The sequence below is a fragment of the Triticum aestivum genome, chromosome 1A (assembly GCF_018294505.1).
Source record: "Triticum aestivum cultivar Chinese Spring chromosome 1A, IWGSC CS RefSeq v2.1, whole genome shotgun sequence".
NCBI lineage: Eukaryota > Viridiplantae > Streptophyta > Magnoliopsida > Poales > Poaceae > Triticum > Triticum aestivum.
Window position 1 is genome coordinate 581924948 of NC_057794.1, and position 72089 is coordinate 581997036.

The 72089-nt window shown below is 45.6% G+C and overlaps 3 protein-coding genes and 1 long non-coding RNA gene across 6 annotated transcripts; 2 read left to right on the forward strand and 2 right to left on the reverse strand.

Moving 5' to 3' along the window:
- Window positions 1–18923: 18923 nt before the first annotated feature.
- On the forward strand, window positions 18924–21841 carry LOC123182572 (cysteine-rich receptor-like protein kinase 6). 2 transcript variants are annotated; one of them, XM_044595199.1, is made up of 7 exons: window positions 18924–19791; window positions 20032–20160; window positions 20273–20415; window positions 20498–20708; window positions 20816–21056; window positions 21134–21284; window positions 21359–21841. In XM_044595199.1, the coding sequence occupies exons 1-7, from the start codon at window positions 18951–18953 to the stop codon at window positions 21641–21643; spliced, it is 2001 nt and encodes a 666-aa protein (XP_044451134.1). In that variant the 5' UTR covers window positions 18924–18950; the 3' UTR covers window positions 21644–21841. The 2 variants fall into 2 exon arrangements, with proteins under 2 accessions (XP_044451134.1, XP_044451143.1); XM_044595208.1 differs by having other exon boundaries at window positions 20819–21056.
- A 4168-nt stretch (window positions 21842–26009) lies between these two features.
- On the reverse strand, window positions 26010–28396 carry LOC123069783 (uncharacterized). The gene is made up of 3 exons (XR_006432969.1): window positions 26942–28396; window positions 26729–26781; window positions 26010–26279 (listed from the first exon to the last, which is right to left on the reverse strand). It is a non-coding gene; the product is annotated as an uncharacterized lncRNA (long non-coding RNA).
- A 307-nt stretch (window positions 28397–28703) lies between these two features.
- Window positions 28704–31063, reverse strand: LOC123069776 (glucan endo-1,3-beta-glucosidase 13). Its single transcript, XM_044492718.1, has 4 exons — window positions 30905–31063; window positions 29415–30728; window positions 29081–29335; window positions 28704–28987 (listed from the first exon to the last, which is right to left on the reverse strand). The coding sequence occupies exons 1-4, from the start codon at window positions 30975–30977 to the stop codon at window positions 28953–28955; spliced, it is 1677 nt and encodes a 558-aa protein (XP_044348653.1). The 5' UTR covers window positions 30978–31063; the 3' UTR covers window positions 28704–28952.
- A 27056-nt stretch (window positions 31064–58119) lies between these two features.
- On the forward strand, window positions 58120–59043 carry LOC123182584 (uncharacterized). Of its 2 annotated transcripts, none has more exons than XM_044595216.1 (3): window positions 58120–58401; window positions 58542–58735; window positions 58823–59043. In XM_044595216.1, exons 1-3 carry the CDS (start codon window positions 58279–58281, stop codon window positions 58971–58973), a joined length of 468 nt encoding a protein of 155 aa, XP_044451151.1. In that variant the 5' UTR covers window positions 58120–58278; the 3' UTR covers window positions 58974–59043. The 2 variants fall into 2 exon arrangements, with proteins under 2 accessions (XP_044451151.1, XP_044451154.1); XM_044595219.1 differs by having other exon boundaries at window positions 58545–58735.
- Window positions 59044–72089: the final 13046 nt, after the last annotated feature.

Sequence of the window (72089 nt, forward strand, 5' to 3'; positions counted from 1 at the left end):
GCTTAGGTGTCCTCTTACTTTATCGGGGACGGGAGCGAGGCCCGTCCCGTCCGTCGCCGCCCCTCCTCGCTTCGACACGTGCCTCAGTCGGGGATGCATGCGGTGCCATGTAGGCAGGCAGGCAGCTGAGTTGGCGCGGTCGTGGAGCCTTCACGAAGATCTGCATGCCGCCACGCAGGCGCTTGATGAGTTGGCCTGGGAGCTGCATGTTGCCATGCAGGTGCCCGCCAAGCTGGTTGGGCTGGCAGCTGCATGTGAATGGCGGTGGAAGCTTGGTTGACGTGGGCTTGGCAGTGGCCTTGCCGGCGTCTTTGGCGAGGGCCTTGCCGGGTGGCCCGGCAAGGGTCTCGTCGTGGCGTGTAGTCGTCCCCAGCAAGGATCTTGCCGAGAATCGTCATCTTCTGATCTGATCTTAAATATGTCTTCACAAAGATCTATGTGCGACCACAGGGGTGCCTTCCCGAGTTGTGGCCCCACGCTGATCATGGCACTAGGGGCCGTGGGCTCAAGGGTGGCTCGCTCTGTTGGTGCAGGGTGAGCTGTCCCGGCAAGAGTCTTGTCGGGGCTGCTAAGGCTACCCGGCAAGGGTCTTGCCAGGGGAACTTGCTTCGTCCCTCTGCTCTTTGTGGTCTTGGCCTTGGCGTTGCTTTGATTGCCTTGGTCTTCGATCTTACCTTGGCTCACCTCCCTCGTTCTGCTTGGTGTGGCCGTAGGCGCGGCTCTGACTGCCCGTGTACATGGAAAAGGGGTACAAAGATGCGCCCCTATTTTTGTACACCGACATGTCCACAATAAAATTCCAAGTCCCGCACTACTCTGCTTCGTCATAGAGAAAATTCATCCTGTAAATCTGTTTCTATGGAACAAGGTCAAAATTATGAACTCTTGTGCAGAAGTAAACCATTAGAATTTCTAGTTCTTTTTATTGAAATATCTATCTAGATATCATGCTGATTAATTTTTGTTTCGGTTGAGAATCGGACACCTTCTAGGTCAAGAAAATTAGGCATGACCGTTGCTAATTTTCTTGACCTAGGAGTGCCCCATTCTCAACCGAAACGGAAATTAATCAACATTTCAGGAGAAAGGGGTCATTTGACATCAGAAGCTGCCAGATTCCAATGAAGCAGAAGCTGCCAGAATTGGTATATGTTGATCAATAAGAGAGTTACAGCTATATACAAATGAAGAATGGCAGCTGTAGAAAGTGTAGAAAAGCAGCTGTTGAGTACATATATACTGAGTACATATATACATGCCGTGCACAAGTACAAATTGTTGTAACAAATGTGCCTGCCACTATTGTTGATAAGCATTCAAGAGGGACTCTAGCAAAGCAAATATGCCAGCATGTGAGTTCCATAGCAATATATATAACATATTAATATGCTACTTCTAGCTATGCAAATGACAGTTCCCAAAGTGATGGATCCATTCATGTTATAAAAACTGATTCTACCACAATGACTGGTTGAGTTTTATATAGGATCAGCAATCCAGGTCCAGGTGTGATCCAGTGGTTGATATTGCTGGACAACATCATCTCACCTCATGTCTAGATCCCTATACTAGTCGTCCTCATTTTCCCTACATATGGTGGGGGTAGGCAAATATATAATGCAGATGCTAGCTAATCAATATCATAAAACCCATCGTCAGGTTGAGCTGTGGAGTTTTAGCAGCACTATTTTTGTTCACATATTTGCCTTAACAGGAAAATTGCACATTTGCTATATATGACAAAGATCATCCTACTACAGAACAGAGGTGTATCTATGAGTGTAGGATGGCAATTAGGCAGTTTGGTGTGGTACCAAAAAGGCTGACAAAACATACTAGGTGGTCCGCGGCGCATTGCTGATTGACGTACTAGTTGGAGAAGGAAGAGGGGAGAGGAGGCGGAGCTCACCGGGGAGGCGCAAGGAGGCCCTGCGAGAGCTTAGTAGCAGCAGAGGTGGCCGGAGTTGACGAAGACGACGGCGACCCGAGGAAGAAGACGAGGTGGATCCGGCGCTGTGCGGCTCCTCGGGTTCGCGCTCCTGCATGGATGAGGGAGGGGCGTGAGCAGCGGGCGAGAGGGAGGGAGAGCGCGACCAGGGAGATGAGGAGAGGGGAGGACGATCAGCTCGCGCGCGCACCTCGCAATGCCGGTGGCGGTGGAGCGGGCGCAGGCGGACGGCGGCGTGCTCCCGCGGGGGTCGTCGGGTTAGGTGGGGCGCGTGGATCTGGCGAGGGAGGGAGAGAGGCCAAAGGGAGAGGGGAGCAAGTGGGAGTGGGGGCGGGTTAGCAATGGCGCACCTTTTAGGGGTGCGCCATAAAAATACGTATACCAATGGCGCACCTTCTAAGGGTGCGCCATAAACACCGCGATAGCAATGGTGCACCTTCTCCTGGTGCGCCATTACTAACTTTTTTTGGGTTTTTAGTTGCATGTAATATTTTTTTAGAAAATGACCATAAATTTTAAAATGTTACGACATAAGTAGTTATTACTAATTTTCAAATACTTGCATTGCAAAACATTTGTGAATTGGTAAAACATTTATGAATATGAAAAAATATCATCAAATTTGAAAAAATATTCATGAATTCAAAAAGTGCCCATGAAATTTAAAAATATTCATGAGTTCAAAAAATATTAACAAATCCAATACTTTTTTTGAGTTAGAAAAATGTTAGTGGGGGAGGGTTAGCAATGGCGCACCTTCTAGGGGTGCGCCATAAACCCCGTGATAGCAATGGCACACCTTCTCCTGGTGCGCCATTACTAACTCTTTTTTTATTTTACCAGAATAAACATAAATAAAAACAATTAAAATACCAGAAGAAAACACAAAGAAGCCCAAGGTGCCTGTAAATGATGATTTGCAACAAAACAAGAGGGAGAAGAACAAAAATTCCAAATCCAAGAAGATGGTGGTCAATACTTCAACTTGGTGATGGAGAAGAAATGCCATTTCCATATGTCGAAATACAATCGAGAAATGAAGGGTACAATCTAAACCATTGTGCAAAGATTTAGAATTAGATGACATCGTTGAAATCAAGTGATACATGTAATAATTGAGCTTGCCACTGACACACACACACGCGGCCGACACGTCGTGATTCGATCTTAGCTATCTTTTCACAATCTTCTTCCCCTTCTTTTTCGCAAATGGAGTTCTTATCTTGAACGGACGTCCTTTAGGTAGGGTGGTCCTGCTTCTTCTTGTGGTATATGGTACTTCATCGTCGTCGTCATCTTCCATCTTCGGGTCACCGTACTTGTCAAAGTCTTGCTCATTGGTGACTCCATCCATTCCGATGATGTTCCTTTTGCCTCTCCTCACGACAACACGACTGGGCTTTGACGGGTCGGTAATGAAGAAGCATTGGTCCACTTGGGAAGCCAATACCCATGGCTCATTTTTCGTGGTGATGTTTGCGCCCGCGGTCTTGGATTTGGCTTCGGTTATAACCATGGTGGTGAAATACCGGTCTTCTTTTAGGACGCTCTTGGCCCATCTGACACGGAACATCGGGACCTTCTCTCCAGCGTAGCTCAGCTCCCAGATCTCCTCGATCCTTCCGTAGTATCTGTCCTTGTCGTTACCGGTGTAGGATTCCATCGTTACCCCGGAGTTCTGATAATCATCGCTCTTCATGTCCTTTTCCTCGGTGTAGAATGTGTAGCCATTGATATTGTACGCCTCATAGGTCATCAGGTTGTGCTCGACGCCCTGTGACAAGGCGAATATGAGTTTTTCTTCTGCGAAAGAATCCTCATGTAGAGGGTACGACAGAAGCTTGTCCTTGAACCAACGCGTGAAACATGAGTTGTGCTCTTTGATTATATCTCCGTCCGTCCTCTATTGGCCTCGGTCATTATATGTCTTCTCAATACAGGTTTTGTGCTCTACCACCCAAGGATCAACCATGTCTATGTGTTGTAGCGCGACTAGGTTTGCTCTTTCAAAGTCAGCGAGTCGACCCTTGAAGTCGACATGTATTTCGTGGCGACCATCGTGGTGACCCCATCCAGCGAGCCTGCAGAGGTGCCTGTTGATGGGCAGACCAACGAGGTTCTCGATGCCTAGATAATTCGTGCAGAAGGAGATGCACTCTTCGGTCAGAAAGCCCTTGGCTATGCTTCCATCTAGACGTGCCATGTTGCGAACGTATCCTTTGATGACACCATTCATCCTTTCGAATGGCATCATGCTGTGCAGGAACGTCGGCCCGAGGTGGATGATATCCTCCATGATATGGACCAGCAGATGCACCATAAGGTCGAAGAATGCGGGAGAGAAGTATATCTCAAGCTCACATAGTATCACCACGATCTCTTCCTGTAGCCTTCTGAGTTGCCTCACGCCAACCGACTTCCGAGAGATGACGTCGAAAAAGTTGCATAGGCCAAATAGAGTTTCACGGACGTGCGCGTCCATGATCCCACGGATTGCAACTAGAAGTATTTGCATCATCAGCACGTGACAGTCGTGAGACTTCATCCCGCTGAACTTTTGCTTCGCTGAGTCTAGGTATCTGCTTATCTTCCCCGCGTAACCGTAAGGAAGTTTTACTCCTACGAGGCAGGTGAAAAACTGCTCGATCTCCTCCTGACTTAGAGTGAAGCACGTGGGAGAGCAGTCATATTCGATCTTCTTGGCCTTTTTCCCTTTGAGGCGACTTTCCGTGTCCTTCGCCTCATCATCATCATCATCATCATTAGGGCGGTTTGCGTGAAGCTCCTCCCTGATGCCCATTGATTATAGCCCTTACTTTCGGCCCATCTTTGGTCCTCTCTAGCATGTTGAGCAGGGTACCAAGCAGACTCTCGCACACGTTCTTCATGATATGCATGACATCAAGGCTGTGAGGCACACGGAGGATCTTCCAGTACGGCAAGTCCCAGAAAACAGACCTCGTTTTCCATACCTTCAGCAGCGGCTCTGGCGCCTTTCGCTTCTTTCCCGGCGGTGGGCACTCTTTCCAATTTTTCAACAGCTCGTCTATTTCCTCGCCGCTCCTCGTACACGGGCGTCTTCGTGGTTCGCTTTCACCATCGAACAGATCCTTGCATTTTCTCCATGAGCCATCATCGCGAAGCCACCTTCAATGTCCCATGAACACGGTTTTCGAAGACCCGAGATCTCTATCTAGCTGGCGATATGTTGTGTCATCCATGCACCTGACGCATGCACAAAATCCGTGGACCACCTGCCCCGCGACATATCTGTAATCGAGATAGTCGTGCACCGTCCTGAGCAGTGCGGCTCTCATAGGGAAATATTCTTTTGCTGCAGCGTCCCACGTATTGGCTGGCGTTTTCCACAACATGTCTAGCTCCTCTTTCAGCAGCCCCAGATACAGATTGATGTCGTTCCCTGGTTGTTTCAGCCCTTCAATTAGCATACTCATGTGAATGTACTTCCTCTTCATGCACAACCAGGGGGGAAGACTGTACATCCACACAAACACATGCCAGGTGCTATGTGTGCTTCTCTGGCTGCCAAACGGATTGACTCTATCGGTGCTCGTGCCCAGCACGATGTTCCTTGGATCGTCCCCAAATTCTGGGTGTTCGAAGTTCAACGCTTGCCACTGGCTCGCATCCTTAGGGTGACTCAACATCTTGTATTTTTTATTTATCTCCGGATCATTTCCGTCATCTTCTCACTTCTTCTCCTCCCTATCCGCGTGCCAACGCGTGAGCTTTGCTAGCGTAGGGTCCGCGAAATACCGCTGCAGACGAGGAGTGATCGGAAAGTACCACACCACTTTTCGAGGAGCTTTCTTCCTCTTCTTATACCGAGTGATGCCGCACACCGGACATATGGTAGACTCCCCATGCTCGTCCCGATAAATGATGCAATTTTTTCATGCACACATGGTATCTCACGTGCGGTAAATCCAGAGGACACACGATTTTCTTCGCCTCCTCGAAACTGCTCGGGCACTTGTTCCCCTCGGGAAGACGTTCACGCCAGAATGGCATGTTCTCGTCAAAGCATGCGTCGGTCATTTTGTGTTTTACCTTCATCTCCAGAGCCATGAGCGTTACTTTCAGGCGGGTATCCTCGGGCCTGCATCCTTCATACAATGGAGTAACCGCGTCTATCTCCGGTTGATCTAGCTTGGCTTTCTCTCGGGCGGCAGCTCTTGCGTTACCCGTCTGCTTGAGAAGCAGCTCTTGAATATGAGGGTCCTGCACCCAGCCCATTGATGGTCCATCGTCGTCCGCTCTGGCATCTTCATCTTCATGATCATGCCCTTCGTCTTGATCTTACTCATCATCATGTCTGGCATCTTCTACATGATGACTGTGTCCTGCATCTACTTCATGGTCATGTCCTGGAGATTCTTCGTCTTCTCGCCTGCCCTCGCCACGGTTGTCTTGCTGCCCTTCCTTATTTCTTGCTCGGCCCCCATGGACGACTTCATAATCATCTTCATCACCTTGCCACTGATAGCCATCCATGAAACCACGCAAGAGCAGGTGGTCCCGCACCTGTCCAGAATCCGGGTCCATAAGGCTCTTCAGCTTCATCTCTTATCTCTGTATCGTTCTTTTGAAGCATCTCGGCCTTCGCGGAGCTCAGAAACCTATTCATGATGCCTTCGGTCATCGTGCGGACCATGGTCGCTTGCGGGGTAGAGCAAAACGATATTTTAGAACCAAAAAATTTTTGGCATGACTTTGCCTAAAAATAGGACCAAAAAGAATGCATAGTGCCAAATTCTCGCCGAAACGGAAATGAATCAACATTCTGGCAAAATATTGTCAACTATCGCATTTCAAATACTGGTACCAGCAAACACAAACATATGCAACACCACAAACATACGTAGATCTAGGCCATAAAAAGTGTGTACGTTGTTGGAGGCAGAAAAAAGTAGATCTAGAACATAAAGAAAGCTTTCCCCTTACTTACCTATCAAAAAAAAGGAAATTTAACCACTTAATTTGGGTGAATCTATGGTGCAAATGAGGTGAGGAGGAGGAGGCAGCCGAGACGAACCTTGGTAGAGGTGGAGGGAATGAAGTGGGGAAAGTGAGTGTGGTAGGTGGCTGCCAAAAATATCTAGCTGCTCTTAGGTTACCAATGGCGCACCTCCTAAGAATGCGCCATTGGTAACCAGGGTTACTAATGGCGCACCTGGTGCGTGGTGCACCATTGCTAGTTTTGAAAAAAAAAATTGTTAGTAGTGGCGCACCGAGGGTGTGGTGCACCATTACTAGTTAAAACTAATAATGGCGCACTATCCACTGGTCCGCCATTGCTAGATTTGAAAATAAAATAAAATAAACAATTGTTAGTTGTGGCGCATCGTGGGTGTGGCGCGCCATTACTAGTTAAAACTAGTAATGACGCACTATCCCCTGGTGCGCCACTGGTAAGTCTGGGAGGGGTGTGGGGCCAGGACAAAACTAGTAATGGCGCACCACGTACCAGGTGCGCCTTAGTAATATGGCCATTAATGGTGTACCTATATCTGGTGCGCCACTGCTATATAGCAGTGGCGCACCACATACATGGTGCGCCACTAATGTCCATATTAGCTATAACCGTTTTTCTAGTAGTGGTTGGGCGCAGTGCACCCCCGACCTGATGCCCGGCCGGTGCCGGGACTTCCTCGCTCAGTTGATCGTGTAGTTGCCGGTGCAGTTCACAGACAGTATCGGGGGCATGCTTCTTGGTCCCCGATGCCACTTCGAGTACGAGACCAAGCCCTTAATCCAACGTCTGCCTCCCCGATTTCCTCGCTTACTTTGACTGCATACCGACGACCGCGTGGGCAGAAATGGATGTCGCACTCATGGCGGCCTTCAAAAGTGTAAAAGTATGGCCTTATCCCACAACCATGATCCACAAGTATTCGTCGATCATGTGGCGGCTTAGATCGCGTTAGTAGAAACCTCCCCCAAGAGCGAGGTCACTTCCAAATGGAAGAAGAGCCCATAGTTCAAATTCTAGTTAAGAATTGTGTTCAATGCTTGTTCAAATCCTAATTGTAATCCAAGTGCAAATCTAGTACGGAAACAATTGAATTATTGGGGTGGGCAAGAAAGAGGTTTCACATGGTAAAATAAATTGGAGGGTATAATTATGGCTATTATGGGTTTGTGCATCACCTCGGTAGCCTTTATATTATTATGGAGGGCACTACATACAGTGGACGGTGATTGATACCATGGAAAATCCGCTAGAGTGGTTTTAAATCGATCACCTTATTGCGTCACTTTTGCTATTGGTTACTGTTTTCGGCTGAAGTTTAGTTACTCCCTTGCCTCAAGGTTTCTTCGTGAATGCTAATAACAACATAAAAAATAGGTTGATAGCTATGTCGTAAAATATGCACAAGAATTTCTAACTTTTGTTGCTAATATAGTAGAAGACATTACATTTGTCGAGCGGAATAGTCATTAGATCCACCATCATTTTTTCCGATGATATCAAATGTCGTATCCTTTGAAAATTACATGACGTGAGTTCACGAATACTGATACTTGATTCAAATTTTGAAATGTAGAAACAACATTACAACGTAAAACATTGCCTCCTACTGAAATATTAATCCGCAATAGCAAGATAGTGAAGTGTCAAATGTAGGGTTTGATCACAAGTTTTTTGAAAAGGGTTTGATCACTAGTGTACCTGACGGACGATAATCATGTGATAAATCATTAAATGAGACAAAAACTGGCGAACCATTACCTAAATGGGTGAGCACTAGTAGTACTACTACTACTACCACAACGACGAGATGGCTTCTCCCGCTCCCGCTCCTACTCCTGCTCCTGCTCCACCCTCCTCCTCGCCGGCCACCTAACCCTCCCCGGTCACCAAACACCCTCCGACCGCCCATGCACCGGACCTAACCCTCTCCACCAACCCCCTCGACGAGCTACTCCCAACTGTCGCTCCTCCACCCTCGCCATTCTTTGATCTGCTCTATGTCAAGGCCGGGCATGTCGCGCTCCGCTGCTTCTTGGGCTATGGCAATGCCATGGGCGTGGAGTTTGAAGATGACTGCTGCTACTACCTCCGCCTCGACATCACCACCCCGGCCCTCCACCTCACCTTGCTGCTCTACATCACCTTCAGCTACTCCAACCGCCATCTCAACGTCACAGTCGTGGCTGCTCTGCTCCAGGCCATTCTGGGTGGCTCTACTGCCCATTTCTTCATCGCGCAGTGCTCCCCCTGATCTTCCATTTCCACGTTGCTTCTGCGCGCGTGGCTGAGATCATCCTTGCCCAAGCCCCACTCCGTTTCCACAACTACTCCTCCTTCGCCAGAACCTTGCCGCCGCTCCCGCCTCCTCCTTGCTCTACGGCAACATGCATGACTCTTGCTCAGTTTCTCCAAATCCCCGACGACCTGGGTGATCACTTCGAAAGGGTTGCATGGGCACAATGCAGATCGCCGGTCTCCATTCACCCAACCACATAGTTGCATGGATGCCGCATGTACGCGCGTGTCATCCAGTTTCCAGTCAACCTAGACGCCTCCTTGATGAGTCTCATCCTTGCCTGCCTCTTTGTCGGCATCCATCACCTCTTCAACGTCATGGATGATGGAGACTCATGTTTTTCCTTCATCGTGGCGTCGCCTGATGTTGCCTCGCTCATCACTTCCATGGGCGACTTCAGGAAGCTGGGCATGATGATCCGCTTCCCATGGCCTCTGTCTTGGGGTGCCACATGATGTTTTCCTCCTCGGGTGGCATTGCCATCGACTGCTGGATCCACATCCTCCTCGCCGTCGGCTGTCGATTCTGCACTGCTGTCACCTGCGTCCACAACTCTTGATCTACCCAAGGAGCATCGACAACGGCCTGGTATTAGCTTTTTTTACCGTATGCTTAATGTTAATCGCTTCTTCCAGCTTACACCACACGTGCACTACACCCAACACACATACCTGTTCTGGGTTACTTTCTTGCCGATTAGTGTTAGACCTAATGAACTGTTAGTTGAGTCCGCCCTAAACCATTGTTTTTTGGTCAAACAAGATTTTCTAGCAGTCAAAGTTCATGAGCATATTTTTAAATCTGGCATCTTATCTCACACAATCAAAATTCAAATTCTCAAGCATGGGTCCCTTGATTAGGGTTTCGTCTCTTTCTCTTTGACCAGCTCGAACCGGCCATCGCCCACTGCAGTAGTTTCCTTCATAATTACACCAAGTTTCCATACCCTACTCTGCCCCCTCGATCGGACTCCATTCTTGGCCTATTCGCTCACCAGCTTGTACAAGCCCACGCGCCACAACAGCCCCCTGTGGTCGCATGCTCGCCACACGTCCGCCCTGCTCCGCATGCGCCTGGGCCCCGCCCCATGCATAATGATGGCCGTGCGGCGCTCTCTGACACACCAAATCTTGCAAAAGATCCGTACGCTCTGCCGGAGTCGCCGCATGCGAGCGGTGTTGTCGCGCGTCCCCAGGAACCCCTCTCTGTCTCTCTGTCTTTGCCATTTTTGGACGGCCCGCTTGCCCGCCCGGCGTCTAATCCGGCCCCCGCTGCGCCGCCTTCTGTCTCCCCACGTGCAGCTCCATCATCCACATCAACGGACAAACTTGCCTTGGGAACCGACGAGGTGGAGAGATCATGTGCCCGTCCGTCTCTGCAGCTCATCCACGACACCTCTGATCAGCATCCAGGCTTCATCATCACACCTAACCTCACTCTGCAGCCTACGCCGGCCGCTCGGTCACCACGCCCCAGCTCGTCGCCCCCTTTCCCTCTGACACACGCAACGGGCCCAGCCGCCCTGACGGCGGCCTTGTCACCCACGCGCTCCAACAGCAACACGACGCCCACCTACAAAGATGCTCTCCTCTCCTCCCCTCTCGACCGTAGCCAGCCTCATCCTCGCCCCACCTATATAACCACTCGGCGCCTCCTCCCCACTCATACACACTCTCGCACTCCTTCCCCCAAACAGAAAAGGCGTCGCTGTTTCCGGTGCCTCGCCCTTGACCATTGCGTGGAGACTTGCCGCAATCCCGTCCACTGTGCTCGCTGCTAGCGGTGCGGCCACCGCAGCCGTGACTGCAGGTATAGATGGATCTGGCCCTTCTTCCCGCCTCTTCCTGACTCATTCTCATCTCATCCTAACCCCCGCGTTTTGCACACGCAACATGGACTCCGCCGGCTCCTCCTCGTCAGCAGCTCGCGCCTCGTGCACGCACATGATCGGTGACATCCCCGTCATCCTCTCGGAGCCTTTCACCGTGCTCTGCGTCCCCTCGCCCTTCATCCTCAACAGCACTCCGGTCAATACCAATGGGGCTCACCTTCCTCCCTCGCCGCCTCACACCTCTGCACCTCCACCCACACCCACCTCACCCTCACCAGGTAACCTGCACTCGCACACATCTCCGTTCGACACCCACGAGCTGCGAGCGTGTCTCTCCGATGTCTACCTCGCCTCCCAATACACTAGGTCCCCATCTCATGTTTCTGACACTGACACTGATGACGAGCCGCCGCAGCCGTTCCACGAGGCTGGAATGTTGCCGCTCTTCAGGGATATGCCCTCAGTTGCTGCCCCGCCTTGCCTACTCCACTGTCCTCGCCGCTTTGCCTTCGTGCACCTCCAGAACCCTGACCCCAACCCCACCCCTCTCATTCGCCGAGCCATTCAACACACTTGCGGTAACCCCGCCTTCATCATGGGCGGTTCATGGCGGGGGATCGCCTGCCTCACTTTCCACACACCCGCAGCGCGCAATGATGTGATCAGCCACAGTCCTATCGAGTTTGAAGGAAACGTTGTCACCATTGAGCCGGTCGACCACGTCGATCGTTCCATCGCTATCTTCACTAACCTCGCTGAGGTCGAGCTCTCTGAATTTCCTCACGAACTCTGGCATGAGGACGGCATACGCTTCGCCCTGGCCTTCCTGGGAGACGTATGTGTCGTCGATGACTTTTGTCTGCATGGCATCGACTACATGTCGGTCCGCGCTCTTGTGCTCCTCCAATCTGGCAAACCAGCTCCCCCTGGCATCGTCATCCAGCTTCCGCCCATCAACGAAATCAAAATCGGCAAAGTTGTTGAGGTTTCTCGTTGGCACCACGGTGATGGAGCCAACCCCTTTGGTAGTGGCTCCTCCGACGGAGATTATGCGCCTCTCTCACAGCGTGCCTCACCACGTCCTCCCTCCCCTTCTCACCTCATCCTTGTCATCTCTGCGGTACATGTGGGGTGGCGGGCCGATCCTACCTACGGCAGCTCTAGGCCGGTCGCCCCACATGCAACCATCGCATCTACTGGCTCTACATCAGGGGGATCCGCTCTAGCCTCACCTTCCCCCCTGGTACTATGTGACAGCCTCTCATCATTTCTGACGACAGCTCTGCTGCCTCGGAGGACATGCACTCCCCGCTCCTGCATGGCGTTTCCTCCAACTCGCTGGACGCGGTGCATGCACCCCCCTTGCCGAGCCTACCCCATCTGTCATCTGCTCGGTGCCTCAGGTGGGCTCTGTCGCGCCACCCAGCCCATGCGTTGGGTCGGCTACCGCTCCTCTGCTTGTGGGCCCGCTGATGCCATCCAGCTCGTACGCGTTCGTTGCGGTCATCCCACCTGCAGGTGCTTCCGCTGGCCCCACCTCCTTTACGTTCTCGGCTGGCGAGTCTTCACGTGATGCTGGTAATCCCCCTACCCCTCCTTCGTTCAATCAACACAATCTTTCGCCCCCTACTTCTCTGCCTCTGAATGGGACCGCCATGGATGCAGCTCTCCCCTGCAGGACCAGGACACTCACAAGTGTACCATTCGCAGGGAGCGCCGCAAAACGGCATGCCACTAGTCCGTCTCCAAGGACAAGCTGCGGCGGAGCGCGCGGCTGGCTGGCAAAGAGGCCAAGTACTCCCCCATACTCGCCAGGGCCGTCAAGGCCAAGGCGGCACGCCTCTCCGCCTCGGATGTTGCCACGGCCATCGACCGCGCTATCCAGGATGCCCGTCTCCATGAGTCTGATGCCCCTCCTGCATCCGCCGAAGACCTCGCGGCCATTGCATTGCTCTGCGGTGCAGACGATGGCCAGGTGGACGCCATCCTTGGATCCGAGGCCTCTGCCTCTGGTGACGATGAGGCTCCATGATCTGCACCTTCTGCGCCCTTGGCCCGGTGGCGCGTTCTTACCCGTCTCCGCCACCGTTAGCTTCCCCGACCGTTGCTGCCGTCTCCATGTACTTTTGGTTGCCGAAACCGCTATTTTGTGTACCATTGCTGCTCCGGATCCCGCGCATCACTTTTGTAACTGTATGCCTGATGTACCCCGCCTTTGTTATCTGGTGTCTTAACAAACCTTATGAGTAATGGCACCTTCTTAATTTGCTCCTGGAATGTACGTGGCCATGGCGATGATGATAAAAGCGCTGACGTTCTCTCCGAACTAATCGCGACTAAACCACACGTAACCCTCTTGCAAGAATCAAAACTCGAAATACTCCCTGCCCCTAAACTAAAATCATTTCCGCCACGCACGTTAGATCAAGCCTTCTCGCTGCCAGCCGTCGGATCCGCCGGTGGCACTATCTCTTCCCTCAACTCAAGCTTCTTCCAAGTCGTCTCTTACTCACACCTAACCTTCTCTTCTACCCTAATCCTACGCATAGCTGCGTGAGCCCAACCCATTGCTATCACAAACATCTACACTCCATCATCACGATCACTCAAGAAAGCTTTAAGCGAACTCTCATCCATCTCATAACCCGACAACACCCCCTGGATTATCGCTGGTGATTTTAACCTCATCCGCTTTCCGTCTGAGAAAAACAACCCTGCGTTCCATTACGCTGAAGCCACTGCCTTTAACCAAACCTTGGATGATCTAGCCCTCATCGAGATTGCAGGTTTACCTGGTCCAATAATCGAGCTACTCCCACTTTAGAACGACTAGATCGGGTTTTCTTTAACCTAGCATGGGCAGATGCCTTCCCTAACACCTCTCTGTCCTCCCGCACACGCTTCACGTCCGATCACATCCCACTCCTCATCCATGTCACCACCACCATCCCACGCTCCAATTTTTTCAAATTTGAGCCGAGCTAGGCTAGTTCACGGCCCTGCGGTGACACCATCAACCAAATTTGGGCCTCTATGCCCTCACCACCTTCCAATGCTGCCGCTTCCCTCGTTGTCGCGCTCAAGAAATCACGTACCCGCCTCAAAAAAATGGGCGCGCTCGCGCATTCCCACCCCCTCTGCGAAATCCGTTGCCACGCTGCCATCTCTGCCCTAGATCTCATGGAGGAAAACATACCTCTATCTCTATCAGAGTCTCTCACGCGCAAAATCATCGTCTCCATACTCAAATGCACCATCCAGGAAAAAATGTCATACTGGCGCTGGCGTGCTAAGGTTTCCCGTGCCATAAACGGTGGTGAGAACACTAAGTTCTTCCACATGTCTGCCTCTCAACGCCTACACAAAAACAAAATCATCACCCTCTCTCGAGATGGCTCTGAATACTCAGCTCACCAGCAAAAAGCTGAAATCCTACGTGACTTCTTCGTGTCACTAATTGGCACCGCAGTTCCAACATCTTGGGCCTTTGATCTAAATTCTATTTACCCACATCCTGTGGCCCGGTTACACACCTTAAATGAACCCTTCTCCGAAGAGGAAATCAAGATCGCCGTCTTCACAATGAATCCCCAAGCCAGCCTTGGACCAGATGGGTTCGGACCCTCTTTTTATAGATCCTTCTGGCCTATAGTAAAAAATTCTATCCTGTCTTTCTTCTCGTTATTCCATCAAGGCTTAGCAGACACTGAACGCCTGAATCATGTCCACATTGTCCTCCTCCCCAAAAAGGAGGCACCAACCATGCCGGACGCATTTAGGCCCATCTCACTACAAAACTGCCCAATCAAAGCTGTCGCCAAAGTGATCACTTCTCGTCTAAAGCCGCTCATCCCTCGGCTAGTTCATGGCAACCAAACTGGCTTCATCTCTGGAAGAAACATCACTGAAAACTTTGTGTTTGCAGCTGTTCTTATTATCTCTTGCCACACACGAAAAAACCAACGATGGTCTTTAAGTTAGACTTCAGAAAAGCTTTCGATTCAGTAGCATGGCCTGCCCTCGATAAAATACTGGTAGTTCGCGGGCTCTCACTTCTCTTCCGCAATTGGATAGAAAATCTTCTACACACTGGCAAAACGGTAGTACTTTTGAACGGGATCCCATGCAAATGGATTCAATGCAAAAATGGGCTGAGGCAGGGGGACCCTGTCTCACCCTACCTCTTCCTTCTCGTAGCCGATCTTCTCCAGCAGCTCATCCTCTAGAACTCTGACCCGTCCCTCCACCAGCCCATCTTCTCCCACCTGCCTCCCACTGTCCTCCAATATGCTGATGACACACTCGTCGTCGCAGCCGCCTCTCCCTCCGCCGCCTCAACCCTCAAAGTTATCCTAAACAAATTCGCACACGCAACGGGCCTCGCCATCAACTTCTCCAAAACTACCCTAGCCACACTACACACAGACGATGACACGACCTCTTCCATCGCCCTTACCATGGGGTGTTCATGCGCCTCCTTCCCGCAAATATACCTCGATATCCATCTCGCTCCGACCAAGCCTCTCACCAATGTTTTCAACCCTCTCGTAGAGCATGCTACCAAACTTCTTACCGGCTGGCGGCCAAACTTCCCGATAAAGGTGATCGACTCATACTCATCTCCATGGTCCTGGATTCAATCCTCGCCTATTTCATGTCTGTCTTTCGCATCCCAAAGAAACCAATCAAAACTTCGGACTCTCTGAGAAGGGGGTTTTTTGGGCAGGAGAGGATGCCTGCTCAGGTGCTCAATGTCTTATTGCTTGGAAAAATGATTGTTTACCAAAAAAATCGGTGGTCTAGGGCTTAAAAACTTACATGTTCAAAACAACTTCCTTCTTATGAAATTTGCAGCTAAAGCTCTCTCCACCACCCAAACACCTTGGCTTGAGTGGCTTCATCTTCAACATACGAACGCCTTAGTATCCCCTCCACCACAAACCTCCTTTTAGTGCCGCACAATTTCATAGCAAATCACCACTCTCCAAAATATTTCCTTCGTGCTCACAAATAGCGGCTCACATACTTATTTTTGGCAAGATCATGGTGATGCATAGCAACGAGAGGGGAGAGTGTGATCCACGTACCCTCGTAGACCGACAGCGGAAGCGTTATGACAATGCGGTTGATGTAGTCGTACGTCTTCACGGCCCGATCGATCAAGCACCGAAACTACGGCACCTCCTAGTTCTAGCACACATTCAGCTCGATGACGATCCCCGGACTCCGATCCAGCAAAGTGTCGGGGAAGAGTTCCGTCAGCACGACGGCGTGGTGACAATCTTGATGTTCTATTGTCGCAGGGCTTCGCCTAAGCACCACTACAATATTATCGAGGACTATGGTGGAAGGGGGCACCGCACACGGCTAAGAGAACGATCTTGGAGATCAACTTGTGTGTCTAGGGGTGCCCCCTGCCCCCGTATATAAAGGAGCAAAGGGGGGTGCGGCCGGCCCTAGGAGGAGGCGCGCCGGAGGAGTCCTACTCCTACTGGGAGTAGGACTCCTAACCTTTCCCTAGTTGGATTAGGACTTGGGGGGAAGGAGGAGAGGGAAGAAAGGAAAGGGGGGGCGCCCCCCCCTCCTTGTCCAATTCGGACTTGGGGGGGGGGGGGGGGGGGCGCGCGGCAGCCCCTAGGCCTCTTCTCCTCTTCCTCCACTAGGCCCATTAAGGCCCATTAGGTTACCGGGGGGTTCCGGTAACCTCCCGGTACTCCGGTAAAATGCCGATTTCACCCGGAACACTTTCGATGTCCAAACATAGGCTTCCAATATATCAATATTTATGTCTCGACCATTTCGAGACTCCTCGTCATGTCCGTGATCACATCCGGGACTCCGAACAAACTTCGGTACATCAAAATATATAAACTCATAATGAATCTGTCATCGTAACGTTAAGCGTGCGGACCCTACGGGTTCGAGAACAATGTAGACATGACCGAGACATGTCTCCGGTCAATAACCAATAGCGGAACCTGGATGCTCATATTGGCTCCCACATATTCTACGAAGATCTTTTATCGTTCAGACCGCATAAAAACATACTTTGTTCCCTTTGTCATCGGTATGTTACTTGCCCGAGATTCGATCGTCGGTATCTCAATACCTAGTTCAATCTCGTTACCGGCAAGTCTCTTTACTCGTTTCGTAATACATCATCTCGCAACTAACTCATTAGTTGCAATGCTTGCAAGGCTTATGTGATGTGCATTACCGAGAGGGCCCAGAGATACCTCTCCGACAATCGGAGTGACAAATCCTAATCTCAAAATACGCCAACCCAACATGTACCTTTGGAGACACCTGTAGAGCTCCTTTATAATCATCCAGTTACGTTGTGACGTTTGGTAGCACACAAAGTGTTCCTCCGGCAAACGAGAGTTGCATAATCTCATAGTCATAGGAACATGTATAAGTCATGAAGAAAGCAATAGCAACATACTAAACGATCGGGTGCTAAGCTAATGGAATGGGTCATGTCAATCACATCATTCTCCTAATGATGTGATCCCATTAATCAAATGACAACACATGTCTATGGTTAGGAAACATAACCATCTTTGATTAACGAGCTAGTCAAGTAGAGGCACACTAGTGACGTTTTAGTTTGTCTATGTATTCACACAAGTATTATGTTTCCGGATAATACAATTCTAGCATGAGTAATAAACATTTATCATGATATAAGGAAATAAAATAATAACTTTATTATTGCCTCTAGCGCATATTTCCTTCATTCCCCCACCTATTTTCACACTCCACCTTACAGCTAGTTAAAGTGGCTAACATTTTGCGTTTCGGTATTAAGGCTAACCTCCGTAATCGCCTCTCCCTCACGGCAGAACAAGAGCTTGTGTCGCTTTTGGCTATTTTGCAGGATTTCGTGCCATCGGCGGGGGAAGATCAACAGTTCCTACGACAAGTCATTTGCTTCTCCACCAAGCATGCATATGGTGTCCTCATGGCTCGGCCAGAGACCGATCTCATGGCCCCTCTCATATGGAGTGCCAAGGTTCCTCGGAAACTCAAAGTATTCGCATGATTACTCTTCAAAGACCGTCTCAACACTAGTGTTAACCTTGCATGCAAGCATATCATCGACTCAGACATGTGCCCTCGATGTGCTACGACAACCGAAGACTCCAACCACCTCTTCATCACATGCCCTCTTGCCAATAGGATTTGGCAACGGCTGGGGCTCCTACCACCTTCCAGCGACATCACATATCTCTGGGACGTCTCTACCCCTCCTCACCTCCCAACCACAGCATGGCCTTCAGTCCTGTTGGCTTTGCTTTGGATGACTTGGACAACACGTAATGACATGGTTTTTAGGTCAATAGACCAAAGGTCTGTAATAACCTTGAGGAACCTTATTTCTGCTTTGGGCCTATGGTCACATCGTCTTGTGAGTTCACAAGACAAGGAGGACATCCTTTCGTGGCGTTCCTACCTCTCTGCACGTTGCACCGTGCCTATGTAATTTTGTACTCACTGCCACGGCAGCCCCTTGAGTAATATATTCAGGTGGGGAGCTCCCCCCCCCACCCCCCACCCCCCCCCCCCCCCCCCCCCCCCGCCCCCGGTTGATTCTCATTTTTTTAGCTAAATGGGTTAAAAACCAGCAAAACTTTCGCTAAATGGAATAGTTTTAGTTAAGTTAAAAACTGTTAAATGAGATGATTTGTGTAAAAGATGTTAAAGGAAGGGAAATTAAACGTCAAGCAGCTACATGTAAACGTTGAGAAATTAAACACGACCCTCCCTAGTTGCACCGAGTGGATGGCGACTTCCAATTGCCATGGTCGGCAATTTGCTATTAATTTTCCCCGTTTCCAAAAGCTACCTTTGCTCGTCCACCGTGCTGCTCTGCTCAATGGCGGCCCACCATGTCGCCTTGTCTGTTCTCATCCTTGTCGTCCCCCTGCTCGCGCCCAGCGGCCTCGTCGCAACAGAGCCGTGGCCACTGTGCGGCGACAGCCGCGAATACAACGACAAGAGCCAGTACCAGGCCAACCTCAACCTCGTCGCCGCCGCGCTCCCCACGAACGCCTCGGCGTCGCCCAACCTCTTCGCCACCGCCGAGGCCGGGGCCGTCCCGGAGAAGGTCACGGCTCTCGCGCTCTGCCGCGGCGACGCCAGCTCCAGGGCCTGCTCCAGCTGCCTCGTCAACGCCTTCGCCAACCTCCCGAACGTGTGCCCCGGCTCCAAGGAAGCTGTCATCTACTACGACGCCTGCATGCTCCGCTACTCCGACGTGCAGTTCCTCTCCGCCGACGACTCTGAGCCCCTGGGCGTGGAGCTCACCTACACGGTCCGCAACGACGCCAACGCCACGTCGGAGCCGGGCCGGTACCAGCGCGCCGTGGCCACGCTCATGAACGCCACCGCGGACTACGCCGCGTACAACTCCACGCGCCGGTACGCCACCGGCCAAGCCGACCTCGACCGGGAGTTCCCCAAGGTGTACAGCTGGGCGCAGTGCACCCCCGACCTGACGCCCGGCCGGTGCCGGGACTGCCTCGCTCAGTTGATCGCGCAGTTGCCGGTGCAGTTCACGGATAGTATCGGGGGCAGGCTTCTTGGTCCCCGATGCAGCTTCGAGTACGAGACCAAGCCCTTCATCAATGGCCCGGTGATGGTGCAGCTGCCAGCAACGTCCGCGAGCTCTGGAGCGCCGGGGCCGGCCGTGGCTCCTACATCGGCGACAGCAGAGGGTGAGCTCTTAACTTTCAGTAAAGTATATGGACATTTCCTCTGCTCATTGCTCTGCTTCCCTCTATATATATTTAGGCGTACAAAAATTCCTGAAAATTGTTATATTCAAACTCTAAAGAATCAACCAATGTCCATTTCCCTCCAACCATTTCAAATCGTGCAGGGTGTAATCTTGTGATATTTCAGTTCATGTCTGCTACACTCGTCTGACATAACACGAGTCATCTCAAATTGTACAGGGAGAAAGTACAGTGTTCCTGGCATGGTTCTTATCATTCTCTTGCCTACAATAGCAGCCATAAACCTCATTGTTTGGCTCTTTTCATGGAGGAGGAGGAGGCAGGCACTTGCAAAGGCAAAGCAACCAGGTATGTATGTCATTTTGTCACTCAAAATTCCCCAGCTACAGTGTCAGTGCCTAAAATGAAACAATTTATGCACTTGTGTCATGTATTCACGATGGCGTCTCTATTCAAACAGATCCAAATTATTCCACTGATGAAGCAGAGGACATGGAAAGTGTGGAGTCAATGTTAATTGACATTTCAACTTTGCGGGCTGCAACCGAGGATTTTGCAGAAAGCAACAAACTCGGCAAGGGTGGATTTGGCCCGGTGTACAAGGTAATGAGCTAACCTGTCTTGAAGCAAGTAGGCACAACACTGGAAAACTGGTGGTTGAGCAAAACTTTCATACAATTTTCAGGGTACTCTCCTAAACGGCGATGAGATCGCAGTCAAGAGAATGTCCAAGAGCTCAACACAAGGAGTGGAGGAGCTCAAGAATGAGCTCGCCTTAGTTGCAAAGCTGAAGCACAAGAATCTTGTTAGACTTGTCGGTGTCTGCTTGGAGCAACAAGAGAGGCTACTCATCTATGAGTTTGTTCCTAACCGAAGCCTCGACCTGATCCTTTTCGGTAACTAGTTGAGCGATGATTCCATTGTCTGTTTTCTCCGCGCATTGAAATAATAGTGTAACATCGCATAGATCTTATACCATTTTCTAATTCTTCTGATGGAAAAGCAGACGAAGCGAAACGTCAAAAACTAGATTGGGAAACGAGGTTCAAGATCATAAATGGAGTGGCTCGAGGCCTGCAATACCTCCATGAAGACTCTCAGCTCAAAGTAATCCATCGTGACCTCAAAGCGAGCAACGTCTTGCTGGACATGAACATGAACCCGAAAATCTCGGATTTTGGCCTTGCCAAGATTTTCGGGAGAGACCAGACCCAGGGTGTGACGAACCGCGTCATCGGCACATAGTAAGTAGTAGCATGATAGACCGTAAGTTTCCAGCAGGAGGTAACTAACTAACTATGAACTCTTGTTGTTAATTCAGTGGATACATGGCGCCAGAGTACGTGATGCGTGGGAACTACTCGGTGAAATCAGACGCTTTCAGCTTTGGCGTTTTGGTCCTGGAGATCATGACAGGAAAGAAGAACAGTGACTGCTACAACTCCCAGCAATCTCAGGATCTCTTGACCACAGTATGAGCTTGTTATTTGAACATCTGGCTAACATGCAGCGCATCTTGGCTCATCGATGTTACACAATTGTGCAGGTATGGGAGCATTGGGTGGCCGAAACAGTGTTGGAAGTGGTAGACCCATGCATGAACAAGAGCTTCTCGGAGAGTGATGCGCTGAGGTGCATCCATGTCGGGCTTTTGTGCATCCAGGGCAACCCGGCAGACCGGCCGATGATGTCGACGGTGGCCATGATGCTTGGCAGCAACACATTCTCTCTCCCTACTCCGTCGAAGCCGGCATTCTACACTACAAACGATGGTGCCAATTCGAGCACCGGGTCAAGCGTGTCGATCCCATCAGTGCAAGCCCGGTCATAGAGTTTACTTCATAGCAACAATTTCAGCGTAAATAGCCAATGTATCTATGGTCCTATTGCACCCGAATTGGAAAAATAATTTAGACATTACAAAAGGAGTAAAAAAATCCTGAATTTGTTTGGATTCGAACTCGTGCGAAAAGTTTCGCGAAAGAATAGCTTCGAACGACTCCAGAGCCAAGAAAACAATTTTGAGATTACAAAAAGCATGAATTGTAAGTTTTATAAAGTGTCAAGTCTTTTTCCGCCTATAATATAACGAGTCATTCCTCTGTGAAACTTTTCACACAAGTATTACAAAAAGCCAAAGTCAGTATGGGTACTATTACAAAAAATTCGGACCTCATGCTCGAGGACGTAAATTCGACCATTTTTAAATTTTTGCGAGAAACTGGTAGATAGTTGCATGTAGCTAGTTGTAGTCGGTGCTGGCAAGCTGTAGTGTGATATACGTATGAAAATGGCGAGTCATTTGGCCGGAGAGGGTGCGCCGTGAGATGCTAATGCCGTGAGTGGTGACGTACATGAATCAAGTTGTACTATACCTGGTTGTTAGCATTAATCTTGATTCATGTATCAGCATGCTTAGTTTAGTTTTGCATGTAGCTAGTTGTAGTCGGTGCTGGCAAGCTGTAGGGGTGTGATACGTATGAAAATGGCGAGTCGTTTGGCCGGAGAGGTTGCGGGGTGAGATGCTAATGCCGTGAGTGGTGGCGTACATGCGAGATGCCGGAGGGCCTTGTGAAGCGGCTGCATCACTCATAGGCTAGAGTACGAGAGTTTGTTAGCTGCATGGGTTAGTTAGCAATAATCCTACACACACGAACCTATTACGGGCTTTTACTTAATTTTCTTCTAACAAATCTCTCAGCCCCCCTGATTTTTAGTAGGGGTGGGGTCCAACCTCCCCTCGTATCCAATCCCAATTGCCCACGCCAGCTAGCCCGTGAACCCCGTAATAGATTTCTCCGTGAGTGTAGCATTGCTCGTTAGTTAGTGGCCTATAGAAAAGGTCTTAGTTGTAGTTAAGTCGTGAGTGCATGGCGTGATAGGATAAGTGTACTGGCCGGTCACATGTGTCCTAGTCTTGTGGATCTAGAGTGATTCTAGGAGAAGGGTATGACTATGCGTTGCCCTGGTTGGTTAGGGCATGTACAAAGGTACTATCTTGAGAGTGCCACGTAGAATAAACGATGAGGTAAAGGACAGAAGAATTCGTAAGAACAGGCTTGTCTTCTCTTATTTAAAAGAAGACAAGAGATGCTCTCTTAGGGCATGTACAATGGTGTTATCTTAAAAATGCCACGTAGAATAAAAGATGAAGTAGAGGAGAGAGAACTCATAAGAAAAGGTCTGTCTTCTCTTATTTAAGAGAAGACAAGAGATGATCTCTTAGCATAATATGTCTCACCATATTTTTAGTAATGACTAGTTATTGAAGATAAGGCTAAGAGATGACCCGTTGTAGACATTATATTTGTCATCTCTATATTACATGCAAGACTTAAGATAAGACTATCTTATCAACCATTGTATATGCCCTTAGCACAGTATGTCTCATCATATATTTAGGAATATTGTAGACGCTAAATTACATGCAAGACTTAAGGTAAGATTATCTGATCATCCATTGTAGAAAGAGAAAAAATATAGTACATGTGTTCTCACCGGCAGCAAGAGGCAGAGTTAGTTTTTTCCTTGGTGAAGTTTGTGTACGTGTGAGCTTCTCCATGGTGTTTATCCTGGAGATACCAGGAGAGTCACAAGGTGGAAGAAGAGGGGCTGCGAGGATGCAGTACCAACACTGGTATTATAGCAAACTATCACTGGGAAATTCAACTTGGCTCCCAGGAGCACATGCTCCGGGGTGATTTATGTAAAAAAAAACTAGATCATAAAAGTGCGCGTTGCCGCGCCCATACATCTTAATAAAACATATTTTAGAAGATCTGGTCATTGCAAATACTTGAGAAAATATATACATTATATCTATGCTGTGTAAATCTAGTGAGAAAATTCTACATTTTGATGCAAGGGATAAATAACATCGGTGGTATAGATACAGCTTCTCGTCTTATTTACAACTGATGTTCAAAGTCAAGGATACCATGATATCTCACAAAATCAGCATATGACTATCTCAATGTCATACATGCCCACACACGACTTCTGGTCGCCTCAATAAAAAAACATGAACATGTTGTTCAGTCAAAGAGAAGTACCTCCTCGAATGCCTTGAGTGCTGATTGGATGTCCATTAGCTGCTCCACGTTTTGTTGTATTGCCTTGTTAAATTTGTTCTTGCTCCGAGGGAATTGTATGACCAACACAGTTAAATTGATTCAAAAAAGAAGAGAGTTAAATCAGGAGAGGATTTCCAAGAAAATGGCTCTATTATTCAAGAGCATAAGCACAGTCAAAAAGATATACATGGATATTGGATACCTTGCACAAAAAATCTCAAGTACAAAAAATACAGTATAAAAGTACATACGGAAGTTGTGGTTATAGTTCCTAAAACCGCAAGGATGACTGAAATCCTTGAAATGATTGATTTTCTTATTTGCCCAAGGAATACTAATTCATATGGAGTTTTTTTTTTGCCGGGAAATCTTTGTGGTTCATTGGTGAAAGTGGACAGAACAACTTATGTTTTTATAGGCTAACACTATATACAATTTCATCGCAGCAGCGGCTAAACTTGACTAAATATAAATCATAGGAGAAGATAAAAACATACTGAAATAAGTTGTTTCATGGAAGGTTTCCCTTAAAAAAACATGAGGTAAACACACATGTCACTTCCTCGGCCGTTGTCACATCAACAAGCTAAAAAAGGCTCAAAATTACACATAGAGATGTACGTGTGCAGCCTGCTAACTTCAAAAAACAAAAACAAATGGAGGTTGCCATACCTTTGTCTACACCGTGTGCAGCCTGCTAGAGCCTCACTCTGAACAATTTTTGGATATACTCTCACTCTGAACAATAAATCACTGCTGCAGAGAGAGGAGAAGTTTCCGACGATATCAAGATGCATCAGCTACAACATCTGTAGTTATTTTAACTGACATGGTGATACTGGGAACTGACGAAAAAGGTAAAGCCATGTGTGACCTGGAATCCAACTTGACATGTATTGTTCATACCTGAATCATCATTACCAGTGGGAGGCACTTCGGCTCTCAGCTTTGCTGATGTAATACGTAACAAGAAGCACACTTCAGAGAAGAAAACCCCTCTTTTCAGTTTAATAGGGGATTGATGAAGATATGGTCAACCAAGGACTGTTTGGGCACCAAGGTAAGCACTCTAATTTCCTTCATCGCCCCTTTCTTCCACAGCAGCAAGTACCCTAAAGCGACTGCCAAACCATGAACCTACTATTGCGAGCCGCTAGGAGTGTCGCCGTTGTGCGGACGAGGGTGGAGGATGAGATGAGACCGTGGTCGGTTCTAGCCTCTAGGGCTTAGGGAGGCCGCTGCTGTGCTTGTAGGAGGAGGTGATCCGATCAACCACGAGACGCAGGCTCGCCTCTTTTGCTACCCTACCACGTGGATCGTAACAGTAGGCTGCATCAGTAAAGGAGAGGGCTCCCAGATCGATCCTCGGAGCAGCAGCCCACTAACGCGTTTGGGCCGGCGGGGACGCTCGAGGTGGGAGGCGTAAAGACCGCGGGGACACGGCGGGACGACTTGAGGATCCAGATCATTGAGTGAACTAATCGGACGATGCAGAGTGTCAAATTGTTGTGGAGGCTCCTAGGTAGCCCCGTTATACTGTTTCTCAATACTAAGACAATTTTTTTGTGATCTTTGTCACATAGAAATGCTACTTGTAAATTTTGAGACAAAAAGGTTAAGTATGTTGCCATGGCATATATAGTCACCACTTATAGTCACTCATACAATAAGGTTAGCTGTGTTAGAGTTGTATCGAATATTATTGTACAACATAGGTTACAGTTGAATTTGGTTTTGGACTGTGTGTAGACAGGGTAGGAGTTATGTCCTAACACTATTAGGAAAGTAGTTTTTAACGACGGTATATGTGGTCGTTGAAAGTCGGATTGTGGTTGTTAAAGGCCATTAACGACCACAATATGTTGGTCATGATAGGCTCCATCGTTAAAAGTATACCGACCACATATTGTGGTCGTTATTTTGTAACGACAACATATTGTGGTCGTTATTTTGTAACGACGGGATGATCTGTCGTCGTCGATGCCGATGCAATAACAACTACAATTGTAGTATTAACGACCACTTTTGTCATCGCTAGTAATGTTCTTATGGTGATTTAAGTATGATTGGCGACAACTTCTGAAGATTATTGGCCACACTCATCAAGCAACAAAAAAATTTGGACAGTCAAAGTATATAACCTATTTTCATTAATCCAAATCATACATATTGAAGACGATCCTCACATACAGTGGAGAATATAAACCAAAAACACCTTGTAGACAACTATTTTAGTCCATATCTAACCAGAAATACATCACCTAGAAGAGTGATTTATTTTTCATAATCTTCAGTCATGGGACACCATCATAAATCCTTGTGTTTCACTGCATATCATTCTTCACCAATGACTACAATGTCTTGTGATGCTCCTATTATTGTGAACCATCCGTTCTGCAAAAACAGAAATGATTTATTAGTAGTACATATAAATGAATTTGCTCAAAAAGATAGTAGCACATATGAAAAAAATTGCATGTGAATCATTTTAGACTAAATAACATTGTATACTATTTCCTGTAGCTTAGACATGTTTTAATCCAAATTCTTGCACAGTCCTTATGCAACAAAGAAGAAATTGTTTTTGCGAACAATTAATTAGTCTGTTTCTTATCTAGTTCTAGCAAGAGTTGAGTTATTCTATATATGGGCAAAATGTTTGAGCTTTTTTGGTTGATGGTATGTACCCAACTAAATTAACACTGAAAATTATTCTCCTCTGCTAGAAAAAGGAATACTGTTCTACTATGTGATAAGTGATATACATACATATGAAAATCCTAGTTGTAACCTGGATATCAAAGCATATAGTGAAGCAACTAATAATGCGCTGATTTCTGAACCTGAAAAAGACAAGAACGAGCTATAGGTCCATTATACAAACCATATGACTAACCTGCAAAGCACATAACAAACTAGTCACTATATCCGCTTTAAGCATGACAGACCAACCTGATATAATTGAGCAGAAATGATTTTAAATATGAACCTCCTCCGGAAGAATGTCGTACAAAACCAAAAATAACATAAACAAGCAACATCACCAACAAGCATACCTTGAGAAGTGATGTTGATGAACCACCACATGTATTATTTCGCATCCAATTCCGACTGAGTAAGATAGTCACTCACATCAGAAAATGCAGTATCTAGGTAGATGTTCATCTCTAGTGGTGAGACCCTGGTTTGTGACCCATCGGTGTACAACAGAGCCCATCAAGTAAACCAGCAATGCAGTCGCGCCCCTTGCAGGAAGTTGCCTGAGTTCTATGATTTCTCAGTAACACAACCATCACAAAAAATGCATCATCTCAGCAACACTCAACAAAACGCGGTAAACAAACTGGCTGTTCTATGCATGATGGTACAAGTTATTTTTCCAGTGAACAATTAGACGAGGGAATGGAACTATGCAGTTATTACGAAAATTAAATTCCTCGGGTATACAGTGGAAAGATAATATTTTTTGAAGAAATGACGATGGATGTAGAATAATAGTAGATGCAAAATTATGCTTGGGGTTCAGTACTAGTGCCATAATTAGCAAAATCCAGCAGGAATTGAGAATTCAATTACACAACCATCAGCAAAATGCAGTAGTACACAAGCTGCTACATGGATGATGGCACAACTTGTTTTTCAGCTACAGTACAGAGGGAAGGTAATTTTGCAGAGAAGTGCCAGCGAAAGTAGTACAGTAGTACTCCCTCCGTCTCAAAATTCTTGTCTTACATTTGTCTAGATACGGATGTATCTAATACTAAAACGTGACTTGATACATCCGGATTTAGACAAATCTAAGACAAGAATTTTGGGACGGAGGGAGTAGATGAGGAAACTAAATCATGCTTGGTTTTGGGTACTGCGTGAAATAATTAGCAAGCATCTAGCAGGAATTGAGCAGGGGAGGGGACGGGAAGAAGATTAGATCTGGCTGCAGGTGGGAGGGGGGCTCACGAGGAGGCGGGTGGTGACGGTGAAGTGGCAGAGGAGGCGGCTGGGCCAGACGCGTGGACGCGGATGTAGCGGAGCACGAAGGCGTCGTGGAACCCGGAGGGCAGCACGCCCACCTTCTGTACCAGCAGCGCATCGGCCTCTGCCTCCTCCGGCATCCGGCAACCCTTCTCGAAAGCCGCCGTCGACGCCATTGGCGGGCCGATCTGAATCGAGGCAAGCGTCCTGTTTCGGTCAAAGGGGCCACCTTAGTTATTAGGTTAAGATAAGAAACCTAGACTCAATACGTTGATATTTATCCTTTTCACCGATTAATATTAAATAAATTGTTAACTACTCAAAAAAGATAAGATAAGGAGATTGCAATGACGACCACCAGCTAATACTATGGGTTCTCGCGTGCGCAAGTTGGACATGTGTTGGCCCGCCCTAACAGTAACGACCAAGTATTGTTCGTAGCTCATCGTTAATGACCTAATTTCCAGTAGTGTAATAAGACACTTGTATCCTAGACCTCTCATATATAGCGGGCCGGGTAGACACACGATGTATTCTATGCCAACATAATAGCACCGGAACGCAGGGAAAGCCGACGGCATGTGCTGGTGTCCAGGGCGACCGGGTGCAGTATTGTAGCGGTGTCATGAGGAGGAGCGTCCATAGTCAGGTCCCGGGGATGTAGCCATATCGATGAACCTCGTTAATAAATCTCGGTGTCGTGCTCGTATGATTGCTTGATTCTCGAATGATCGACAGAGTGCCTCGGGTTTATTCTAACAAGCTATAAGAGTAGTATTTTTTTTCACCTTCTCTGTATCTCTTTCTTTATATTTATTGCAATTGCCTAGGAGTAAAGCATATAGCTAGGCTTTGTACGAGAGTCCTCTCTCACTATTTTTCCACATCACTCTCTTTCACATAGGCAAAAGTGTAATGTAACCGTGCTATAAGCCCATTATTGTACTTACTCTAAGCACCTGATGAAAACCATGGATTTATTTATCTAGTTTTACATTTGAAAACTAGACTTTGCCGGACGCAGACGGTAATCTGTCGGGATTATTGCTTAATCTCGTGGTAGTAAAGCTTCGCTTTGGCTACAGTTTCTTCAGTTCAGGCCCTTGACGGCAGCACGCAGTTGCCTATCTCTGTAAAGAGTGGAACGAAATCACCATTCACAAACAGACACATACATTTTGTTTCGTGAAACTAGAACGAGCAATTCAAAGCAGAGAACTTACTTGGTGCCTGCCGGACAATGGTAGCGGCACCGGCGAAGTCGCACGTTCCGGCGCCCCGGCCATGGCGCTGGTAATAGTCATTGAACGCGAAAGACGCATGCGCGACCTTGGTGTCGGGATCGAAGCACCGTGCTCCGGGTTGGATGTCCGTGCAGTCCGCGCCGTGGCCGCAGGCGTAGTCCAGTGCATTCTGCAGCCGCGCGGCGCCCACCGCCGCGTTCGCCACACACCAGCTCGGGCTCGGGTCGCACCGGCCTACGCAAGCAATGGAATCGTCATGGCTGGCCGCCAGTGTAGAGTGTAGAGTGGATGGTCGTGGTATTCAAGCACTCACCTGATGGTGCCTGGTTGACAATGGTGGCAGCACCACTGAAGTCGCACGCGCTGCTGGCCTGGCCGTTCTTCTGGTAGTAGTCGTTGAAGGCGTAGGACGCGTGCGCGAGCTTGGTGTTGGGCTCGTAGCAGGGCTTGCCTGGCTGGATGGCGCTGCAGTCCGCCCCGTGGCCGCACGCGTAGTCCAGCGCAGCCTGCAAGGCCGCGTCCCCGGCCGTGGCCTTCGCGGCACAGTAGCTCGGTTGCACGGGGCCGGCACCATGGACAAAGTCGACTTGATACACGGGCTGCTGGTTCGGGTAGAACAACCCAAAGTCCTGCTCGTCTTCGGGCTTGTTGTCCTCGTTGAAGAGTTCGAAGATGTACACGTCAAGATCGGCGTTGGGACGGTGCGGGGTGCCGACAGCACTGGTGGCGAGCCGGTTATATCTGTTTGAGGTGGTGCCGGAGTTACCGCCACGCACTTTGCTCATGAGACCATCGGTGAATGCTTGGGCGTTGGCTGTTGTTCCCACGCCATGGTGGCCTCTGGTTGGGTGGTGACTCTCACCAAGCTTCACCTCCAGTATTCCGCCCCCTGCTGTGAGCTTCCTCATCCCTCCAGCACGCAGGCTGGAGGACGGCAGCTTCTCCATCGCATAGTACACAGCGTCAAGCTGCGCGTCGAGGAGGCTGAAGTACGTTTGCTTGCTATTCTTGTCAAGAATGCCAGCGTTGGGGCGGAACAAGAGATAGTCGATGGACATGCCGGGAGTGCTCAGGTACGCAAGGTACGGGTAGATATTCATCATGAGGTACGACCCGGTTTCCTGCAAGAAGTCGACCATGGGGCTCATGACCGACAACGCGATGTCGTCACGGAACGCGCCCTCGGACGGCGGGAACGACATCTTGAGAGCGTCGAACGCGATGGGCGTGGTCACCTTCACGGCGTCCGCCAGGCCCAGGCGAGCCAGCGCCGCTTGCACCTTCTTCATGGCCGGGACGAGCTGAGAGTTGAGCTGACTAGCCTCTTTGAAGACCTCGTTCCCGATCGTCACGCCGTTGATCTGCGTGGCCGGGTAGTAGGCCTTCACATTGTTCTGCACCCATTGATCAGCGAAATTTTGGTCCGCGGCAGCGGAGGGCAGCTCCTCGTTGGTTAGCTCCACCGTGACATTGATGCCGGTGTTGGCCAGCGAGCGCAGCACCGTCGGGTCAGTGTCGTAGATCCTCACCATGGTGATGCTGTTCTTCTTGAGCAGTTTCACCACGGACGTCGGGTCAGGCAGGTTAGTGGCCATCCTCCCATAGCACACGCCTACCTGGCCCCCCTCTGCAGTAGGTGCGTGTACAATAGTAAGAAACATCACAATTAAGTCGTACACTTCGATGCAGAGGCAAGGGTTTATCGTTCTTTCTCAAAATAAAAAGTTATATCGTACACCTACAGCATATATATGTTTCCAGAAAAACATGCGATAATCAGGATAACGTCTCCATGACGATTACCTGCACGGGAGAAGAAGAGCAGCGGCACTGCGATGCCGAGGAGGACGACCAGGAGGTGACTCGTCAGCGCCATGCGCCCTCGGTGGTATGTATAGCGGAGCTAGCTAGCTAGGGCCTTGAGGAGACGATGATGATCGAGCTGATGAGTTGGGAATGATCACAGGCGGGCTGGAATTTATAGCCGGCACCAACGGTAAGATGGAGCCATGGAGGTGCTACAATTTTTTTTTCTTTGTGCAAGTGACGGCGGCAGCCACAACAAGACGTACGATAGTGCAACCAAAATTGGGGTATATGCAATGCCAATTGCAGCATGCATATACGCCTAACTTGGACTTGGACTGGTCGAGTTGATGAGCTACAACTTGTACCAGAAGACCCATGCTTGGGTACACCTCCCTTGCCCCTAAATCTAAGAGACAGTCGGATAAATGCTCACTAGTGGCAGCATCCCCGGACCCCGCCCACAGCAACGCCCGCCATTTCTCTTATCTTATACGGAAGAATTACACCGCTCACGGGCACAAAACCGACGGCTACCTGCCGGTAGATGACTGTCACTGGAAAAAGCACAGAGAACTCCATGCATTTGTCAACACGTGTGGAAAAGACCAGACGCGGGTCAATGCAATAGCTATATCGCTACCTGTGGGCTGTGGGTGCTTGCACCAATAGCTCATTCTTGTCTTGTATAGAAAACGTCGCTTGCAGTAGTATGTTCCGTGCGCCTAGTTGCCCACTTGTAATCTTGCATATCTTCTCATTTATGCAATTATCTTGTATAGCAACCGTGGGTTGGGTTGCAACTATCTGTCATTTACGCCATATTGTCTCATAGGGCGCATTTGGCTTACAATTACTTTTAAATCAGACTAATAGAAATGGTAAAGGATTAGGATACCAAGCCCGATCCAATCCTGGATTTTCATATCTTGTTGAAGGCGTTGCTGCGGAAGAAGTCGACTTAGTCGTAGGTGTTGATTTCATATCTTGTAATGGTTCTATCGTGGTTATTTATGTCTTGTACTCTCTTTGTTGATGATTTTGGCCTCGTTGCCTTACATCATCATTAATAAAATTGGTTGTATGCATCGCATTAATGTAGAGGCTAGGGGTTTCAACCTCTTTCTCAGAAAAAAATATCCTAGATTTTGGCTAAGAAATCTAAGGAGTCGGGTCAATTTGGACACAATCTTACCATCTCATTTCCTGTTTTTTTTCCTGTTGCATGTACTCCCTCCGTTTCAAAATAGATGAATCAACATTATACTAACTTTGTACTAAACTTAATACAAAGTTGAGTCATCTATTTTGGAACGGAGGGAGTAGTTCTCATCTTTGTTGTTGGGGATGGAACACGTAGAACCCTAGGTTTTCCTTATTTTTTCAGTTGGTGTCGATAGTCATGTTAATTCTTAATGATACCAGCCGAAGCAGCAAGCGCCTTTTGAAAAAACCTCGGGAGCACTGGCGTGCGTCGGAGGAGGCGTGGATTAAGGCAAACACAGATGGCACAATTGGAAGGGTTCCGGGGATGGAGCAGGTGGAGCGTTCCTTCGAGATAACCATGGCAACATGTGGTAGGAGCTTGTCAGTTTTTCCCATCAGTCTCTGATCTGGAGTTGGTTCACTTGTTGGCATGCAGGAAGGCTATTTAGTTATTTCTTGAATTGGGCTTGCCTATGGTGATGTTGGAGACAGATGATCAGATTGCGCGAGATCCCGAACGGCGGAGGAGTTGAACAGGTCGGTCTACGGGCCGCTCATTAAGGAGAACAAGGACTAGCTAAGGTCCAGAGAAAGCCTTTAGGTGAAATGAGAAGGGCGAACGGTAAATGAAATGACACATGTCTTAGCTAAAGTGTGTTGTGCCAATGATGTGTGTAACTCGTGGTTGCATGAACCATCAGAGTGTGTATCTGATATTGTAGTCGCTGAACGTTATGAATAAATTAAACCGCAAATTTCCTACTAAAAAAGTCAAATATGTCATTAAACCCTCCTATTGTCGAGTGCAACCTTGCTTGGTAGTGCGGCGTGATATTACCATATTTTGTCAGCTCGTGTGGAAAAACTAAAGCTAGAGGCCAACCAACAAATAGCGATACTTTTATTGTTTTGTGTATATGGCGCTAGCTAGTATGTATCTCGTGGAATATCCAGGCCACGTGGTCATGGCTGGCTGGGCAGATTGCACAGATGGTGGTTGGCCGGTTGCGCTAGCTAGCTTGTGAATGTCCGTGACACTAGCGGTTATACATCCAAATGCTAGCCACACACGGAGAAACTTATGACTCGAAACACATACTACCGATGAATAAATAATTGGCCTCTGCATTTTAACATAGGAGAAAACTACATTATTTTCGGTATCTCAACTAGTATTGACTGAGCATAGTGTCATCCTTTAACTCCGAAAGTGTCCAAAACTAATCCACTCAACTGTCTTTTTTTTTGCGTGCGGTAGTCCACTTGACTGTCAACTACGAATACTGTGGAACTTTTATCCGCTAGAGTGGTCTTGTATATTTGCGTCTTATTTATGACCGGTTGGATATATGGCACTGGGGTGTTGGTTTGTATGAGTGTATAGAGCATTCACACTTTGACATAGTGATTTTGAGTGACATGTATTGGTGCGGTTCAGTAAGGTCAGTTTGATTGGACAAAGGCACTGTTGTGATGAGAAGCTGTGGGTTTATTTTTACTTTGAATTTTATAAAGATCGTTGGAGAGGCTCCTACTGACAGTGGAATAGATCTTGTCGTGAGGGGAGAAGGTGGTGGGAATTATCAATATTTGGATATTGTGGAATATGTGGAAGCTGGGAGAGAATGGTGGATCTTAGTGCAAAGGTAGGCATGTGTGCACTCGGTAATGGATGTGTGCTTAAATGCACCATGAAGTGGGTTGGACACTCTCGCTTGACACAGATGCGATTAACTTGTCACTTTAAAAGCGATTATTTTAAGTGCACAAAACCTTAGGCTACAGGTGCCTCATGACAAGCATGGGTAAACATAGCCGCCAAGGAGAAAAAGGAGGACGACCCGGCTACAACCATCATGGGGGGTTCCCTCACCGGCTGCTCCAGTAGCCGTGGGAGGGATGGGAACATCAGGATCTTGTCCCGTGTTCCTCCAATAGTGTAACGTGAGGCAAAAGTTATCGGTTTCTAGCCCTTGTGTTTGGCAACCACCTACGAATTAGAGTGGCCTCACTGAACAATACTAGTATTTTTTGAGCAATTTTTTTCTCACTCGTGCGCATTCGGCATCAACGTCTCAGCCGGTCGCTCATGCTCATATTGCTCAGACTTCTGAGCATCAAACTTAACTAGATATTTCTCAGTTGTTCCTTCTTTAGTAATACCAATAGACCTTGTTAATTTCTTGGTCACACTAAGCTTCTCTCTGACTCGGATGAATTCACCAATGAAAGAATTAGGCAATGTTACTTGCACCTCATGTACTTCACCAATACGCTTGCCTGTTCAATTATAAGTAATTGTTGTTGTATTGGCGGGGTCTTGGACTGTGGCAGTCCTCCTCGCCATATTGATGCACGGTGCATTAGTATATACAAGAGTTTGTTTCAGTTCTATTTTTATCGATTTTATTGGTTATCATCCGATTTTATGGTTCTTGGTATGTTTTTCATTTTATTTTACAAAGAACACTTGATTATAATATTTATTACAGGTAGAAAATTCCTAAAGTTCATGAATATGTTTTTAAAACTCCAATTTTTTTAGAAACATGATTTTTTAAATCTGGACTCTTCTTGGGAAAACAGTGAATAGTTCTAAATTTGCGTGAACTATTTAAAATTCATAAGAATTTTGTTTGCAATTTCAGGAACTTTTTGAAAGGTAGGTACTTTACTTGTAATATTGAGAAAAGATTTCAAAATAATTCTAACTCAAAAGGAATACTTAAAGAAAACCAATAGAACGAAGGGAAAACCTGAAAAAACAAAGACTAAAAATTAATGAAAAAATGGTCGCCACAACCAGGAGGAGCACTTGCGAGGAGATGCCGAACTGGCCCGGCCCAGATGTGAGTGACTTGTACGCCATTCCATTAATTTATGAGACCAACTAGTTGACGAGCACTCCTTCGGAAGCTTTGCAACGATCATTTGCAGGTGGGCTGAGAGCGCGCCACTTGGCGATCTTAGCCGCCGTGACGTGTCCCACTCTGGGCGGTCCCTCTGGGTTTTTTCTTCGCACGCATTTTTGCATTTTTAAACGTTTTTTTTCTTTTTGGTTTTCCACTGGTCTTCCTTAGCTTTTGGCAAAAAAAAAATAAGTTTTTGTGCAAGAAAACGCATTTTTTTGCTTCGGCGAGAGGCACGGTTTTGCTTTTACGAGAGGCACATCCATGCCTCTCAGAAATAGAAAACAACGTGTTTTCTGTTTTCTTTTTCTTCTGTGAGAGGCATGGTTTTGCTTTCGCAAGCGTGCCTCTCGAAAACAAAAAAAACCTGTTTTCTGGTTTTTTCCTCTGCGAGAGGCACGCTCGGAAACGAGAAAAACGCATTTTCTATTTTTTTTCTCTCGTGAGAGGCAGGGCTTTGCTTCCGCGAGAGGCACAGTTATAATTTCGCGAGAGGCACGCTTGAAAACGAAAAAAAACATGTTTTTTTTCTTCTTTCATGAGGGGGACTGTTTTGCTTCCGCGAGGGGCACGATTTGTGATTTCGCGACCGTGCCTGCCGGAAATGAAAAAACGTGTTTCTATTTTTTTCTTCCGTGAGATGCACAATTTGGCTTCCTTGAGAAACACGACCGTGCCTCTTTCAGAAAGGGAAAAAACAATGTTCCCGATCCAGTTTTTTCGTGAAATTCTTTTTTTTTATCGAAACCTATCAACATGAAATCTAGTTTTGAATATTTCAACACGAGGAATCCAACAATGAAAGCCGTTCGAGATTTGGACGCATGGTCTAAGTGATAAAACGTTTTGAATAAACGGATCTACTAAAAAAGGGAAAACTCATAGGTTGCGATAAATGGCGCACATGCAGCACTTCACCAGTCACAACTTGGAGAGACGGAAGTGATCTTTGTAAGGAGTACTCCTTAATTATTATTTTACTAGTACAATGGCCGTGCGTTGCCACGAGCTTTTAAACTTTTTTATGATTGTTGTATAAAATTCGGTGAATTTTTTACTCCTTACAACGAAATTGAGGTAGGCCCTTGTCGAAGGATTCTTTTTGAACATCAACGTAATCTATCTCCATCTCTCTCATATACCCCCTGAAAAAGGTATTATCAAACATATATACAAGGAAGAATAATTATTTGTATGCATCTCATTGTGTAAAATTGGATGACTTTTGAGTCCAGTCGCTCATAGTTACATCTATGACTTTGTCAATCGACATTTTCAAAGCATCATCCGAAGCCATCAATTTTTATTATCTCTGACCTACAAAATTTTAAAAATAAAAATATATTAAATAAAAAAATAAAAGACAAAGCAGCATGTGCATTGTCGTCACATAGAATGTATGTCATCTCACTGCACCATTGCTTGCATCTTTCCTAAACTTCCCCAGATATTCCGAGAGATGATGGCGTATTGTACATCTGATTGAAAAAAATGAAATGGTTATCACTACCTCGAGAGATGATGGTGTATCGAATTAGTTAATTGTCCATGCATTGCATGGGGTCATAAACAATTCAATGGTTTAACACAAATTGTGTCTACTGTATATCGGTGGTACATCTGACTTGCAACACGCTTTTAATTCAAAGATTTCCGAGTGGAAAAAGATGTGTAATAGGTCCTTGTAATATACATAACCATAAGGTCAGAGGAACCCGTTCCTAATCTAACTTAAGCAAAACTGCAGAAGAGCTCACAAGTGGACCTGAAGCTATGATAAAAACAAAATTAAATGGTGTTCCTCTTGAACATCTTATGAGGAATAACAATGTTAAGCAAAACCCGAAACGGTGGTTCAGTGCTCGGAAAAACAAATTACTATTGCCTGATCAACTTCGACTTCAGGAGTATCTACCAGGGTTTACATTTTAATACATCCTTTCTTAAATGTCATTCTTTGCGTAAAACTCTCTCGTTTTCAAAACACTATCATGCAGAAATCACATTCTTTAGGAGAAACACACCTCATAATAGCAACTTTGTGTCATAATAGAAATTGTAGGTTTCCTTGATGGGAAACATACTAATGGTCAGATACGCATCATCATCACAGTTTCACCCTCTACCGCTACCCATCACTACTCATCTTGTGCAACCTCTCGTCTTTCTTATTTCACTCTCTTTTCTGGAGTTTGTCTTCACCAGCGGTACCAACAAAGGCAAGTCCAGCTCAATGCTGTCAGCAACCTAAAAAAAGTTTCATCTCTGATGGCATTTCCAGATGGCTTGGCAAGTTCTCATGCTCTTTCTAATCCAAGACATATATAAAAGAGCCAACTTTCTAAGACAAGAATCAGGCTAATCATGTATGTAGCTTTTAGTCTCTTCCTCAAATTTTCTTCTACATGGTGCAAATGGAGATTCAAGATAAGAAGGCATGTCAGTACACAGTTCCACATTTATTTGTGAAAAGAAACATAAATTCAGAACATGTGGAGTACCTTTCGGTTCCTCCTGTACATCAGCGGATCTCGTCTTTTTTACCATTAAATTACTCTTTTCCTTCTCTCCCTCCACCCATTACCTTTGCCTCTCCGCCTCCCGAACCAAGTTCGCCACATGTTTCAATGGCGCTTCTAGCTTGCAATCACACCTTCCATCTCCATCTAGACTTTAACCATGCACTGATTTACATCTCACACAGTTTAACTTCTCCCTCTCTCAGCCTCTCTCACTGCAATGCAACATTCTCTCTCTCCCCCTCCCTCCGTTCCCTCTTCCAAATAAACTGCGACATTTAAGAAGTAAACATTATGTGTGAGATGCAAATAGTTGTGCCAGAAGGACAATAAAGTTTAATACGGCTGTATTGGTCAAAAGTAACACCCAAATAAAAAAGTCACTTCTTAGTATATATAACCTTGCTATTAAGAATTTTTTTACTTTATTGTGCAACACACTGTATTTTTGGAGCATGTGTTATTTTTACCCTCAACCTGAACATGTGCTAATACAGTACATACATTTCTAGTTTTCTATATAACTGAGAGTTATTTGTATGTCCAAATATGACCTTAGAATTAGTATGGTTCCAGTTTAGCTTTTACTTTATACCTAAAATAAGAAAGCATTCAACCATTACATCACAGTAGCGGGCGCATCCAAGGTGTGGCTAATTTGTTTGTTCAAAAGTTTAGGCATATCATTTCATCAATCAAAGAAGACTATCATGTAAATCACCAATGAGCATGTCATTGTGCAATAAAACAGGGGTGGTGGTCATAGGAAGTCATTTACTAATGAGATGACAAAACCGACGGTTTGATTTCTTTGGGATAGCATGCAACATCTACAATGGAAAACAATAATACTACTAAACATGAAAGAATTTGGGGGATCGCATCTTTGGTCTAATTTTTATGCTTACCCTGAACATATGCTACTGCATCCATTTTTAATTTTCTATATAACTGAGAGCTATTTGTACGCCAAAATCTGATCTGAGAATTAGTATGGTTCAGTTGTAGCTCTTACCTATAAACCTAAGATGCTACTAAACATGAAAAAAAGTATTATCATGTGCAACATATATACAAGGAAGAATAATTATTTGTATGCATCTCATTGTGTAAAATTGGATGACTTCTGAGTCCAGTCGCTCATAGTTACATCCGTGACTTTGTCAATCGACATTTTCAAAGCATCATCTGAAGCTATTAATTTTTATTATCTCTGACGTACAAAATTTTAAAAATAAAAATATATTAAATAAAAAATAAAAGACAAAGCAGCATGTGCATTGTCGTCACATAGAATGTATGTCATCTCACTGCACCATTGCTTGCATCTTTCCTAAACTTCCCCACATATTCCGAGAGATGATGGCGTATTGTACATCTGATTGAAAAAAATGAGATGGTTATCACTACCTCGAGAGATGATGGTGTATCGAATTAGTTAATTGTCCGTGCATTGGAAGGGGTCATAAACAATTCAATGGTTTAACATGAATTGTGTCTACTATATATCAGTGGTACATCTGACTTGCAACACGCTTTTAATTCAAAGATTTCTGAGTGGAAAAAAGATGTGTAATAGGTCCTTGGTATATACATAACCATAAGGTCAGAGGAAACCCATCCTAAGCTAACTTAAGCAAAACTGCAAAAGAGCTCACAACTGGACCTGAAGCTATGATAAGAACAAAATTTGAATGATGTTCCTCTTGAACATCCTATGAGGAATAACAATATTAAGCAAAATCAGAAACGGTAGTTCAGTGCTCGGAAAAACAAATTACTACTTCGTGATCAACTTCGACTTCAGGAGTATCTACTAGGGTTTACATTTTAATACATCCTTTCTTCAATGTCAGTCTTTGCGTAAAATCCTCTCGTTTTCAAAACACTATCATGCAGAAATCACATTCTTTATGAGAAACACACCTCATAATAGAAACTTTGTATCATAATAGAAATTGTAGGTTTCCTTGATGGGAAACATACTAATGGTCAGATACGCATCATCATCACAGTTTCACCCTCTACCGCTACCCATCACTACTCATCTTGTGCAACCTCTCGTCTTTCTTATTTCACTCTCTTTTCTGGAGTTTGTCTTCACCAGCGGTACCAACAAAGGCAAGTCCAGCTCAATGCTGTCAGCAACCTAAAAAAAGTTTCATCTCTGATGGCATTTCCAGATGGCTTGGCAAGTTCTCATGCTCTTTCTAATCCAAGACATATATAAAAGAGCCAACTTTCTGAGACAAGAATCAGGCTAATCATGTATGTAGCTTTTAGTCTCTTCCTCAAATTTTCTTCTACATGGTGCAAATGGAGATTCAAGATAAGAAGGCATGTCAGTACACAGTTCCACATTTATTTGTAAAAAGAAACATAAATTCAGAACATGTGGAGTACCTTTCTGTTCCTCCTGTACATCAGCGGATCTCGTCTTTTTTACCATTAAATTACTCTTTTCCTTCTCTCCCTCCACCCATTACCTTTGCCTCTCCGCCTCCCGAACCAAGTTCGCCACATGTTTCAATGGCGCTTCTAGCTTGCAATCACACCTTCCATCTCCATCTAGACTTTAACCATGCACTGATTTACATCTCACACAGTTTAACTTCTCCCTCTCTCAGCCTCTCTCACTGCAATGCAACATTCTCTCTCTCCCCCTCCCTCCGTTCCCTCTTCCAAATAAACTGCGACATTTAAGAAGTAAACATTATGTGTGAGATGCAAATAGTTGTGCCAGAAGGACAATAAAGTTTAATACGGCTCTATTGGTCAAAAGTAACACCCAAATAAAAAAGTCACTTCTTAGTATATATAACCTTGCTATTAAGAATTTTTTTTACTTTATTGTGCAACACACTGTATTTTTGGAGCATGTGTTATTTTTACCCTCAACCTGAACATGTGCTAATACAGTACATACATTTCTAGTTTTCTATATAACTGAGAGTTATTTGTATGTCCAAATATGACCTTAGAATTAGTATGGTTCCAGTTTAGCTTTTACTTTATACCTAAAATAAGAAAGCATTCAGCCATTACATCACAGTAGCGGGCGCATCCAAGGTGTGGCTAATTTGTTTGTTCAAAAGTTTAGGCATATCATTTCATCAATCAAAGAAGACTATCATGTAAATCACCAATGAGCATGTCATTGTGCAATAAAATAGGGGTGGTGGTCATAGGAAGTCGTTTACTAATGAGATGACAAAACGGACGGTTTGATTTCTTTGGGATAGCATGCAACATCTACAATGGAAAACAATAATACTACTAAACATGAAAGAATTTGGGGGATCCCATATTTGGTCTAATTTTTATGCTCACCCTGAACATATGCTACTGCATCCATTTTTAATTTTCTATATAACTGAGAGCTATTTGTATGCCAAAATCTTATCTGAGAATTAGTATGGTTCAGTTGTAGCTCTTACCTATAAACCTAAATTAGGCAAGCATTCAGGCATGACACGCCGCGAACAAAAAAAATCTTGTTCAAGGGGGTAGATGAGATATGTGATTGGGTGGAATAGTCAGGAGCTCATATTTGTTTTTGGAGGCCTATAGGAAATATTAAACGCGCTGGTCCAAACTCCAGAAGTAAAGTGGGTGACGCCATTCATGGTGCATATATATGATGCCACTAATTAAAAGGGACATCACCGAAAAATGAAGAATGGAAACAAATAAACAATAATTCCTACTAAAAGTACCGGTAAGCTTGCATTGAAAGAGGACAGAGTCTTGTAAGACCTTGTAGTTGTGCTATTCTATTTTGATGAAGTTTCATTCATTCATAACATTCAGAAACAACAATTACACGCTGGTAGAAAATGAAAACCAAGCATCAGGGACAACTAAACTTGGACCAGAAATAAGTGGACACACACACACGCACATGTGCGCGCGCGCACACACACACACACACACACACAAGGTAGACTAATTTCAGTTCTTGCTCCGGTACTTACATAAGAAGTATTTGGTCCCTCATTCTACACCCTCAACTTAATGCTTCACTAAAAAATTAGGAACATGTAGCGATCCTTGTATATATAAACGCAATCTTAAATTTTTAAAGCAAATAAAAAAACATGTACAAGGACTGCCATATGGGATAACTGATGGTCATATTTTTCCTGAAAGGCGCCTAATGGTTATATGAAACATCTAAAACTTTAGAAACCAGATATGATCCAAGGAAGTGACACACACTGCATGTACCTAATAACAAAAGCCATAGGAAAGATAACCTTTATTGATTGAAATATTGCCAGATCCACTCCTTTGTTTGAATAGCAATGAGCACTGGCGTCAGCACATCCCCTTTGTCATAAATCAATAGACAGCAAAAATGGAGCAACATTAATGTGGGTTAACTCCTATGATAGTTTGCATATTAAGAAACTGAGATTACATATGGCTAGATAATGAGATTCGTTTGCACCATCGTGTTCTTACTTTGAAATGTGGTAGCAACAATTAGAAAGATTCTAATAAGTTAGTTTTGGCACAACGGAAAATTCAGTGCATGTACCTGTAATCAACACTGGCTACGATGGTCAGTTCATCTTCATTCAGTACTGATCAAGCGGCACCATGTTGAGCAAAATCAACAAATTTCTGTCCTTATCTGCTGCAATTGTTTAGCTAGTAAACAAAGCATTTGAACAGATCTCAGCATTCCAAAAATTAAAATTAAAAGATCTCTACAATCTCATTGAGCAAGAAAGAGGCCTTGTCCACCTGCTCTGCCTCTGATCCATCCACGAGAACCACCTCCCTCTTGAATTAATTGCTGATCTCCTCCACCTCTCCCATATGCCACTCCACCACCTTCGTCGCCACCCCCTTCTTATTCACCTACTTCACCTCAATCGATGGCGACGGGCCCAGGGGGCAACCTCCAGGTCCAGTTGCACCGCCATGTTGCTGCCCCGGCTATACTGCTGGTTGGCATGTCGATGTAGATACACTACATTAATTAGTACATATGTCACATTAATCAATGAAGGTTGATCTATTTGTGATGACCCACAAGTATAGGGGATCTATCGTAGTCCTTTCAATAAGTAAGAGTGTCGAACCCAACGAGGAGCAGAAGGAAATGATAAGCAGTTTTCAGCAAGGTATTCTCTGCAAGCACTGAAATTATAGGTAATATATAGTTTTGTGATAAGATAATTCGTAACGAGCAACAAATAACAAAAGTAAATAAAGTGCAGCAAGGTGGCCCAATCCTTTTTGTAGCAAAGGACAAGCCTGGACAAACTCTTATATAGAAGAAAGCGCTCCCGAGGACACATGGGAATTATCGTCAAGCTAGTTTTCATCACGTTCATATGATTCACGTTCGGTACTTTGATAATTTGATATGTGGGTGGACCAGTGCTTGGGTGCTGCCCATACATGGACAAAGATCCCACTTATGATTAACCTCTATTGCAAGCATCCGCACCTACAACAAAAGTATTAAGGTAAACCTAACCATAGCATGAAACATATGGATCCAAATCAGCCCCTTACGAAGCAATGCATAAACTAGGGTTTAAGCTTCTATCACTCTAGCAACCCATCATCTACTTATTACTTCCCAATGCCTTCCTCTAGGCCCAAATAATGGTGAAGTGTCATCTAGTTGATGTTCACATAACACCACTAGAGGAGAGACAACATACATCTCATCAAAATATCGAACGAATACCAAATTCACATGAGTACTAATAGCAAGACTTCTCCCATGTCCTCAGGAACAAGCGTTACTACTCAAAAAGCATATTCATGTTCATAATCAGAGGGGTATTAATGTGCATATAGGATCTGAACATATGATCTTCCACCAAGTAAACCAACTAGCATCAACTACAAGGAGTAATCAACACTACTAGCGACCCACAGGTACCAATCCCAGACTTAGAGACAAGAATTGGATACAAGAGAGGAACTAGGCTTTGAGAGGAGATGGTGCTGGTGATGATGTTGATGGAGATTGACCCCCTCCCGATGAGAGGATCGTTGGTGATGACGATGGCGATGATTTCCCCCTCCTGGAGGGAAGTGTCCCCGGCAGAACAACTCCGTCGGAGCCCTAGATTGGTTCCGCCAAGGTTCCGCCTCGTGGCGGCGGAGTCTCGTCCCGAAAGCTTGTTTATGATTTTTTTGTCCACGAAAGACTCCATGTAGTAGAAGATGGGCATCGGAGGGCCACCAGGGGGCCCACGAGGCAGGGGGCGTGCCCAGGGGGGTAGGGCGCGCCCCCACCCTCGTGGCTGGTGAGTGCCCCCCCTCTGGTACTTCTTGCGCTCAGTATTTTTTATATATTCTGAAAATAACTTCCGTGAAGTTTCAGGACTTTTGGAGCTGTGAAGAATAGGTCTCTGATATTTGCTCCTTTTCTAGCCCAGAATCCCAGCTGCCGCATTCTCCCTCTTTATGTAAACCTTGTAAAATAAGAGAGAATAGGCATAAGTATTGTGACATAATGTGTAATAATAGCCCATAATGCAATAAATATCGATATAAAAGCATGATGCAAAATGGACGTATCAACTCCCCCAAGCTTAATCTCGCTTGTCCTCAAGCGAAAGCCGAAATCGAAAAATATCTCCACATGTTTAGAGATAGAGGTGTCGATAAAAATAAAATACGGACATGAGGGCATCATGATCCTTCTTAGAACATCAGCTTATATAATTATTGTCATATGATCTCTTATGCTAGAGTAATAATTCAATCACAATTTCAAGTATGAATCACAAACTTCATTGAAAACTAACAAACTATAATCTCAGTCATTGGAGCAATTGCAATTTATCATAACATAGGAAAGAGTCAATATAAGAGTTTTTCAGCAAGTCCACATACTCAACTATCATATAGTCTTTCAAAATTGCTAACACTCACACAATACTTATGGGTATGGAGTTTTAATCGGACACAGAGAAAGATATGGGCTTATAGTTTTGCCTCCCAACGTTTTACCTCAAGGGTAATGTCAGCAATAATAGTTCATGAAAACTCACATCCAATTAGCCATATATACCAGGATCTTTCCAACATATTGTGCTTGCCAACAGATAAAATGTAAAAAGGAAAAGTAAGGATCACCATGACTCTTATGTAAGGTAGGAGATAAAAGTAAAAGATAAGCCCTTCACAAAGGGAAGCAGAGATTGTCATGCGCTTTTATGGTTGGATGCACAAAATCTTAATGCGAAAGAACATCACTTTATATTCCCACTTGTGATATGGACCTTTATTATGCAGTCTGTCGCTTTTATTTCTTCCACATCACAAGATCGTATAAAGCTTATTTTCTCCCACACTAATAAATCATACATATTTAGAGAGCAATTTTTATTGCTTGCACTGATGACAACTTACTTGAAGGATCTTACTCCATCCATAGGTAGATATGGTGGACTCTCATGGCAAAACTAGGTTTAAGGGTATTTGGAAGCACAAGTAGTATCTCTACTTGGTGCAAAGAATTTGGCTAACATGAGGGGAAAGGCAAGCTCAATCATGTTGGATGATCCATGACAATATAATTTATCTCAGATGTAAGAAAACATAACCCATTACGTTGTCTTCCTTGTCCAACGTCAACTCTTTAGCATGTCATATTTTAATGAGTGCTCACAATCATAAAAGATGTCCAAGATAGTGTATTTATATGTGAAGACCTCTCTTTCTTTACTACTTCCTATTAATTGCAACGATGACCAAAACTATGTTTGTCAACTCTCAACAACTTTTATTCATCATAATCTTTATATGTGAGCTCATTACTCTCCATAAGATCCATATGATCTCTTTGTTTCTTTTTATTCTTTCCTTTTCTTTTATTCACTCAAGATCGTAGCAAGATAATCAAGCCCTTGACTCAACACTAATCTTTATTATATAGCTCACGGACTCGATTACATAGAGGGATCAGAAAGCAAAACTCACAACTAGATCATACTAAAACTTTATTATACTAGATCAAGATATTACTAAAAGGATCGAACTTAGAAAAACAGTAAAGATAGGAGTGTGATGGTGATACGATACCGGGGGAACCTCCCCCAAGCTTGGTAGTTGCCAAGGGGAGTGCCCATACCCATGTGATCAGTTCTTCTTCGTTGGTGAAGAAGGTGATGGTTTTGTTGATGGCGTAGGATTCTTCCTTAATTTGCGCTTGAGGACAAAATTTTGGTCCCTTAGATCATCGATCTCCTCCTCCAGGCTCGGTATCTTTTTGCATAGTTCCTGCTTGTTTTCCTACAAGAGGCGAAAAGGGATAAACTCGATCTTAGGTTTCTTGACTCTATCCGGGAGGCTTGACTTTTTGAACTCCACATGCATGTCCCCAGGTTGAGGTAATGGGACTTCATCTTCTTCTGAGCTCGTCTCCTCCCTTCCCTTGGGTTCATAGTCCTCTTCTTCTTCCATAGTCCAACCACAATGCTCCACATCTCCATAGACCTTAGGAGCTGCAAGGTAATCAGCCACATAGATTTCTCCTTCCGAATCCTGGGACGACATGTTGCTCTAGTCTACAGCAGGATAGCTCGAAACAAATATAGGAGATATTTGCGTGATACAGGAGTCAAAACCTTCGGGAGATTATATAATGAATTTTTACCGACCAAAATACGCAACGTGCAAGAAAACTGAGTCCGGAGAGCGCATGAGGTGCCCACGAGGCAGGGGGCGCGCCCAGGGGGGTAGGACGCGCCCTCCACCCTCGTGGAGCTCTCGTGTCCTTCCCAGACTGCTTCTTATTTTTCTATTTTTCTAAATATTCCAAAACAGAGAAAAATTGCCATCAGAACTGTTTTGGAGTCGGCTTACTTACCGTACCACATACCTATTCCTTTTCGAAGTCTGAAACATTCTGGAAAGTGTCCCGTATGTACTCCTCCGGGGTTACGGTTTCAATAACATTGGTTTCAACATTTATAGGATTACCTGAGATATAATGTTTAATTCTTTGACCGTTCACCACCTTTGGATTTGTGCCTTCGAAGTTGTTGATTTTTATGGCACCGAAACGATAGACCTCCTCGATAACGTAAGGACCTTCCCATTTAGAGAGAAGTTTTCCTGCAAAAAATCTTAAGCGAGAGTTGTATAACAATACATAATCACCTACATTAAACTCACGCTTTTGTATCCTTTTGTCATGCCATCTTTTAACTTTTTCTTGAAACAATTTGGCATTCTCATAGGCTTGGGTTCTCCATTCATCAAGTGAGCTAATGTCAAATAACCTCTTCTCACCAGCAAGTTTGAAATCATAATTGAGCTCTTTAATAGCCCAATAAGCCTTATGTTCTAGTTCGAGAGGTAAGTGACATGCTTTTCCATAAACCATTTTATACGGAGACATACCCATAGGATTTTTACATGCAGTTCTATAGGCCCATAATGCATCATCAAGTTTCTTGGACCAATTCTTTCTAGATCTATTAACAGTCTTTTGCAAAATTAATTTGAGTTCTCTATTACTCAATTCTACTTGACCACTAGACTATGGATGATAAGGAGATGCAATTCTATGATTAACAGCATACTTAGCAAGCATTTTACGGAAAGCACCATGAATAAAATGTGAACCACCATCAGTCACTAAATATCTAGGGACTCCAAACCTCAGAAAAATAACTTCTTTAAGCATCTTAATAGAGGTGTTATGATCAGCACTACTAGCTGGAATTGCTCCTACCCACTTAGTAACGTAATCAACATCAACTAAAATATGTTTATACCCATTAGAGGCAGTAAACGATCCCGTATAATCAAAGCCCCAAACATCAAATGGTTCAATAACAAGTGAATACTTCTTAGGTATTTCTTGATGTCTAATAGTATTACCAATTCTTTGACATTCATAACAAGATACAACAAACTTACAGGCATCCTTGAAGAGAGTAGGCCAATAAAAACCGGATTGCAATACCTTATGTGCAGTTCTATCTCCAACGTGGTGTCTCCATAAGCTTCGGAATGACACTTGCGTAGAATCTGTTCCTGTTCATGCTCAGGTACACAACCTCTAATAACATCATCTACTCCTTATTTATAAAGGTGTGGGTTATCCCAGAAGTAATGTCGTAAATCATAGAAAAACTTTTTCTTTTGTTGGTACGTGAAACTAGGTGGTATAAACTTAGCAACAATATAATTAGCATAATCAGCATACCATGGAGCAGTGTGAGAAGCATTTATGACATTTAATTGTTCATCAGGAAAGCTATCATCAATAGGTAGTGGGTCATCAAGAACATTTTCCAACCTAGACAAGTTATCTGCAACGGGGTTCTCAGCTCCCTTTCTATCAATAATATGCAAATCAAATTATTGTAGCAAGAGAACCCATCTAATAAGTCTAGGTTTAGCATCTTTCTTTTCCATAAGATATTTAATAGCAGCATGATCCGTGTGAATAGTTACTTTAGAATCAACAATATAAGGCCTGAACTTATCACAAGCAAATACAACTGCTAAGAATTCTTTTTCGGTTGTAGCATAATTTCTCTGGGCATTGTCTAGAGTTTTACTAGCATATTGAATAACATTTAATTTCTTATCAACTCTTTGCCCTAGAACAACACCTACAGCATAATCACTAGCATCACACATAATTTCAAAAGGTAAATTCCAATCAGGTGGCTAAACAATAGGTGCAGAGATCAATGCTTTCTTAAGTATTTCAAATGCTTCTACACAATCATCATCAAAGACGAATGGTATATCTTTTTGTAATAAATTAGTCAGAGGCCGAGGAATTTTTGAGAAGTCCTTAATGAACCTCCTATAAAAACCGGCATGACCAAGGAAACTTCTTATACCTTTGATGTCCTTGGGACATGTCATCTTTTCAATAGCATCAACTTTAGCTTTATCAACTTCAATGCCTCTTTCAGAAATTTTGTGCCCCAAGACAATACCTTCATTAACCATAAAGTGGCACTTCTCCCAATTCAAGACAAGGTTAGTTTCTTCACATCTCTGCAAAACTCGATCAAGGTTGCTTAAGCAATCATCAAAAGAGGATCCATAAATGGAGATATTGTCCATGAAAACCTCACAAATCTTTTCACAAAAGTTAGAGAATATAGCCATCATGCATCTTTGAAAGGTGGCAGGTGCATTACATAAACCAAAAGGCATACATCTATAAGCAAAAGTACCGAAAGGCCAAGTAAAAGTGGTCTTAGATTGATCATCAACTGATACAGGTATTTGATCAATGAAAGCAAAAATGTGTATGTTTGGATAATCTTTCTAGCATTTGATCAATGAAAGGTAAGGGGTAATGATCTTTTTTAGTAGCCTTATTTAATTTGTGGAAATCAATTACCATCCTATAACCTGTAATAATTCTTTGCGGAATCAATTCATCTTTATCATTAGGAACGACAGTAATACCTCCCTTCTTAGGAACACAATGGACAGGACTTACCCACTAACTATCAGCAACGGGATAAATTATACCTGCCTCAAGGAGCTTTAGTATTTCTTTTCTTACCACTTCTTTCATCTTAGGATTCAGTCGTCGTTGGTGATCAATAACTGGTTTGGCATCTTTTTCCAAATTTATTTTGTGTTGACATAGAGTGGGACTAATTCCCTTAAGATCATCAACAGTATATCCAATAACAGCCGGTGCTTCTTCAGAGTTTTCAATAATTTTTCTTCCTCCTTCTCTAAAAGGTTAGCACTAATAATAACAGGATATATCTTCTTTTCATCATGATAAGCATATTTAAGAGTATCATGCAATGGTTTAAGCTCAAACACGGGATCACCCTTGGGTGGAGGAGGACCCCCTAAGATTTCAACAGGCAAGTTGTGTTTAAGAATAGGTCCCTGTTTAAAGAACACTTCACTATTTCCCTTCTTTCATTCATAAACATATCATTTTCATGGTCTAGCAAATATTGTTATAAAGGATCACTAGGAGGTACTGCAATAGAAGCAAGACCGATAATTTCATCTTTACTAGGCAATTCCTCTTCACGGTGTTTTCTACGAAATTTAGAAAAGTTGAACTCATGAGACATATCACCTAAACCAATGGTAACTGAAGGAAATATGCCCTAGAGGCAATAATAAAGTTATTATTTATTTCCTTATATCATGATAAATGTTTATTATTGATGCTAGAATTGTATTAACCGGAAACATAATACATGTGTGAATACATAGACAAACAGAGTGTCACTAGTATGCCTCTACTTGACTAGCTCATTAATCAAAGATGGTTATGTTTCCTAACCATGGACAAAGAGTTGTTATTTGATTAACGGGATCACATCATTAGGTGAATGATCTGATTGACATGACCCATTCCATTAGCTTAGCACCCGATCGTTTAGTATGTTGCTATTGCTTTCTTCATGAGTTATACATGTTCCTATGACTATGAGATTATGCAACTCCCGTTTGCCGGAGGAACACTTTGTGTGCTACCAAACGTCACAACGTAACTGGGTGATTATAAAGGTGCTCTACGGGTGTCTCCAAAGGTACATGTTGGGTTGGCGTATTTCGAGATTAGGATTTGTCACTCCGATTGTCGGAGAGGTATCTCTGGGCCCTCTCGGTAAAGCACATCACATAAGCCTTGCAAGCATTGCAACTAATGAGTTAGTTGTGAGATGATGTATTACGGAACAAGTAAAGAGACTTGCCGGTAACGAGATTGAACTAGGTATTGAGATACCGATGATCGAATCTCGGGCAAGTAACATACCGATGACAAAGGGAACAACGTATGTTGTTATGCGGTCTGACCGATAAAGATCTTCGTAGAATATGTAGGAACCAATATGAGCATCCAGGTTCCGCTATTGGTTATTGACCGGAGACGTGTCTCGGTCATGTCTACATTGTTCTCAAACCGTAGGGTCCGCACGCTTAACGTTACGATGACAGTTTCATTATGAGTTTATGTATTTTGATATACCGAAGGTTGTTTGGAGTCCCGAATGTGATCATGGACATGACGAGGAGTATCGAAATGGTCGAGACATAAAGATCGATATATTGGAAGCCTATATTTGGATATCGGAATCGTTCCGGGTGAAATCGGGATTTTACCGGAGTACCGGGGGGTTACCGGAACCCCCCGGGGGTTATTGGGCCTACATGGGCCCTAAGGGAGAAGAGGAAAGGAGGCAAGAGGTGGCCGCGCACCCCTCCCCTTCCTAGTCCGAATAGGACAAGGAGAGGGGGGCGGCGCCCCCCTTTCCTTTCCCTCTTCTTCCTCTTTCCCACTTCTCCTTCTCCAACTAGGAAAGAAGGGAGTCCTACTCCCGGTGGGAGTAGGACTCCCCCTTGGCGCGCCCTCCTTGGACGGCCGCCCCCTCCCCTTGGCTCCTTTATATACGGAGGCAGGGGGCACCCTAGAAGACACAAGTTGATCTTCGTGATCGTTCCTTAGCCGTGTGCGGTGCCCCCCTCCACCATATTCCACCTCGTTCATATTGTAGCGGTGCTTAGGCGAAGCCCTACGACAGTTGAACATCAAGATCGTCACCACGCCGTCGTGTTGACGGAACTCCTCCCCGAAGCTTTGCTGGATCGGAGCCCGGGGAGCGTCATCGAGCTGAACGTGTGCCAAGAACTCGGAGGTGCCGGAGTAATGGTGCTTGGATCGGTTGAACCAGGAAGACGTACGACTACTTCCTCTACGTTGTGTCAACGCTTCCGCTTCGGTCTATGAGGGTACTAGACAACACTCTCCCCTCTCGTTGCTATGCATCACCATGATCTTGCGTGTGCGTAGGAAATTTTTTGAAATTACTGCGTTCCCCAACAGTGGTATCAGAGCCTAGGTTTTATGGTTTGATGTTATATGCACGAGTAGAACACAAGTGAGTTGTGGGCGATATAAGTCATACTGCTTACCAGCATGTCATACTTTGGTTTGGCGGTATTGTTGGATGAAGCGGCCCGGACCGACATTACGTGTACGCTTAAGCGAGACTGGTTCTACCGCCGTGCTTTGCACACAGGTGGCTGGCGGGTGTCAGTTTCTCCAACTTTAGTTGAACCGAGTGTGGCTCCGCCCGGTCCTTGCGAAGGTTAAAACAGCACCAACTTGACAAACTATCGTTGTGGTTTTGATGCGTAGGTAAGATTGGTTCTTGCTTAAGCCCGTAGCAGCCACGTAAAACTTGCAACAAACAAAGTAGAGGACGTCTAACTTGTTTTTGCAGGGCATGTTGTGATGTGATATGGTCAAGGCATGATGCTAAATTTTATTGTATGAGATGATCATGTTTTGTAACCAAGTTATCGGCAACTGGCAGGAGCCATATGGTTGTCGCTTTATTGTATGCAATGCAATCGCCCTGTAATGCTTTACTTTATCACTAAGCGGTAGCGATAGTCGTAGAAGCATAAGATTGGCGAGACGACAACGATGCTACGATGGAGATCAAGGTGTCGCGCCGGTGACGATGGTGATCATGACGGTGCTTCGGAGATGGAGATCACAAGCACAAGATGATGATGGCCATATCATATCACTTATATTGATTGCATGTGATGTTTATCTTTTATGCATCTTATCTTGCTTTGATTGACGGTAGCATTATAAGATGATCTCTCACTAAATTTCAAGATAAAAAGTGTTCTCCCTGAGTATGCACCGTTGCCAAAGTTCGTCGTGCCCAGACACCATGTGATGATCGGGTGTGATAAGCTCTACGTCCATCTACAACGGGTGCAGGCCAGTTTTGCACACGCAGAATACTCAGGTTAAACTTGACGAGCCTAGCATATGCAGAAATATGGCCTCGGAACACTGAGACCTAAAGGTCGAGCATGAATCATATAGTAGATATGATCAACATAGCGATGTTCACCATTGAAAACTACTCCATTTCACGTGCTGATCGGTTATGGTTTAGTTGATTTGGATCACGTGATCACTTAGATGATTAGAGGGATGTCTATCTAAGTGGGAGTTCTTAAGTAATATGATTAATTGAACTTAAATTTATCATGAACTTAGTCCCTGATAGTATCTTGCTTGTTTATGTTGATTTGTAGATAGATGGCCAGTGCTGTTGTTCCGTTGAATTTTAATGCGTTCCTTGAGAAAACAAAGTTGAAAGATGATGGTAGCAATTACACGGACTGGGTCCGTAACTTGAGGATTATCCTCATTGCTGCACAGAAGAGTTACGTCATGGAAGTACCGCTGGGTGCCAGGCCTGCTGCTGATGCAACTGAGAACGTTAAGAACGTCTGGCAGAGCAAAGCTGATGACTACTCGATAGTTTAATGTGCCATACTTTACGGCTTAGAACCGGGACTTCAACGATGTTTTGAACGTCATGGGGCATATGAGATGTTCCAGGAGTTGAAGTTAATATTCCAACAGAATGCCCGGATTGAGAGATATGAAGTCTCCAATAAATTCTATAGCTGCAAGATGGAGGAGAATAGTTCTGTCAGTGAGCATATACTCAAGATGTCTGGGTATTGTAATCACTTGATTCAACTGGGAGTTAATCTTCCAGATGATAGCGTCATTGATAGAATTCTCCAATCACTTCCACCAAGCTACAAGAGCTTCGTGATGAACTATAATATGCAAGGGATGGATAAGACAATTCCCGAGCTCTTCGCAATGCTAAAGGCTGCGGAGGTAGAAATCAAGAAGGAGCATCAAGTGTTGATGGTCAACAAGACGTACGACTACTTCCTCTACGTTGCGTCAACGCTTCCGCTTCGGTCTACGAGGGTACGTAGACAACACTCTCCCCTCTCATTGCTATGCATCACCATGATCTTGCGTGTGCGTAGGAATTTTTTTGAAATTATTGCGTTCCCCAACAGTAACAACATCCTTTTCGCAGTCTATCCTAGCATTAACAGTGTTTGAGAAGAGTCTACCAAATATAATGGGACAAAAGCTATCTTGTGTGGAACCAAGAACAAGAAAATCAGCAGGATATTTAGTTTTCCCACACAAGACTTCAACATCTCTAACAATCCCAATTGGTGAAATAGTATCTCTATTGGCAAGTTTAATTGTGACATCAATATCTTCTAACTCAGCAGGTGCAATATCATGCATAATGTCTTTGTATAAGTCAATATGTATTGCACTAGCACTGGCACCCATATCACACAAGCCATGATAACAATGATCTCCTATTTTAACAGAAATAACAGGCATGCCTACCACAGGTCTATGTTTATCTTTAGCACAAGGTTTAACAATTCTAGCAGTTTCATCACAGAAGTAAATAACATGCCCATCAATATTATCAGCCTAAGGAGATCCTTAACAATAGCAATATTAGGTTCAACTTTAACTTGCTCAGGAGGTGTATAGGTTCTAATATTGCTTTTACGAACCACAGTTGAAGCTTTAGCATGATCTTTTATCCTAACAGGAAAAGGTGGTTTCTCAACATAAGCAGTAGGAACAATAGGATCATTATAAGTGATAGTCTTTTCTTCAACTTTAATAGGTGCAGCTACTTTTACTTCTATGGGGGGTGATATTTAAACCACTTCTCCTTAGGGAGATCAACATGAGTAGCAAAATATTCACAGAAAGAAGCTACTATCTCATAGTCAAGTCCATATTTAGTGCTAAATTTACGGAAAACATCGGTATCCATAAAAGATTTAACACAATCAAACTTAGGTGTCATACCTGACTCCTTACCTTATCGAGATCCCAATCTTCAGAGTTGTGTTTAATTCTTTACAATAAATCTCATTTGAATTCAATAGTCTTCATCATAAAAGAGCCAGCACAAGAAGTATCGAGCATGGTGCGATTGTTGTCAGAAAGCCGAGCATAAAATTTTTGAATAATCATTTCTCTCGAGGGCTCATGATTGGGGCAGGAATATAACATTGACTTAAGCCTCCCCCAAGCTTGAGCGATGATTTCTCCTTCGTGAGGCCAAAAATTATATATATAATTACAATCACGATGAACAAGATGCATAGGATAAAACTTCGGATGAAATTCCAATTTCAATCGTTTGTAGTTCCATGATCCCATATCATCGCATAGCCTATACCATGTCAATGCATCTCCCCCCAAAGATAAAGGGAAGACCTTCTTCTTGATAACATCATCGGGCATACCTGCAAGCTTAAATAAACTACAAAACTTCATCCACATATATTAGGTGCTCATCAGGATGTAATGTTCCATCTCCTGCAAAAGGATTAGCTAGCAGTTTTTTTATCATACCCGAAGGAATTTTAAAGTAAAAATTTTCATTTTCAGTAGGTTGAGTAGGTTGAGTAGGTTGAGGAGCAATTCTTTACTCTACTGGTCGGGGTGAAGATACCCTGAACAAGCCCCTCAGAGGATTACTTTCCATAGTAACAAGTGACAGTAAATTTCAGCACACTATATAATTTTTTTCTTACCAAATTCCACCTACCAAAGGCGCTTCACTCCCCAACAACGGCGCCAGAAGAGAGTCTTGATGACCCACAAGTATAGGGGATCTATCGTAGTCCTTTCGATAAGTAAGAATGTCGAACCCAACGAGGAGCAGAAGGAAATGATAAGCGGTTTTCAGCAAGGTATTCTCTGCAAGCACTGAAATTATAGGTAATAGATAGTTTTGTGATAAGATAATTCGTAACGAGCAACGAGTAACAAAAGTAAATAACGTGCAGCAAGGTGGCCCAATCCTTTTTGTAGCAAAGGACAAGCCTGGACAAACTCTTATATAGAAGAAAGCGCTCCCAAGGACACATGGGAATTATCATCAAGCTAGTTTTCATCACGTTCATATATGATTCACGTTCGGTACTTTGATAATTTGATATGTGGGTGGACCGGTGCTTGGGTTCTGCCCATACTTGGACAAACATCCCACTTATGATTAACCTCTATTGCAAGCATCCACAACTACAACAAAAGTATTAAGGTAAACCTAACCATAGCATGAAACATATGGATCCAAATCAGCCCCTTATGAACTAACGCATAAACTAGGGTTTAAGCTTCTGTCACTCTAGCAACCCATTATCTACTTATTATTTCCCAATGCCTTCCTCTAGGCCCAAATAATGGTGAAGTGTCATGTACTCGACGTTCACATAACACCACTAGAGGAGAGACAACATACATCTCATCAAAATATCGAACGAATACCAAATTCACATGACTACTAATAGCAAGACTTCTCCCATGTCCTCAGGAACAAACGTAACTACTCACAAAGCATATTCATGTTCATAATCAAAGGGGTATTAATGTGCATATAGGATCTGAACATATGATCTTCCACCAAGTAAGCCAACTAGCATCAACTATAAGGAGTAATCAACACTACTAGCAACCCACATGTATCAATCCCAGACTTAGAGACAAGAATTGGATACAAGAGATGAACTAGGGTTTGAGAGGAGATGCTGATGGAGATTGACCCCTCCCGATGAGAGGATCGTTGGTGATGACGATGGCGATGATTTCCCCCTCCCGGAGGGAAGTGTCCCCGGCAGAACAGCTCTACCGGAGCCCTAGATTGGTTCCGCCAAGGTTCCGCCTCGTGGCGGCGGAGTCTCATCCCGAAAGCTTGCTTATAATTTTTTTTCTCCACGAAAGACTCCATATAGTAGAAGATGGGCATCGGAGGGCCACCAGGGGGTCCACGAGGGAGGGGGCGCGCCCAGGGGGGTAGGGCGCGTCCCCACCCTCGTGGCTGGTGAGTGGCCCCCCTCTAGTACTTCTTGCGCTCAGTATTTTTTATATATTCTGAAAATAACTTTCGTGAAGTTTCAGGACTTTTGAAGCTGTGCAGAATAGGTCTATAATATTTGCTCCTTTTCCAGCCCAGAATCCCAGCTGCCGGCATTCTCCCTCTTTATGTAAACCCTATAAAATAAGAGAGAATAGGCATAAGTATTGTGACATAATGTGTAATAACAACCCATAATGCAATAAATATCGATATAAAAGCATTATGCAAAATGGACGTATCAATTTGTAAATCATATATATGCACTCGCAAAATGACAGTCAGTAGAAAGGCTTATAAGATCATGATCGGCAGTTGTTCTTGAATAGATGAATTACTTCTTAAGTAAATAAACAGTCGTCCATAAATCTGCATCCAGAAATCAAGCGGGAAATTGTGGAAATTGTGCCCCCTCCGAGCCTCCTAGGCCTCCTCCTTTTGTTTCACCGATGTTGTCGGGTCTTCCAACTTAATCCCCCTGCACAAATAGATCAGAGAAGAGACAGTTGAACACACAAATAGATCGGAAAAGAGACGGTCATATTGAGTCCGGATGGAGGATTCCAAGCCGCCTTCCTCGTAGCGTTAGTGTCAGATGTAAATACCTGTGTTCCTCCTTGATGTAGGGAGTGGCCAGCATGGCCTTGCGCCGCTCCCGCAACGTGACCATGCCCTACCCTAGGGTTCCGCGACGACGGGGGCGGCGGCGTCCCACAACCACACCCTCCCATCGGTCCTGCCCTGATGTGGGGTTCCGTGATGGAGACGGCGTTCTGGGAGGTCGCGTCAGTGCCGGGCGGCGGAGGAGCAAAGATGTTGGGCGGCGGAAGATTCCGCGGTGGCGGTGGCGGCGGCGGCGTTCGTGCCCTAGGAAATAGATCGAGGGAGTAGCACTATGGGATCGAGAGGACGGTAGCGGCGACGGGAGGGGATGGAGAGGACGGCGGCGGCGACGGGAGGGGATCGAAAGGAACGGTGTTCCTCCTGCGGGGTGGTTTTCTTAGGGGTGCGTGCGTGGGATGGGGTGAGGTGGGGTGGGGAGGTGACGAAAAAAACCAACGAAAAAAACCGTCTCTGTTGGGACGAAAATTGACCGGCAAAGACTACCAACTGCTCCATTAGAAATAGAGATTAATTTGTTGTGTGTACTTATCAACAGAAGCCGCCACATGGGAAGCTTTTCCCTCTAGCTAGTGTTTTATCCTCCCGGAGGTGATTTTATTGCTGCCGTCGAGATTTGCTTCCCTCCCCTACGGCAAATTTGACAATTTTGATATGTGGATAAAATCATTTCACAAAATAAACTGTCCCTAATTTTTTTTACTTAGTTGACCTTTTTGAGTGGCGGCTGACACGAAGGCGCCACACTATACTGTGCAACACCTGACTGACAGGCGCTACACGCCTACCCAGCATCGCATCCAAGACTGCCTAAAAATTACTAAGTCAATGTGCAGCGCCTAAAAGCTAGGCACCACACTATATAGTGTAGCGCCTAGCGTCTAGGCGTTGCACTAGTGGTTGCTCTGCACACCGACTTAGTAATTTTCAGATCACCCAGATGCGATGCTGGCTAGGTAGTCAGGCGCTACACAGTGTATTGTGGCGCCTTCGTATCGAACGCCAGTCAAAAATGTCAGCTGAGTGAAAGTTTTTTAGGAGCAGTTCATTTTGTGAAACGATTTCATCCACAGATCAAAATTGTCAAATTTGACTCCCCCGACGCCTAGACTTCGGTTTGGGCTGATTAAGGGGTGATCCCTGGATCACTTCCCGGCCTTGATCGATATATTGGCGGAGAGAAGGGAGTTAGGGCTCCTCCACAACACCCGATTGAAAGATTCTTGAGAAAGCCACGTACGGCCGCGTATACATGTGTGCACCCCCAGGCGGCCACGCTCCGAAATTGCAACGCACCACAAGTCAACAACCACAATACCCGCGCAACAACGCCCTACGGCACGAGAGACAATCACAGGGATTTAGAAAAGTGAGACAGGCGATCGATGGCGGCGGCCGCGCTAGGGTTAGCGGCGAGGAGGCTGGGCGGCGGCGCGCTCCGGCAGACACAGACGCGGGTCGTCGAACTGGGGCAACGGCGGCTCCTGCCGAGGTCTATCCACACCGAGGTACGCGCCTTCACATCTCGATTGATCGATTGCTTGGCAGCACCACACGGGCACACGCACGACCACTCCTGAAGCAGCAATGCACACAATCGATTCCTGAAGAGCCTAACAAAACCAACATTGCTCCATCGTGTCGCCAGCAGCAGCAGCACAATTGCACCAAGAAAGACGGCGTCATGAAGCGGATCGAGAAGGCCAAGGAGGAGCTGTTCGATCTTTCGGCCGAGGCGCACAAGACGTACGGGCAAGACCCGGACCCGGCCTGCCGGAAGAACTTTGAGCTGCTCCGCGACCTCTTCAACCACGTCAAGCGTCGGCCCGACGACCCCGTCTGGTATATATGATCCATCGATCCCAACCCAAACATGTACTTACCATATTGTTTAACTGAGGTAGCCAATGTGAATATGTGATGTCGCAGGAATGTGGCTATGGGGGCGAGATTAAGGCACGATCTGGTACATTTAGCGGGCACTTATGCGTTGGTCCTTGGGGCGAGCATTGGTGCCAGCTACATGTTTTCTGAAGCGATCCTGTGGGCGGCATTGCCTTCGCCAAGGGACGGCGACTAGCTAAGTTTAGTAGTACACAAGTAGTGGAGAACATGACTAGAATCTAGCCCCTCTGTTCCTAAATATGTATTTTTAGATATTTCAATATAAACTATATACAAAGTAAAATAAATGAATCTACTCTCTAAAATACGTTTATACACACACAAAACTGCTGCCTTGATTCCATGGGGATGAAGCTCGGCCCCCACCGCCAGTCCATTGCGAGTGATTCTCCACATGTTTTTTGTGTGGAATACACATGAGTATGCGTATCGTCGAGTATGCGTATCGTCGATTGATAGAAGGAGAGGGTAGAAGAATACCCGTCCGCAGAGTTACATGTTACAGCCTGAGCACGGGCAAAGGCCATAGGCCGAAAACCAGAAAACTACGTCTCCCCGCTCGCCTGCCTATCCACTCTAGCGAGCCAAACGCTCATGTCGCTACGAAAGAGGCCTGCAAGAGCCCATTCCTTCCGAGTGTTCACGATGAGCCGTAACGCGACCTGCAGCGATGGAGAGGCACGATCAAACACGACCGCGTTCCATAATCCAAGCCAACCCATGTGGCTGGGGACTAGCGTCAATGGTTGAGGTCTCCCCCTCTTCCCGTTATTCATTCCCATGCACAAATGGTAGGCCGGTTTAACAGTGAATTCACCAATCTTTGTGATGTTCCTGTTGGAAATATGAGCAAATTACTACGAGATTTAATCCGAATAAACAGAATATAAATCATGACCACAGCAGTAGAGATTAAACTAATCATGCGAACTAGCATAGCAGATGAACATATCACATCTAGGGCACATATTAGAAACATGAATTCTACCACGATCTCGAACAGGAAGGATATAATCACATACGATGCAACGGGTGCAGCACCGCCGGCGTTGATGTTGTCGCCCATGTCGTCGAGGATGAGGTTGCCGAGGTCGGGGAAGAAGTCGTCGCTGCCAGCAGTCGCGCGAGTGCGCTCCCCAAAAACCTGATCGTCCCTCTCCCGTACAGGATCATGAGAGGCGGGGTTCCGGAGGCCTGCTGTCCCTTCTCGCGGTGCACGCCGGAAGGAGGGATGGAGAAGACTAGTTCGGCGGCGCAATGATCTGAAACGGTGATGAGAAACCATACGAAGCAGCGGCTAGGGTAGACGTCTGTCTGACTATATATTGCGAGCCGGGTAGGTCGTGGGAGTAAACCCCACGTCCGAGTCGTCACGATCCAAAAGAATCAGAAACGGTTCAGTAATTAACGCGTCGTTAATTATTAATTAATGACTCATTAATTTTCCCATGCAGCAAAAATATAGACAACATGCATAGCTCTGTCCTCAACTCAGCTCAATCTCGCAACTCGCGGCGCGTCGCGTCGTGACGAGGCGAGGCGAGGCGTGGTGTGGCGTGGCGAGGAGGAGGAGCGCGCGTGTAGGTCTCCTCTTCTCATGCTCATACAAGTGGTAGAAGAGCTCACCTTATAAAGAGGTGCAACTCTCTCTCAACTTCCAAGGTGGGACTAAACTTTAGCCTCACTCACTCCACTCACATGTGTGCATGAATGGGCCAAGAGAATTTCAAAATTTTAGTTGGGCTTTGGGCCAAAGGCCTACTAGCAAAATTCCAACAATCCCCCACAAAGTCTCATTGGCACATCTCATCATTTAGTTCCAAAATATTGTTTTATATATCGGTGCTTAGTGGAGACTGTGAGTTGAACTTCCACTTAGAAATTTATGCTACACTAGGTCACAACTTGAATAGTGGACTATGCCTTGAACTACAAGTTTTCTGTGAAACTAGTTTCACACAAATTCTTGACCGATACTGGGCTGCCGCAAGGCTTCCCCGCGGGTGGAGCATATACGTCATACTCCAGGGCCTTTCATGAATTTATTAAAGAACACCCAATTCTCACAGACTGCGACGTTGATAGTCAAATTCATATAGGTGTGTTCCTCAGAAGATGTTCTGCAGGACAACATCTCTGCTTACCCGAATAAGCCACTTGGAACACATTAAGATAAGTATCAACCTGCCATGCAGATCAGGAGAGTATTGCATCTTCACGGAGTGGGATAATTAATATAGGGATACTCTCCTTCCAGCTGACCAACAGCTTGTCTCCCACTTCTACTTCACGGGATCTCCGATCACATAGAGTGGGTTACCACTATGGACAACTCATGCGGTGGGTCTCAAACCCATCTCCATCGATGCATTATCTATCACATTACGTGATAGACCCTTTGTGAAGGGATCTGCCAAGTTTTTCGACCTTTGGATATAATCCAACGTAATAACTCCAGAGTTCCTCAATTTTCTAACAGATTTTAATCTCCTCTTCACATGCCTTGAGGACTTCATATTGTCCTTAGAACTGTTTATCCTGACGATCACAGTTTGATTATCACAGTTCATCAGGATAGGGGGTATTGGTTTTTCAACCATAGGTAACTCCATCAAGAGTTCACGAAGCCACTCTACTTCAACAGTGGCAGTGTCTAATGCTGTGAGTTCTGCTTCCGTAGTTGACCTCGTTAAGATGGTCTGCTTGCAAGACTTCCAGGAAACAGCGCCACCACCAAGTGTAAAAATATAACCACTTATGGCCTTAATCTCATCAGCATCAGATATCCAGTTTGAGTCACTATAACCCTCCAGTACCCTTGGATATCCGGTGTAGTGAATCCCATAGCTCGCGGTGCCTTTCAAATAGCGCATAACTCTCTCAAGCGCATGCCAATGATCATATCCCGGTTTTGACACAAACTGACTCAGCTTGCTCACAGCAAAAGAGATGTCAGGCCTCGTGGCACTCGCCAAATACATAAGCGAGCCAATAATCTGAGAATACCTCAGTTGATCTCTAGCAATCCGTCGATTCTTTCGAAGCAACACACTAGCATCATATGGAGTTGGAGAAGGCGTGCAGTCGCTATACCCAAAACGACTCAAGACCTTTTCCACATAATGAGACTGAAGCAGTGTGATTCCACCATTCTCATCTCTCAACAGCTTGATGTTTAAGATAACATCAGCTACTCCTAGATCCTTCATCTCAAAACAGCGAGATAAGAAATCCTTAACCTCCTTGATTAAATCAAGTTTGGTTCCAAAGATCAATATGTCGTCGACATACAGACAAAGAATAACTCCTTCGCCCCCACCATAGCGATAGTACACGCACTTATCACCATCGTTTACTACAAAGCCGACAGCAGTTAATGTTCTTTCGAACTTCTCATGCCACTACTTAGGAGCTTGTTTAAGGCCATATAAAGACTTTAATAACTTGCACACCTTTCCTTTCTGACCAGGTACTACAAAACCATCTGGCTGATCCATGTAAATTTCCTCCTTCAACTCTCCATTAAGGAAAGCCGTCTTAACGTCCATTTGATGAACGAGAAGACCATGTGAGGCAGCCAGTGATAGTAGCACCCGAATTGTGGTCAGTCTAGCCACGGGTGAGTAAGTATCAAAGAAGTCTTCACCTTCTTTCTGGGTATAGCCCTTGGCCACAAGCCGTGCCTTGTATTTTTCAATCGTACCATCAGGTCTAAGCTTCTTCTTGAACACCCACTTACATCCTACAGGTTTGCACCCATATGGACGGTCAGTGATCTCCCAGGTACCGTTAGCTAAGATGGAATCCATCTCGCTACGTACAACTTCCTTCTAGTAGTCAGCATCAGTAGATGCATAGGCTTCTGAAATAGTCCTGGGTGTGTCATCCACGAGGTACACAATGAAATCATCACCAAAAGACTTTGCAGTCCTCTGTCTCTTACTCCTCACAGAAGTTCCATTGTTACCCTCAACAGGATTCTCAACGTGTTCCATCGCAATGGTGGGTTCAGGAATTACAGTGAATTCCTCACTAGATGGAGTAGGTATCTCCTGATTTGATGAACTCGACATATCCTTCATAGGAAATATGTCCTCAAAGAAAGTTGCATCATTTGATTCCATAATCGTACCAACATGCATGTCGGATACCTCAGATTTTATTATCAAAAATCTAGCCGATGCTATGAAAAGCATAGCCCAGAAAAACATAATCCATGATTTTTGGTCCAAACTTGCGCTTCTTGGGAATTGGTATATTGACTTTCTCCAAACAACCCCAAATACGTAGGTAAGAGAGTTTCAACCTTTTCCTTTCCCATTCCTCAAATGGAGTCATGGTCTTATGCTTTGTGGGAACTCGGTTTAGGACATGACACGCGGTCATTAGCGCCTCCCCCCACCATCCCTTGGATAGACCCGAAGTGTCTAACATGGTGTTAACCATATCAGTTAGAGTTCGATTCTTTCTTTCGGCTACCCCATTTGACTGGAGTGAGTAAGGAGGCGTCCTCTCATGGATTATACCATGTTCCGCATAAAACAGATCAAATTCATTGGAAAAATACTCTCCACCACGATCGGACCTAAGCCGTTTAATTTTTCGATCAAGTTGGTTCTCTACCTTAGCTTTATAGTTTTTAAAGAAAGTCAAAGCCTCATCTTTTGATTTCAGAAGATACACATAACAATATCTAGTGGAGTTATCAATCAACATCATGAAGTATCTCTTTCCACCTTTTGTCAACACGCCATTCATCTCACAAAGATCAGAATGTATAAGCTCTAGTGGCGCCAAGTCTCTTGCCTCTACAGTCTTATGGGACTTGCGAGGTTGCTTAGCTTGCACACATACTTGGCACTTGGAGCCTTTGACAGTAGAGATTTTCGGAATTAAATTCATATTGGCTAACCGCGTTATGCAACCAAAGTTAATATGACAGAGTCGTGAATGCCAAATATCCGACTCATTATTGTGGCAAACATTATTAATAACTTTAGTGCAAATATCTGATAAAGATAGGCGGAACAAGCCTCCGCACTCATAGGCTTTTCCAACAAATTGTCCACACTTAAAAATTACAACTTTATTGGATTCGAAAACCAACTTAAAACCATCTCGACATAAACGGGAACCGCTAACGAGATTTTTATTGATGGACGGCACATGATGAACGTTCTTCAGACGCACAGTCTTCCCCGAAGTAAACTTCAGATCGACCGTACCAATACCTCGAACGATGGCATGTGACCCGTTCCCCATCAGCACGGGTGAAGTCCCTGTTGGCTGGTAAGAAGAAAATATGGAGGCGTCAGCACAAACATGTACATTGGCACCGGTGTCAATTAACCAATCAGGGGATTGAAATACTGAAAGGATGGTAGGAAAAATACCGTACCCTGATTCCTTCATATCAGTATCACCGATGACAACATTAGGAAAAATACCGTACCCTGATTCCTTCATATCAGTATCACCAATGACAACATTAGCGGACTTGCCGCTCCTCTCATGTTCGCGCTCCTCAAAGCGGTTAGGACACTTTGAAGCCCAGTGATTAGGATCACCGCAGACATGGCAAAGTCCCTTCCCCTTCTTATGAGAATTCTTCTTGAAGTTGGTAGAATGTGATGGCTTGTTCTTTGTATCAAACTTGCCTTTGCCCTGAGTTTTATTCTTATTGTTTTTGTACTTGTTGGGCTGGGAGTTCTTCTTCTGTACCATGTGGGCACTAGAACCTCCCTCAGCAACTCGAGCATGTGTGTCCTTTGCTCTCGCCTTCTCTTCAACATCAAGAGTACCAATGAGATCCGCAACGGAAAATTCCTGTCTCTTGTGTTTCAGGGAAGTAGCAAAATTGTTCCACGAAGGTGGAAGCTTGGCAATGATGCCTCCGGCAACAAATTTGTCCGGCAACACACACTTGAAGTACTCAAGTTCTTTTGCGAGCGACTGTATCTCATGAGCCTGCTGTACAACAGGGCGCTCATCAGTCATCTTGTAGTCATAGAATTGCTCCATGACGTACAACCCGCGGCCGGCGTCCGGGGCACCAAACTTGGCCTCGAGCGCAGCCCACATGTCCTTGTCGTTGTCAAATGACATATACGAATCCACAATGGAGTCATCAAGAACACTCAGAAGAGCGCCTTTAAAGAGGGTATCGATCTTCTCAAAAGCTTCCAGCTGTGCTGGATTAAGATCGCTCTCAGGCTTGCCCTTGGTGGCATCATAGCAGCCCATGGTCTGAAACCAGTAGACTGCTTTCGTGCGCCACCTTTTATATTGCGCCCCCTTAAAGGCAGGCGGTTTCAGATGCGCAGCAAAACCACTCGGAGTAAATTGCCTATAATCAGGTTTTTGGATTGTTAGAAATATGAGCAAATTACTACGAGATTTAATCCGAATAAACAGAATATAAATCATGACCACAGCAGCAGAGATTAAACTAATCATGCGAACTAGCATAGCAGATGAACATATCACATCTAGGGCACATACTAGAAACATGAATTCTACCACGATCTCGAACAGGAAGGATAGAATCACATACGGTGCAGCGGGTGCAGCACCGCCGGCGTTGATGTTGTCGCCCATGTCGTCGAGGATGAGGTTGCCGAGGTCGGGGAAGAAGTCGTCGTTCACGAAGTCGTCGCTGCCAGCAGTCGCGCGAGTGCGTCCGTTCATTATTAATTAATGACTCATTAATTTTCCCATGCAGCAAAAATATAGACAACGTGCATAGCTCTGTCCTCAGCTCGGCTGAATCCCGCAACCCGCGGCGCGACGCGGCGCGGCGTATCGTGACGAGGCGAGGCGACCGAGGAGGAGGAGCGCGCGTGTAGGTCTCCTCTTCTCATGCTCATACAAGTGGTAGAAGAACTCACCTTATAAAGAGGTGCAACTCTCTCTCAACTTCTAAGGTGGAACTAAACTTTAGCCTCACTCACTCCACTCACATGTGTACATGAATGGGCCAAGGGAATTTCAGAATTTTAGTTAGGCTTTAGACCAAAGGCCTACTAGCAAAATTCCAACAATCCCCCACAAAGTAATCATGAGTACCATGACCCCGATAACAATCTGCACAATATCACTAACGTCGTCTACGAAAAACATGACCTCGAGTTTGGATGAGTCCCAAGCGTCACCCCTGGGCAGAAAGGAGATTACTGACATGGTTATCATGATGTATTTTGACCTTGGAGCCGTCTCCAATCCGTCAAACTAGTCCTTCCACCAGAAGGTCACGTCCATGCAAAATACTACAAAAAAGTGAAAGGCCCTCCTGCAGAACATGTTACATTTATAATCCAGCTATTAGGAAAGTACCTTGCTTTGAGATCTCTCGCACACCAAGAAGAGTGGACATGTAAGATACGTCAAGCCCGTGTTGCCAACAAAGCTTGGTCAAAAGCCTCCATGTCCCGAAAACCAAGCCCCCTTCCGCTTGTGAGTACACATTTAGTCCCACACAATCCAATGCACACTCTTTTCACCATGAGGTTCATCCCACCAGAATTTCGACGAGATGGATGATAGGTGCCGACACATTTTCTTTGTAAGGTGAAAACAACTCATGGCGTATGTTGGTGTTGACCATAGGACAGATTTAACCAGTACTTCCTTTGCCGCCTTTGACATACTCTCTGACCTTTCCATCTGACACCTTTTTTTAGAAAAGAAGGAAGTCCCTCGGTCTATGCATCTGGGCGATGCATGCAGTCATTTTATTAATTATTCACAAAAGATCTTACAAAGAAATACAACAGTAAGTCTGAATCCACTATCTAGGCAACATCTGTCGCTACTCCTATACAGATGATGAAGGGATGCTGATAGTCCGGGCCTAATTATTTTATAAAGGGAATATTTAATATCGCGAAGATACCAATTACACCCGGCCTCTGCAACAACGCAATACCCTAATGGCATTACGGATGCACACAGCCAAAAGAAGAAGAAGAAGAAGAAGAAGAAGAAGAAGAAGAAGAAGAAGAAGCTAAAAAAAAGAAAAGCCCCGCTACAGAAACAACACCTGAAGTCCAAGTTCTTCAAAAGTGACACCTCAAAGAAGAAAACAGTGCGCAAGCGCCGTCGTCACCCGATCGTAGATTTTTGGTTTTCACCCCGAAGATAGTCCCCGCACTCAAAACAATGCTTTCAACAAGACCATTATCAGGCACAACCAATTAAGCCTGGATTTTCACCCTGAGAGGTAAGACTTTGAACTGCACCTGTGCTGCCGCCCCCACTTACATACCGCTGCTACAAAATCTGAAACTCCAAGCAAGTTCCTCATCGCCACAAAGGCTCCAATCATCATTACTAGTCCTCCGATCTCGACTTCCATGACATTCTCCGCCTCTGACTTCACCATGGAACTAAACATATCCCTTGATGGCAATAGATAGCAGAGCTTCGCAACGCTCCCTCCTTAACGAAGAACCAGTGGGCACGACCAAGTCCCACCTGATCCAGCAATCTCCAGGCATAACGCGCCCATGGGAGTTCGCCGGCAGAGCCTTCCGGAACCCGACACTTCGACCAGATCAAGAAGGACAGGCGTCGGGCAGATCTTCGTCTTGTCACTTGAGGAACCCTAGGACCGCCCCTTAAATCAGGCCGAGCCTGCAGCCCCATGCCACGGCACCCCGAATCAGATCGGGGCAGTGCGCGGATCTGTCATCACATCAAGAGCAGCAGGAGCGCCGGGAAAGGGCGCTCGCCGGTAGCCAACAGCGCGCCGCCGCGCATGGAGGAGTAGGCCACACAAATGCAATGGACGACCGCTGCCTCGGCCTTGAATCTGAGGGGAAAGCGCCACACCACGAGAGAGAGCTCGCCCCGCCGCCACCGTCCGCAGCACGGGCTTAGCCTGGTCGCCTCCTCCGGCGATGGCGAGGGGAGGATGGAGGGGTGGGGCTTGAGGTGGCCGGTGGCTGGGTCTCCCCCCATGTCGCCCATGAGAGCGACGCGGGGGTCGTGTGCGTCATGCAGGTCTTAATACCACAGGCCTTGTAGCCAGACCTAACATCTAAGACCTGAGGCCCCAACCTAGCCACTTGCCGGGTCTGGGGCACACACCGGTCCGGCACGCTCTCAGAGGCCGCGCGCCACCAACTGCCACCGCTTCATCTCCAGAGCTGTACTGACGCATCAACGTTGCTTGGTCTAGCTGTCATCGAAGCCACCATGGCGCCCAACGACACCACCTCCCTACATGCAAATAGCTGAGCACGTCGCGGTCGCTAAAGATACACCTCAAGTCTTTGGAAGATCTATCGTGCGTAGCACCTGCCGACCAAGCATGACAAAGCGTAGCACCTGTCGGTCAAGCATGACTTCACATCTCCACCGAAGCTTCATGCAAGAGGAAGTCGCTCCACCTCTTGCCTCTGACTTCTAGCGCTGCTCCACAAACTATGCTCCAAGGAGAGAAACAACACGACAGTGCCGCCATCGTCCAATCTGGAACACCAGATACTAGGGTTTCCCCCGGAGCAGCACGAGTGGGTCGACAGTAGTTACACGACAAGGTAACGGCGTAGAACATCGCCATCGCCTGTCGTCAGCTCGATTTTCACCGGCAACCATGTCTCCCCAACTCGCAGCCGGGACTAGATGATGGATCTCGAGATCCGATCACCAAGCCTCTAGCTGACCCTCCGACGAAGAAGATGACCATCTCCACTGGCTACACCCGCCAGAACAGATCTGCTAGAGGTGCCGCCGAGCAGTCCACTAGGCCCTCGACGCCGTCGCCGATCTAAAGCCAGATGATGTGCCGCCGAAGACCGCATCGCGCCGCTGCCCGATCCAGGCCAGCCACCGCAGGCAGCCGCCCATGGCCCGAGGTAGGGCCGACCACCACCGCCGTCGTCGAAGTCATCGTCGCCGCTTCTAGATTGGCCGCACCTCCACGTGCGTTGGGGCCCCGCCATCCCTGAGATGCAGGAGGGAGGAAGGGCCCCCGCCACTGCTGTCGGCCTCCGGGCGCAGGCTGGCGACGTCCTCCGGCGGCAGCGGGAGGAAGGGAGGAAGATGAGTTAGGCCCCGGCGGCGGCTAGGGTTGGGGTGCCACCCGAGTCGCCTAGAACATTCACGAACATGTTTGAAAGTCCCATCCTTGGATCTTCCCTCAACCATTGGTAGGCCAAGGTATCTCTCACTGAGAACTTCTGACTAAATACATATGACATTTGTTAGGTCCACTTTATCCTCCTCAACGCACCCCTTCCTGAGAAATATGGATAACTTATGTAAATTAACTTTCTGTCATGGCGCCACTTCATAATCCCGAGGGATGGTTCGAAGAGCTTGCAAATTATACCGTGAAGACTCAAGAAAGACTACACTATCATCAGTAAAAACAAAAGTGGGTTACCTTGGGGCCAGTGCTCCCAAAGGAAATCCCCTCGATATAGTTTACACTCTGGGCATGTTTTAGCAAAGCAGAAAATCCTTCAATGCAGAATAAAATGAGATATGGGGAGAGAGAGTCTGCATGCCGCAAACCCCTGCATGGAAAAAAACTATGAGAGGGACCCCATTTAGCTTCACTGAAAACCTAGTTGTAGTGACACATCTCATGATCATCTGAATCCAACTCTCTGCGAAACCCAACCAGCTCATCATTTGTTCTAGAAAGATCCACTCTACTCAATTGTACGCTTTCATCATATCTAGCTTGACTACACAAAGCGGCTTCTTTCTTCTCCTTGTCCTGATTGCATGAGCACACTTGCAGGGCCGTCTCCAGAAAATTGGGGCCCCGGTACGAAATGTAAAACGAGGCCCTACTTTTTTTTACAAATCATATAACTAAAAGATTAATATAATTAAATCATACTCTCACTTCATTATATATATATAGCTAAAATTGTAAAGTTAGTACTAAAAATAAAATAAAAAACAGACCTGATGTTCTACTGAAAATCATCATCCGACTGGTCTATGTATCCATTCTTCACCGCTGCGAATTGTGATGCGATAGACGAGATCGAGTGAAAAATTCTTCTACATCACATCGCCAACAACAGGTCAAGTTGCTGCCGGGAAAGTTATAGAAACAATCAAACCACTGAGCCAATAAACAATAGACTACATAGAGATAGAAAAAATAAAAAGCCTAAAAACCAGTACGTGCGTGGATCACAAACTCACAGTTGATCTGCTGGCTCGTGGTAGTGGTATATACGTGAATCACAAAATCCAAGTGATCCCTTATGTGTTTGCTTCCGTAATACTGTTAGTAGACGCGTGGATCACAGGCCGAGAGCTTCTCGTCAATGACTATTCTAACAGGCCTGTCCAAGCAATCGGCGACTCGGATGAACGGCTTAACGGGTCATAAATTCATGTCATGGGGACCCGGAACGGACGAACGGAGGAAACAGGTCATGCGGGTAGATCTACAGAGGAAGACGAAGACATAGAACAGGGCAGATGGGCAGGCGGCGCGCAGATGAAACGTCGACGTGACGGCTGGCAGACTAGTACCCGCGTCTGGGCGACTCGTGAATAAGGGTGGAAGAGCGGGCAGACCTTTTTCTCTCATGCGATCCCTGATGGCCTGGCCTGCTACTTTAATATAATAACATACTCTCTTCATTTTTATATACAAGGCCACTATAAAATATACATTTTACATCTATACAAGGCTTTGGGGCTCTGTGCGTGTGCACAGCTCGCACATGCCTCTCGACGGGCCTGCACACTCGTAAAAACTAGGACATTACATTGTCCGTGATAAGCCTCCCAGAGACAAAAACGCTCCGGTGGTCAGAGATTAGGAACGAGAGAACAACTTTCAGCCTATTTGGTAAAAACCTTGGATGCAATTTTAATATTTTATAAAGAATAGTACACAGACTAATAGGCCAAAGTTGCGAGAGGACCTCTGATGAATTAATTTTTGGCATCATGACAATGACAGTATCATTAAAAAAGTCCGGTGCCGCCACTTCTGCCAGGAACTGTCGTATAGCAATGCACACACCTTCTCTAACCAAAGCCCAGTGGCACTGGTAGAACATGTCCGGGAGCCCATCCTTGCCCGGAGTTGTTGGTCTCATTTGAAACAAAGCCGTCTCAACTTCTTTATCTATCACAATTGTCGTCAGACGTTCGTTCATTTCGTCTGAGACCAAAGTTTTAATATGTTGCGGCAGCTTTTTCGTCTCCTGCACACCCTCTGATGAGAAAAGCCACTCATAGAAGGTGGCAGCCAACGCCTTCGTCGTCCGTGGTACACCGAGAACCATGCATCCTCTCTAACCAGAGCCTTCACTGTGTTTTTTCGTTTCCTATGTGAAGCTCTATTATGGAAGTATTGAGTATTTTGATCTCCCCACTTAAGCCGGTCTACCCGTCATCTTTGCTTCAAGTAGATTTCTTCTCGCTCAAACAGTTAATGCAGCTGCTCCTCAATATATTTGATTTCTTGCATGTAGCCTGTGTTAAGTGACCTTTCTTTTGCATCACGTAGCTGGCCTTTCAGCTTCCCTATCTGCCGCTTTATTGTGCCAAACACATCCCTGATCCATCTCTGCATGTCCTTCGAAACAGCACCCAGTTTCTTGCATACCACATGGAGTCCCATCTATCCACTGTTGGCTGCGTGACATGCAACAGTAATCATAGTAGTATTATACTTATCATGCCTTGTCCATGCTTCTTGAAATCTGAAACCGTGTCGTCCCCCGTTGCCGTCTGCGACCGGTGTTACAAGGGCCCGGATAACAAGTGCCAGATGGTCAGACTCTTCTCTTACAACATGGTCAACCGTTGTCTCCGGAAACATCTTCATAAAGCCATCATTGCATGTTGCACTTCCATCTGAACAAGAGTTCTTGGGTTCTCGCCTTTTTGTTTTGCTTGAAATAACGTCTTGTTGTAGTCCCCCGCACACAGCCATGGAAGATTGTTCTGGGTTCTTAGATAACGCAAAAGGTCTCAGGTCTTCTGCCTTTACTCCTTGCACAGTTCCCGATAGATTCCAGTGTATCTAAAGGTTTTATCTCTTTTCTTTGGAAATGTTGTGACTGCTAGCACTAACCGTGATGATTTTTTACAACACAGAACAGACATAGACACTCGTATATATGTAAATATACTCATTCCTATGAACACACACGCAAACCCTATCCTTATGAGCATCTTTCAAAGACTAAGCCGACATATCATTTTTTAGATTTATGCAGTCACCACAGGGGCCACGTAGTAAACAGGAATGTCTCCTCCCACTGAACGCGTATCGCAGGAAATTCTGATATAAATCTAGGAAAAT

Coding starts and splice junctions, on each gene's coding strand:
- LOC123069776 (XM_044492718.1), bottom strand. CDS start 30,977: ATGGCGCTGACGAGTCACCTCCTGGTCGTCCTCCTCGGCATCGCAGTG. Junction 29,336..29,414: donor TGTCAACCAGGCACCATCAG/GTGAGTGCTTGA, acceptor TTGCTTGCGTAG/GCCGGTGCGACCCGAGCCCG. Junction 28,988..29,080: donor CATTGTCCGGCAGGCACCAA/GTAAGTTCTCTG, acceptor CACTCTTTACAG/AGATAGGCAACTGCGTGCTG.
- LOC123182572 (XM_044595199.1), top strand. CDS start 18,951: ATGGCGGCCCACCATGTCGCCTTGTCTGTTCTCATCCTTGTCGTCCCC. Junction 20,416..20,497: donor GATTTGGCCCGGTGTACAAG/GTAATGAGCTAA, acceptor TACAATTTTCAG/GGTACTCTCCTAAACGGCGA. Junction 21,285..21,358: donor CTCAGGATCTCTTGACCACA/GTATGAGCTTGT, acceptor ACAATTGTGCAG/GTATGGGAGCATTGGGTGGC.
- LOC123182584 (XM_044595216.1), top strand. CDS start 58,279: ATGGCGGCGGCCGCGCTAGGGTTAGCGGCGAGGAGGCTGGGCGGCGGC. Junction 58,402..58,541: donor CGAGGTCTATCCACACCGAG/GTACGCGCCTTC, acceptor TCGTGTCGCCAG/CAGCAGCAGCACAATTGCAC. Junction 58,736..58,822: donor CGGCCCGACGACCCCGTCTG/GTATATATGATC, acceptor GTGATGTCGCAG/GAATGTGGCTATGGGGGCGA.